This window comes from Gossypium hirsutum, chromosome D12 (genome assembly GCF_007990345.1).
Source record: "Gossypium hirsutum isolate 1008001.06 chromosome D12, Gossypium_hirsutum_v2.1, whole genome shotgun sequence".
In the NCBI taxonomy this organism is placed as follows: Eukaryota; Viridiplantae; Streptophyta; class Magnoliopsida; order Malvales; family Malvaceae; genus Gossypium; species Gossypium hirsutum.
Window position 1 is genome coordinate 56,797,606 of NC_053448.1, and position 60,948 is coordinate 56,858,553.

Here is a 60,948-nt window from a genome sequence, read left to right on the forward strand (position 1 = left end):
GCTCTACTGTTCTGTTTCACATGGAAAATTCAATTTACTGATTCACAAATACACTTAGTAATTAAAAAAACAAATCTATTATTTACATCAAATTAGACTTGATAATGGAAAAAAAGTCTTCTCCTGTAATAAATTATACCCCGTCAACTTCAAATTTGAATATCAAACAGTCAGACTTTATCTTAATCTTAAAAACAATTGTCAAATACTTTGAAATATATATAAATATGAGAAACCAAAGTTTTCAAATGGGTTGATTTTGAAACAAAATTTTTTTATTTTTATTTTAAACTTTAATATCAAGTAATTGACTCAAGTCCAAAAATTAATTTTTTTATTTAAAAAAAATAAATGTATAACTTTCAAAATTACAAAGCTAATTGGCTGTTTATATTTGGTTTGTCTTTGATTTGAAGTGTAGCAAAAGGAAATATTGTTATTCTATTTCTACATTAGTTTAATTAATTCAACAAATACTTGTTTTTTGTGCGACCATTTAAAATCTTATATTATATGATTAAAACTATTGAAAGTTTCAAGGGTTGTTGTTTAGTTCACATTCAAAATACCGTGTAAAACAAACCTTATATTTAATGAGACGTGCTAATATTATTAGATTTGATTAACATGAGTATTATTGTTAATATAAGAAGGCGTGAGTTCGAATGCGTTGAAGACCTATTTATAGGTTGGAGAGATATTATGAGTAGTTATAAATATTGTGTCAAGAGAGTAAATATTATTAAAATTTATAATAAAATTATTTTTAAAAAAGTTCCAAATTCTCTCTTTTCGTTGAATAAAACATGTAAGACCCGCCTAAGCCTTGCTTTACCAAACACCTCTGTCATTGGTAAGCTCTTAGATGGCTTCAGAATCATAATTCATCCTTATATTTCAAAATGGAGCAAATATTTAGAGGGAGGTACAAGTTTCCCTTATTCTTTTATAAATTGATTTATATATATATATATATATAAACAGCTGCTTGAGGCAAACACATACACATTGAAACCTTCTTATTTATACTCCTCTTACTTATAATATTCACCAACTTTTTTTTCCTTTTTAAATTCAATTATAAACCTAGAACTTTTTCCCTAAATATATATTTCAAACATTGATGATTGATTTGTTCTTTTACTTGATTAAGTTGTTGGGAGGTTTTTTTCTTAACTATAATTATACATCTAAATAACTGTTAATGGGATCCAACTTTTTTTAGAAGAAGCTTTTAAAATGTTGTCTTTCGAGTAATTGGTTGGACCCCAACAACAATGAAAGTAATTGTACTTGGACGGGATTTTGTTACTCAAATTTGTAGAGAGCCCAAATACTTTTAAGAGGCTTGTCATGGGTGTGAATTTACAGAGCAGAGAGCACTTTGGTTAGTAAAAATATGACTTACAAGATTTATGAGAGATTGATATACAATGTGACATTTAAAAATAACGTGATGTGCACAAAAATAAAAAAAATTAATTCAAAATAAATTCGGAAAATCACAATAAAACATGAAAAGAATGAAATTATAGGGTGATAGTAAAGAATAGTTTTAAAGTAAGATTTGTAAAAAAAAAAAAGAAATAGGAAGGGGGATGGGATCTAGAAATGAGTGCATCCAGTGAGGAGGAGAAGAAGAAGAAAAAAGAAAGAGCCATTGACTTTGTCTCTGTTATCGGTTTGGGAGTGCAATTACCACAAATACAATGTGAATTAATTTTAGTTCCTTGCCTTACTTTTATTCTTTTATGCATTGCAAAATCAGTGTCATTTCAATTTGAAAAAGAGAGAGGAAATGAGGAATTTGAGAAGGATACTGAAACTGAAAATTCCACCTAAAAAATGCAAGATTTGCTTAATTGTCAAATTGCCTACCATGTGTTTGGTTTGACCTAGTGGTTTTCTTAAAAAGAAGAAAAGCATTAAGTTGTGTTTCAAAGTATAAGGTGAAAACCATTTCATAATAGAAAAATCAATGATAATACATTTTGGGTTATTTCTAATTCAAACCTTTGGAAGTGAGATTTAGTGTAAAAAACGAGAGGGTAGCCACCTAACCAACACCCCCCTCTCAATAGTCAATTTCTGTGTTTGTTGGTTGAATTAGGAAAGACCTTCCCAACCTCATGGTTTAGACTTTTTTCAGACTTTGCTTGCTGTAGGCCTTTTATATATATATATATAATAAAAACCTTCTTGATATGATCTTTTGACCTAAATTAATTACTTATATTTTATAAACTTTTAGGTCTAATTATAAATTTCATCCATTTATTTTATGATAATTAAGAAATTAGTCTCTCCATTTTAATTTCTCATGTTTTGATCATTGGGCTTTATAAAAACAAAGAAAAATCATTTGCTCAGCAGTTCAAAAATTTATAGGTAACAAATTAGCAACAGATTATGATAAATCAAAGTAGGACTAATTTTTTAGTTTTCGCAAAGTAAAAGGGATGAAAGTAAAAATTAAACAACTTTTTTTTTCATCCTCAAATTAGATAAAGAAAATTGAGAGACAAGGACCTCCAAAGCAAGGAGTCCATGGACCATTTTCAAACTTTAATTTAAGGCCCCTACAAAAGCAGAATCCAACATGTTTTTCACACTAATGAAGAAAATTTTGACTGGACGGTAACTGCTCTATGCTAGAAACCCAAAGCTTTACGAATAAGTACAAAAATTTGTCAATAAAATCAAACACATCGGCTCTTTATTCCAGAATCCAGAAGAAACAAAAGTCAAAGATCGTGCACCAATGGATAGATAATGTGATCGCCGAATCCACATGCCTTTGACAAAGTGAAATCTAGTATTAGTATTGGCATCTTAAGCAAAAATATCCGCCTTTGCATCTTCTAATTTTCCCATCCTTTTTTCACTATATCAGCAGTGAGTCCCAGGGTATCTTAGTTTTGCATATTTTTTTGGAACCATTTGTTAGGGTATCTTATTCATGTGAGCATTTAGGTAGTATGTCAAGTTGAGTAACTAATGGCATCACATCATTTGAGCATATCTTATACATCCCAAACTCTAGTAGACTAGATTATTCCTGGAAACTACACAAACCATTTACATTTGAAGAGAATCTTGTTTTTGAAACTTGTCTTTTTGAAAGTAGCATGTAGTTTTCAAGGGTGCATCATCCATGTTTGAGCACCCTCTGAAGGAACAAATATGCAATCAATAGGGCCACACATGTGCATCACAACTGGAGAACTCATTGGCAACTATTGAGTATAATTTACATTTGAGCTGTATTCACATTCCATCAGTATTGCTGTGAGATAGATTATTGTTCTTACCGATGCCTCGATTTATGAAGATGAGCATAGAAAGTACTAATTTTCTATTAAGGAGACAAGCAATACTTGAAAGAAGTCTTTACAATTTTGTTTCAATCATTTTGATAATACCACATGGTGGGATAGTGGCTCAAAACTGACCTTTACAATTTTGTTTCAATCATTTTGATAATCCCACATGGTGGGATAGTGGCTCAAAACTGACCTGTCCTTATATCTCTATCAATGGCATCTGCATTCAGGGTCCCAGGAAGCTCTCTAAAATCTTCATTGAAGATGGAATATGCACTGTAAATTTTGGAATGGAAAAGATTAGTCAGTCGTGGAAAGAAATGAGCAGTTCATGTTAAAAAAACTCACGTTATATAGGGTTTAGAAACTAAACAAAGACCCCAAAACAACCCCTATGTCCTATGATAATCTACAAGAGGTTCCTGCGCATGAACTTCGTTAGTATTTGGTCATTGGTTCATATGCTTAAGAAATTCTCCACAACCCTTTGAGAAAAAGTCAGAAGAAAACATAATTCAAACAAAATTTTCATTCAATGGTTTGTTTGGAAGTATCAGGGGAATCAGCAACATGTATCAGAGTCATGTAACAGTTTATTTGTTATTATCTTATACATATATCATGAACTTTGGCTACCTTAGGAATTGGAGTTTAGAAGCAAGAGGATACCTGACATCACCAGGTTGCCGCCGTCCAAGGTTCAGGAAAATTGTACAAAAACCAGTTCCAAGTATCTGAGCAAATGGGGGGCAAAGAAAATATGAACATATTTCATAATGGAAATGCTCTGGATAATCTAAAAAAATATTTCGTGCAAAAGTGTGATAGATTGTCCATGTCTTTAAATAATCTTTCTCCTCATCTCTGATTTTGCATTGTTATATGTTTTATATAAAGTACATAAGATACAAAACACAACGGTATGGATGATATAACATCAGAAATTATGTCTTGAATCCTTCCAAAAAATCTTGAAGGTAACACCACAATTTTTTTTTACATGTAGGCACACACTCTAATACACTGAAAATTATCTAATCTATTATAATAAGACAACCAAAGATACCGACTCTCTAAAAGAAAGTGACATCAATAACCATCTGTTTTTCTATGTCATCAAGGAAGACACTACAAGTTCCAGTATTCCTCGATGTTGAGGAGATACAAAGAATTTGGTTAAGTGAACTCATCCATATAGCCCTACTTCCCAACAAGTGAAAAGAGGATACATCCAACACACATAAACAGCAGTACAGAGGAGACAAATCCAACTTACAAATAATGGTCCAAGATCCCATTTATGGGCAACATGTGCCAGTATAAACCATAAGATAACAAGAATCCATGCCTTAAGACTTAGAGAAAAAATTGCCATCAAAAGGATATCTACAAAAAGACATACAAGGAATGGTCAACAAGTGAACTCTTACTAGGAAAAATAACAACAGCTCAATTCAAAGTTGATTCTCACCAGGAAGCTTCAATCTATTTAGTAAAAACGAGTAAAGCTTCTTTTTCCACCGACTTGTTGACTGTGGAAGCTGAAATTTCTGTTGGAAGAATTGAGGGGAAAAAAATTAACAACGAAAATTCTTGGTTTACCAAAGTGGCATCCAAGCTCAGTTTAGTGACTGTTAATTCAGTCATACCAAATCTTCCTCATCATCGTCAATACCGAGTCCACTTGGTGCCTTTGGTTTGACAGCAACAATAAGTGAATCTAGAAAATTGGAACACAGTCAGTGCCTGCATCTTAATAGCTAAACATTAACTGGGACCACAAAAATGAAATTTACAGAGCCCCTGGATGTTAAGAGCAAAACCAAAGGGTAGCAATAGTCAAGACATGAGGAAGTTATTTTAAACCTAAACAACAGAAAATAATAAAACGTTAAAGATTATAAAAGTGAGGGAACTGGGAAAGGAGCTAGTTCCTTCCCCCACAAACTTCATGATAATTGCATGCAGTGAAAGCAAACTAATTATAAAAGAATAAAAGCCAAGATATATACCACCATCATTGAGTTGTATGTAAATGTCATCTTCATCTTCACGGTCATGCAATACCTTCCCTTGTGAGATTAGTTTCAAATTCTCTACTGGTAAACGATTCTTTCCAGCTATCAATTTTCTCAAATCATGAACCTAGTTTTGATAAAAATACAAGCACCTAATAAATATGTGTAATGGTACTAAAAGTTTTCTACCAAGTTTGTTCTCATCATTAGGATACATGATTTTTTTCGATACCAAGACACAAGGAAAGTTCCTATGCTAGAGAAAAAAAAAAAAGAGAAGAAGAGATAACAACCGAAATTCTAAGTGCTTAAGAAAACTGCATTAGCCACGGTACATGATACACTACGAGAAGGCAAATGTGACATAAAATTCACATAAAGTTTTTTCTTTTCAATGCATAGGAAATGACAATTTTTCATTGTAAAATGAATCAGAGAAATATCTTTAGACTCAATACTGGAAAGTAAAAAAATGATCAAATATTATTAGGCTTATGGACCTTAATGTTCAAGGTAGACCAACAACAACCCAGAAACAATAAAAAGATAATTGAAAATTTGACGTCCATTCTACAAGTATATGCATCTTAGTGTGCATGTCAATCTTTCAGCTAGCAAGCATTCTAAGATTCTCTCCTTTCCATTATGAGAACTGCAGTGTAAAGTAATGCTTAATTTGACCCAGCACCTACACGGCTATATAATTGAATCAACCAGTTCTGTTTAAGATACAATGGAAATCAAATATCAAAGGCTTCAATGCTTCTACGATAGAAATTAGACATAAAGTCAGATTTGCAAACAAATTCAATGCCCTCAATCTTATCTCAGCCATGGTGCTCTACATTGACTCATAATTGTTGTTAACAAAAAGACAATTGATAACATAAAAATACATAGAAATCAACAGATTGGAACGTACTCTGAGGGAAGAAGGGACGTGAAGGCGAGAAGGGCGAGCAGGGCCAATGATTTTGAGAGTAATTTCCACCATCTTTTCGTGTTTTCCATTGGTTTCCTCTACAATCTCTTCCATTCTCATATCATTATCTGATCTGTGATGGGTGTCGAAGAATTTACTCTCTTTTGTCTTGAAATTTTTTTTTTCAAAGACCCAAATCTTGTCTCAAGGCTCTAAGCTTTAAATTTTGCCGTTTAATGGCTTCCTCAAAGTCCTCATCTTGGGAGACTTCTCGGCTGAAAGCTGAAACTTCCCAAAATAACGAAACTGCCCCAAGAGATTAGACTCATCCGACCCTCTTCAAATAGACCGGGTTTTACCCTAAAAGTACAGACCGGGTTTGCGAACCTAACTCGCAAAAAACACTTTTTTTTATCAACTACAAAGTTGGTAATTATATTTGGGAGGTTACATTATCAATTTATTACATTATGATTATTTAATTATTATTTCTTATTAAAATTATAATTGCAAGTTAATGTGGCACGTTAATTCAATCGTTTTTATATATATGAATTTTATATAGATTAAACTTACATTTTTTTTAGTTCATTCTCAACAACCACCTCAAAAATTCTTTATTTTCTCTCAATCTAACCTAAAACCCTAGCCTGTTAATCTCTACCAACAGTCACCTCCTTCTCTTGTGAATTCTTAGTGTTAGAAAACTGTTTAGAAAATATATGGATAGCGAAATTTTAAAATTTTCTAAAATAGATATTTGATATGATATCTAAAATAATAAATTTGATTAAACAATTACCTATATGTAGAAGATACGGGTAGGATTTCTTGTTACAAACTCTTTATGAAGGTGCTCAGAGTTTCTGATAGACTCGAATTGAGGTTTAAACTCTTCAAATTTTCAATCAATTGATATTATATAATATTCTCAAACACACGATTGTTTAGAGAGTGAACTCTAACTTAAAGAAGAGAAAATAAGACAAAAACAAGACTTTTCTTAGAAAGAATCCTTATGCAAGCCTCTATAGACAAATCGAAAATTTTTGATTATTTAGATTAAAATTATAATGGTTAGATCATCGCAATTATAATTACCCCTAATCTAAAATATAAAGTTAGAAGAATTATTTAAATAAAATGCTACAAAATTTTACACACAAGAATTTAATTCTCATTCGGAATTTTAAACTAATTACATTAGAGGACTTGCCAAGGGTATATGATTGGCGACTTCAATGGGAAAATGAGTCATCTCTTGCTGCGACCTCTTACCTAATTAAGCTAGTTGGGCTGACTTTTGCCCAATGCAATTGTCTGTACTTACATCTCTTGATTTAAATAGAAAAATAAACTCAGATATTTAATTAATTAAATAATTAATTAATTTTAATTAAATCATTTATAAAATCCAATTCTAATTCCATTAAATTCTTGATTGAGTTATCGTACTAGAATTTATGTGCAAATTTATTAAGTTATGCAGATGAATTTAAACTGTAAGGACTACATATAATTTCACTTTGGGCTCAATTATTTAATTTATTCATCCAATTAAATATAATCCAAAGAAATTAAATTAATTCTAAGTGATCTCTTGCATTCTCAAGATCCATGCAATTTATTTCTTATTTATCGTTTTATCCATTCATTCAAAGTTTTTCCTCAAATTAGATATTTTTACTAGCGTTTCTCCAATAACGCCACTATATCCCAATATTTGCGGCGTCTTTTACAATGCGCCACTAAAGAAATAAAATGAAGCAATAAAACGGTAGCGTTTTGTCCAAATTTTTTCCTCAAATTAGTTATCTTTACCGGCGTTTCCCTGAAAACGCCGCTAATTCAATCTTTTCCGGCGTTTTTTACAATGCGCCACTAAAGAAATAAAATGAAACAACAAAACGGCACTGTTTTGCTCAGATTTTTTCCTCAAATTCGTTATCTTTGTTGCGGAAGCGACGATAATATTAATAATAATATTATCAGAAATATTTAGATAATTATTATGCCAACAATTATACTAAGAAAATTCCCAGTTAAATTGGAGAGGTCACAAATGGTCCCACTTAAAACCCAACAACTAGACAGAACTCACTTGTTATTTATAGCAATAATAACTAAATAAATATAACCAACATAAAGCTATTAAATATAAGCAAACAAATAAGAAATAAAACACCAGAATTTAACGAGGTTCGGCCAATTTAGCTTACGTCCTCGGACACTACCAAATTAATATTTCCGCTAGAAATATTACAAAAGAGAAGATCAACACCAAGTTACAATTAGCTACTTGGATTTTCAAAATGAGATTTTGGGATGATAAAACCTAAGGGGGAGGGGTTCTATATATAACAAACCAAACCCCCTCCCTTTCTATATTTTCCTAATGTGGGATATTGCCAATATTCAACAAATCTCCACCTTGGCGATATTCCACATCTTCGAACATCTTCTCATAACACAAACTTCAATAGTGTCTTCAAATTTGCGCCAACGACGCCATATCAAATGTGTCGGACATTGATCAAGTCTAAACAATGTTCAAACTTGGCCCTTGTAACCACCTTAGTCAGCATATCTGCAGGATTCTCCGTAGTGTGAATCTTTTGGAGAAGTATCTCCTCTTCTTCGAGAATTTCCCGCACAAAGTGATAGCGAACGTCTATGTGCTTCGTTCGTGCATGAAAGACTTGATTCTTTGCTAAATGAATAGCACTCTGACTGTCAGAATATACTTTAAGTTGTTTCTGACCAACTTCCAAGTCTTTAAGCAATCCGTGAAGCCAAATTGCTTCCTTCACAGCCTCTTTAATTGCCATATACTCTGCCTCTGTTGTAGACAAAGCCACCGTAGACTGTAAGGTAGATTTCCAACTAACTGGCACTTTTGCTAAAGTAAACAAATAGCCAGTTGTAGACCGTCGCTTATCCAAATCACCTGCATAATTACCATAGATGTCGGATTGGCATTCGAGCGGGATGAATCACTTGGTCAATGCATAGTTGGATATTGTGATTCTAATTATGCAGGTGATTTGGATAAGCGACAGTCTACAACTGGCTATTTGTTTACTTTAGCAAAAGCGCCAGTTAGTTGAAATTGCTTCCTTCACAGCCTCTGTAATTGCCATATACTATGCCTCTGTTGTAGACAAAGCCACCGTGGACTGTAAGGTAGATTTCCAACTAACTGGCGCTTTTGCTAAAGTAAACAAATAGCCAGTTGTAGACCGTCGCTTATCCAAATCACCTGCATAATTAGAATCACAATATCCAACTATGCATTGACCAAGTGATTCATCCCGCTCGAATGCCAATCCGACATCTATGGTATTTTGGAGATACCGCAGAATCCATTTCACAGCTTGCTAATGACCCCTGCCCGGATCATGCATGTACCTGCTAACAACACTAACAGCCTGTAAAATATTTGGTCTCGTACATACCATTGCATACATCAAGCTTCCAACTGCATTTGCATATGGGACTTTTGCCATGTACTCTCGTTCTTCCTTAGTCGTTGGAGATAACTGGTTACTCAGTTTAAAATGAGGAGCAAGTGGGGTACTTACAGGTTTTGTACCTTCAGACATACCGAAACGTTGTAGTACCTTCTCCAAATACTATTTTTGTGACGGCCAAAGTTTGCCCCTCTTTCTATCCCGAGTTATTTCCATGCCGAGAATCTTCTTGGCTTCCCCTAAATCCTTCATCTCAAACTCTTTACTCAACTGAGCCTTCAGTCTATCAATCTCCATTTGGCTCTTTGCTGCAATCAGCATATCATCAACATACAAGAGTAAGTAGATGTAGGAACTATCTTGAAGCTTGCGTAAATACACACAATGATCGTATTTGCTTCTTCTGTACTTCTGGTCCTTCATGAACCTGTCAAATCGTTTGTACCATTGTCTCGGAGATTGTTTCAATCTGTACAACGATTTGCTAAGTTTACAAACCCAATTTTCTTTACCAGCAACCCTGTATCCATCTGGCTGAGTCATATAGATTTCCTCCTTCAAATCACCGTGTAGAAACGCGGTATTCATATCAAGTTGAGCTAGCTCCAAATTCAACTGCGCTACCAAGGCCAACAAAATTCTAATGGAGGAATGTTTAACAACTGGAGAAAATACCTTATTATAGTCAATTCCCTCCTTCTGAGCGTAGCCTTTAGCCACTAACCTTGCCTTGTAACGAACATCTTCTTTGTCAGGAAATCCTTCTTTCTTTGCAAATACCCATTTGCAACCAATCGCCTTCTTCCCTTTTGGTAGTTGTGCCAGCTTCCACGTCTTGTTTTTCTCTAGAGATTGTATTTCCTCTTCCATTGCACCTAACCATCTATTATTCTCTAAACTTTGAATGGCTTCGGTATAAGTGGATGGAATATTATCAACAACTGGAAGTGCATAAGCTACCATGTCAGTGAAACGAGCAGGTTTCTAAATTTCTCGTCTCTGCCTTCTGACTGCAATTGGCTCTGATTGCTGTTGAGGTTCTTGGGTAGAAACCTCTTCCTCATCTGACTCTACATCTGCCAATGAAGAATCACTAGTGGTACCTTCTGCTGGAATTACCACACTCTGCTCAAACTCCACCTGCTGCGGAGTACACTCCACCTGCTGCGAAGTACTACTCACTCCTTCTAGATTTACCTTATTCAACATGGCAGATTCATCAAAGGTAACATCCCTACTGATTATCGTCTTCTTTGCCTCTAGACACCACAAACGATATCCCTTAACACCAGCATTGAAGCCCATGAATAGAGCCTTCTTTGCTATTGGATCTAACTTTGATTCTTTCACATGATAATATGCAATAGAACCAAAAATACGCAAGGTGTCATAATCAGTAGCAGGTTTTCCATACCATTCCTCTAAAGGAGTCTTGCCATTTATAGCAGATGATGGCAAATGATTGATGAGATGTTGAGCGTACGTCACAGCCTCAGCCCAAAACTTTCTATCTAATCCAGCATTAGATAACATACATCAAACTTTCTCCACAAGCGTTCGATTCATACGCTCTGCCACCCCATTCTGTTGCGGTGTTCCACCTACGGTGAAGTGCCTTACTATGCCACAATCTTGGCATATCTTCAGGAATAGATCACTTTTATATTCTTCACCGTTGTCTGATCGGAGAACCTTAATCTTCCTTCCTGTCTGATTTTCAACTTTAGTTTTCCACTTAAGGAAAACTTCAAGCACCTCATCTTTGTTCTTCATAGGAAACACCCAAACTCTTCTGGAAAAATCATCAATAAAGGTGACAAAATAACGTCTTCCTCCAAGTGATAGAGTCTTGGACGGTCCCCATACATCAGAATGCACATGATCTAGAATACCTTTGGTATTGTGAATCCCAGTGCCAAATTTCACCCTTCGTTGTTTTCCCAGAACACAATGCTCGCAAAATTCAAGTTTGCAAGTCTTTGTACCTTTCAATAATCCTTGCTTGGCTAGAGTTTGCAAGGATTTTTCACCAGCATGGCCCAAATGCATATGCCACAGCTGTGTTGCCTCAGCGTCCTTCTTGGTACTCGAAATTGCTGCTGCTGTTGTCCCGACCACTGTACTACCTTGGTAGTAATACAGATTGTTCTTTCTTATGCCTTTCAACATCACCAATGCTCCTGAAGTTGCTTTAAGCACTCCATCTCGTATTGTCACAACTAGGCCTTTAGATTCTAAAGACCCCAAAGAGATGAAATTCTTCTTCAACTTTGGGACATATCGTACATCCCGCAAAATTCTAGTAGATCCATCATGATTCCTCAGTTTAATTGAACCTATCCCGGCTGTTTTACATGTGTTATCATTACCCATGTAAACAACCCCTCCATCTAGTGTTTGAAATTCAAAGAACCATTCCCAAATGGGACACATATGATAGGAACAACCAGAATCCATGATCCACTCATCTGCATGTGATGTTGAAGATGTCATACTAAGAGAAAAGTCTGACTCTGCTTCACTATTGCATTCTGCAACATTTGCATCTTGCGGAGTCTTCCCTTTTTTCTTCAATTTTGGACAATCTTTCTTCCAATGTCCTTTTTTCTTTGCAAAAGGAATATTCATCTTTGGCAACAGCTCGACCTTTGGACTTTCTTCTCTTCCCCTTAGACTGACTTTACTGACGACCTCTTGTTACCAATGCTTCCACTGCTGCTTCACCTGAACCTTTCAACTTATCCTTTCGGCGTAGTTCATAGCTATACAATGCAGCAATTACTTCATTGAAAGTTACTTCTGACTTTCCATGAAGTAGAGTAGTTTCAAGGTACTCAAACTCCTCAGGAAGCAATCCTAACAACATTAACGCCAAGTCTTCGTCTTCAAAAGTCACATCCAAATTCAACAAATCAGCCACCAACTGATTAAAATTGGTAATGTGCTCGTTCATCGTGGTACCAGGAACATAACTGAAACGAAACCGTCTTTTCTTCATATGCAACTTATTTTGACTGTTCTTCTTCAGGAATTTCTCCTCCAATGCTTTCCACAATTTACTTGTAGAAGTCTCTTTACTGAATGTATACTTCTGCTCTCTGGAAAGACATGATCGAATTGTACCACATGTCAATCGGTTGATGGTCTTCCATTCTTTATCATCAACCCTTCTGGTTTTTCTTCCTCAATTGCAATATCTAGACCTTGTTGAAAGAGGGCATCTAGAAGCTCACTTTGCCACATGCCGAAATGACCTGTTCCATTAAAATTTTCCACTGTAAATCTCGTATTTATAGTTCCAACCCTCGACAAAATGTACGAGGTGGAAGTTGTTGATGTGGATGGTTTTTCTTCTGTCATTTTTGTCATAGCTTCTATTTAATAGCCACCAAATGCGGAATACCTACAAGCTTTAGGAAATGTTTCTGATGTGTAAGATCAGACTAAGCTGCAACCATAGAGCATACTACAAAACCTTGGCTCTGATACCAATTGTTACGGAAGCGACGATAATATTAATAACAATATTATCAGAAATATTTAGATAATTATTATGCCAATAATTATACTAAGAAAATTCCCAGTTAAATTGGAGGGGTCACAAATGGTCCCACTTAAAACCCAACAACTAGACAAAACTCACTTAGTTATTTATAGCAATAATAACTAAATAAATATAACCAACATAAAGCTATTAAATATAAGCAAACAAATAAGAAATAAAACACCAGAATTTAACGAGGTTCGGCCAATTTAGCTTACGTCCTCGGACATTACCAAATTAATATTTTCGCTAGAAATATTACAAAAGAGAAGATCAACACCAAGTTACAATTAGCTACTTGGATTTTCAAAATGAGATTTTGGGATGATGAAACCTAAGGGGGAGGGGTTCTATATATAACAAACCAAACCCCCTCCATTTCTATCTTTCCCTAATGTGGGATATTGCCAATATTCAACAATCTTTATCAGCGTTTCTAAGAAAACGCCGATATATTCCAATTGTTTGCGGCGTTTTTGTGGAAGCGCCACTAAAGTCATAAAGTAACAAAAAAACGGAGCCGTTTTGCAAACAAGTTTTGTGGCGTTGAGGTAAAAACGCCGCTATTGCAGGTCAATTATGGCGTTCCTATTTCTTAGGCCACTAATAATCATTTATTGCGGCGTTTGTCTCTGGACGCCGCTAAAACTCTATTTTTACGGCGTTTTTTGTTTAAACGCCGCTAGGACCGCCGCTAAAGACTTGTTTTGGTGTAGTGAGCACACTAGTTCGGATACAATACTTGAAATCAATGAAACCAAAGATATGATGAAGAAGGCAATCGGGTAGGTCACTTAATCTATCCTCCAATTCCAGCATTGTTTAATTCTTGCCATCGTCACCAAAATCATTAATTCTCTAAGAAATACATATATAATTTGAAAGTGATGAATACCAAAGATCAAACTTAACTCATTTTAATAAGATTCTAACTCTGATAACAATATATATATATTAATTCTACTCTAACTTGGAGTTAAATATATATTGGAACCCTATGTGATGGCTTGATGGTTAAGGGTGCTCTTTCAGGTATAGTTTGAGATTAACTTTCGAAGATATTATTATTATTATTATTATTATTATTAATGTATGCCCATCCACGTGATGGGACTTAACTATTAACTTTTTTATTTTATTAAATTTGTTGGTGTGATATTTTAAAATAAAAAAATTCACTTGGTAGCTATACAATTAAAAAAATGATTTTTATTTGAACTTGAGTTTAACAATATAATTTCAACAGTGTTAATAGTTAGACTTAAATTTTAAAGTCTAAGAAATAATTAAAGAGACTAAATTTCTAGAAATAGAACATAAACTAAATTCCATATTTATGAATAATACAGGGACTTATGTCATATTTTGACATTATAAAACTAAATTCCATATTTATGATTAATATAGGGACTTATGTCATATTTTAACATTATAAATATATTAGTTGGCATATAAGTGTGTATACATGATAGTTGCATCTATTAATTAAATTACTTTTAATTATTTTTTTTATAAAATTTAACATTATATAAATAAGATGATTAAGAAATTAAAACTAAATAATATATGTGTTTAATTTTAAATAAATATATGTATCAAGTGTTTTTAATTTATTAAACTGATTATAGTTTAATTTATTTTTAATTATATTTTCCATTATTTTAAATTAATTATAATTTATTAAATTTTGTTATTTTTTATAAATTAAATGAACAATATTACATTATTTAAAATTTAGTTTATTTGATTTTTAAATTACTACATTTTTAAATAATATATTAAAATAAGTTTTAACTTCTTTAAAAATTACGGAAGTTTTAGTATATTAGTAACATAGTTACTCAAATATGTTTTAAAATTTTAAAACAAAACTTATTGATTTTAATTAAATTTTAATTCGTAAATAAATGATGAAAATACAACCAACTTGCATCATGAAAAACGTGGACTAAGATACATCGAATATCTTAGTACTAATGTTGTTGTTTTTTCTTTTGTCTAAACACGTTTTTTTTTTTTTTACATCGAACGTCTCTTTTGTTTTTTTGAGATACATAGTACTTATGATTTTTTTTTTGTCCAAATATGTCTAATATGATGCCATAAGCAATCTCCAGAGCATAGAAACGTGACCATGGCTGTCGAGTTTTTAGGAAATTAAAATAGGGTCAATTGAATTAAGTACAAAAGAGAATTGGAATTTAAACTCTGAAAATAATATTATTGATAGAGTTAATTATAATTTCCGGAAAAATTCTTGAACAAAAATTTTGTCTTCTAATATGTTTGTGAGAAAGGGATAAATAGTCCTCGGCCTCCTATTAAAATGAAAAAAATAATTTAAGTTTTAAATATTTAAATGTTAAAAAAACAATTTAGGTATTTTTTAATAATTCAATTATATCTTATTAATACAATTCTTTTAAATTTGACCTCAAAAACTATCAAACAAACACTAGGTTATGCCACACTTGGGTGAAAGATTTTTTATTATTATAAAAAGAGAGACATGCTTATAATTATATCTTCAAAATTAAAGAAAAGAACATCTTCTTGAAATAGTGATTGAGATTTTTTTTTATTTGGTTAATAAAAAAAAGCACTTAACCTATTATATTTTGTTTAGACAAACCTTTATATTATTTCATAGTTAAATAAGTCATTGATTTTAAAATATTTTATTTTAATATTAAAATTAAGGATTTTATGAGTAAAAAAATAAAAGAGCTTATTTAACTATAAAAATTGTGTAAAGGCTTATTTAAAAAAATATAGCAATTTAAAAGTTTTTTTTATATGTAATTTTAAGTAGGCTATTTTAAAGATTTTGTAATAATATTTGTTGTTGTTCATTTAGTGAGCAAAAAATATTACTTAATTAATTAAAATATTTTAAAATAAATATCCAAAGTTTTCAAATTTCAAATTTCAAAATCTTATCTAATTATTTAATCTTCGAATAAAAAATATACCATCAAAAATTTAAATTTAACAATAAAAATATGGAATTATCAATTATTTATAGTTTTCAAATAATTTCATTTTGAATTACATCTTAATAGCTTCTTTTTCCAACAATTTTTTTAAAAAAATTGTATTTATCAATTATCTTTCCAATACATGTTTTAATCAATTTAAATTAAGATAATTATTTGTTACACCAACAAATTAAAGATTTATATTGAAATAGTTACATTCTGTTTTAGTATTTTTTATTGCTTATGAAATATATTATAAAAGTCAATTTGATGAATATAAGAACATCCATAAATTTAGTTTTTTTTTGTATTACTGAAGTAAAAATAAAAAAATTGACCTGATTGATTATTTATTTGGCACAAGTATAAATAATTTTCATTTATCCATTTAAACAATGATGATGATAAACTTAATTTAATTTAAACAACAATTGCAGTGATAAGATTTCTACTTTTGAACTTTAAATTAAATTAATCTTTATTTACGATAAAATTTTAGGTTTATTTGATAGGTTTGGGTTTGGTTGGATCCGAAAAATATGTCTAAAATTTTGCTTAAATTTGGCTTGCTTATATTGACTTTTTTATATAAAAATAAAATTTAAAAATATAACACATTAAATACACTAAAAACATTAAAATAAATATTTCTCAACAAATTATAAATAGTTAAAAAATATCTTTACATAGGTGTAACTTAACAAGCAAATGCCTCTAAAATAGTAACAAAATAACAATAAAGTAAGAGTTATACAATATTCAAATAATAGTAATATAATAATAAAATGATGGGTAACAGTGAAAAAGACAACAATAAAACAACATTTTTTTTTTGCAAATTCAGGTTGGATTGGGCTCGTACCAAAAAAGTTTACTCAAGACCTTACCCGTTTTTTAAACGGGTCTTATTTTTTTTCCTAAGCTTATTTTTCGAACATATATTTTTACTTAAATTCTTTTATTTTTCGAACCAATCGTTTTACACCTGACACAAGAAGGACTTCAAAATTTTACTTTAAAACTTATTTTTTAAAGTAATGGGCAAAGAAAAAAAGGATCAAATATGAGAGATAACATGAATAATGCTATTTATTTTATTTAAAATCAATATTAAACTGTGACAGAATAATTTATTATAATTCAAGACCAAGTAAAATCTTATTTATTCTGATACTGTTGCATGGATGACTTTTTATATTGTGTTGTGTTGGTTGTATATCCAATCGTAATCGAACAAAAGCATGGAAAATGAAATTCTTGAGCATAGCCATCGGCATCAGTCATCTCATAAACGAATAAATTAGCCGAAATATTGGAATGGAAATTTCTTGTCCACTGAATCTTTTACTCTAACAAATAAAAGTCTAATTCTTGTTTCAGTCCTTCTACTCTTTCTTTTACCTTTTAATTCCTGGAATTAAATTCCGTTATTTATTTGATTTAATGATTAACACTGTCAAATTACATTCGTTGAATTGAATTATGAGACATTATTTTTATAAAAAATACTCATGGGGCCAATTTTACATCACTTGGAAGCTATTGCTTCTCTGAAATAATATTGGAGAATTTTACAACTTGAATTCAAAACCTAAAGCAAATTACACATAACCTAATTAAATAAATTTTAATTTAATAGTGTTATCAATTGGAATTTAATTACTAAATCTAAAAGGAAAAAGTAGAGGAGAAAAAAATGGAATTAAAAGCAAAAGAACTAAATTTTAAATGTGTGAAAAGTACAAAGACTGAAAGCATAATTAAATTAGGTAAGTGTGAAAGCAAGAGGCTTGCCTTGCATGTTTCAGTCCATGCCCACCGCCCAGTACTTTTACTTTTTGGACGTGGCATAAACCCAATAAAAGGACGTACCCGGCTGTTCAACTTATTTATTCTCGTTTACTTTTGACTCCTAAACCCCACGTCCAATCCCTCTCTTTTTAGTATTCTCAAATCCGGTCTGTCACCGTAAATAATGATAATAGAAAATTTTAGATAAAAATACGACATCAAATTTTTTAATCAGAAATTTCGTTTCCGAAATAAAAAAAAGTTCATGCAAAACAAAAAAATATATATAATGATTGCATTCAATGTCGGGTGTAGTCATAAGTATATTATATTTCTAAAAGAAAAACACATTTTCAAAATTTAAAAATAATATTATTAAAATAAATTATTATAAATATTAAACACGAATGATAAAATGTACAACAAAAAATGTAATGATAGAGAAACTATATTTTTTACTCAACAATTAGTTAGGTGCATGATATTAGAATAATATTAATTTAAGTTTATAATTATTTAATGATTAAAATAAGTTTTGAGTTAATGTATTTTTCGTAGATTTTAAAATTTAGTTTTTTTTACTTTTATTTTTAAAAACCAAGTCTATTTATTAAAGCCGTTAGCATTCTAAAATTCATCAATATGATATTTTGAAATTAAAAAATAATAACTTTTTACATACAGAATAAAAAATGACATTATAAAAAATATAAATTTAATAAAAAATTTAATAGCGTTAATAATTAAATTTAACTTTTAAATATAAAAAATAAAAATACTAAATCTAGATTTTAAAGGTATGAAAAGTAAAATAAACTGAAGCATATTAACCTTAATTTTTTTTTTGTAATTTTACTAAATGACACTGATGTTAACCAATTAGTCATTCTATATATAGGATAAGTTAGTATTTAAGGAAATAAAATCTACAATTAATGAAGTTACTTTATTAAGCATGAAAATATTCAATTTATTCACTAAATCAGTAAAATAAAAACCTACTTGCATTATAAATATTAAGACTCAATCCGCTGCATCTTAAATATTTTGAATATTTTTAAAGGAAAAATTATGTATATTCTCTAGACTTCTCAAATATGGTTCTAAGAAATATATAATAACGTTTAATATCTAATTTTAGTAATTTTTTTCAATTTAGTTATTAAATTTATTTATTCAGTTTTGAAATTTGGTAATTTTCTTAATTTGGTCTTCCAATTTAAATTTAATTAGATTGTAATGATGTGGCACTAATAAATTATGCCTTAATCACTTGAAAAAAAAATATAAAATCTAAAAATTAAAAAATATTCAAAACATAAAAAAAATTATAAAAATATAAGTGATGATGTGACACTTTTTAAATTGTGTCATGTCATTATATTTTAACGTGATCTAAATTTAGAGACCAAACTAAAAAAGTAATTAAATTTCAGAACTAATGTTGATTAAAAAATTTCAAAAAATAAATATTATTTTATCCTTTTTTAAAAACAATATTTTATACTAAAAATAAAAATTTTGAAATGTTATAACTACTATCAAAGTAGAAATATAAATACATGAATAATTATTCCAATAATAATATTTTATAGTAAAAATAAAAACTTAAGAATTAACAAAACATATATATGCTAAATACTAACTATATTTTTGTTTCGAGTAAAATACGCTAAGCTCAGTGTCGTCATAAGTAGGATAGAGACAAAGCGTGTGGCTCGTAGCGTAGGAATCCAAAAGTGGGGAGTAAAAGAAAAAAGAACAGGGGCCGCTGCACTTTCTGGACCATCTATATTATAAAATGCCACCGCATCTTTACTCCTTCATCATCTCCTTCGCCGCCGCTTATTTTTCTTAACCGCCGCGAACCCAGCCCTAATTGCCAGAAGAAGAATATATATACATAAATTAACAACCAAAGGAAGAATGGCTTCGTTGACGATTATTTCTCCGTGTAACTCGTCGTCGTCGTCTTTGTCGTCCTCTTCGTCTTCACTCTTCGCCGGTTCCTCTCTCAGCCATAAAACCGTCGGTTACAATCAGTCTCGCTCTCGTACCTGTGCTTCTAACAGCTTCGTAAGCCAAATTTATTTTATTATATACGAACTTTGATTTCGTTTACAGAATTTTTGGATGTCTTTAAGAATCTCAAGTGAGTTTTTTTTTTTAACTTTTTTTCCGATGTTAGCTTTCTTTTTCTTATTATATAATTCGGTTTTAATTTCTGTTTTTAAAGCTGAATATTTTATTTTTATTAGTATTATTTTTTATGTATTGCGCCGCACGTGTTGGTATATGATGAAATCGACAGTGTAACGTTTTTTTTCCTTGAAAAATTTGGCTTCGTTTTGATTCGTCCGCAACTGTTTTCCAGTTAATGGAAGTTCTTTCAACAAAAGGCAAGTTCTTGGGTAACTGGGAAAGAGAAGAAAACAAAACAAAACAAAATTATAGAACCCTCTTTTGTTTAGTAGCGTTAAAGTTGGACTGATATGGTTGCTTGCTTTTCTTTTTTCTTTTGAAAATACTAGAAATGTAACTTGCCTCAACCAGTGGATATTGGAAATGGGAAGCCAACGGTTCCAATCGTTAATGAAAGGACACTGCCCAAGTTCTTGGAATCGGCTCGAATGGAAACAAGTGTTAACAGAAATGGTGCCAAGCTCAAAGTGTTTTCTGGGACTGCCAATCCTGCGCTTTCTCAGGTTAATGGATTACATTTTGATTACCTTATTGCTTTCTGTTGTAGAGAGAAGAGGCCTTTTTAAATGTATCGCTTTCAATAACCTTGTCGTAAATGCTAAGATTAGTAAGTTGTAGACCTTAAGGGACTGTTGCCAATGCAGCTTTCGGGTAATTGACTGAAGGTTTGAAGGATGCTTCTAACACCGTCTCAATTCTGAAAAATATACATGTGTATATATATACGTTTGACAATTTGCTATAAGATTTTTGGAAAATGTCATTTGACCCAAAATAAGAGCCTTCCTGAAATAAGAAAATGTTGCTGGGCTGGTTCCCATAGTCTCTCATGATCCCTTCTAGCTTGAACCAGTCAATATGTTGCCGCCTGCTTGCATGACATTTCGACAATTTCTCCTACAAAGATGGATCTGCATCGCTATAACAAGATTTTGCAAATTCTTTTTAGAGCTATTGTACCTAGTCAAGCTTCATGTGTTTTTCATGCTTTTAAGTATTAGGATTACTCTTCGTCTCTTAACTTATGCAATTATGCTTTCTTATTTCTTGCGACTTGTGTTTGCTTGCTATGTTATTTTATTGCAGGAAATTGCATGGTACATGGGCCTGGAGCTGGGGAAGATTAACATTAAGCGATTTGCTGATGGGGAAATTTATGTTCAGCTCCAAGAGAGTGTTAGAGGATGTGATGTATATTTAGTGCAATCAACATGCCCTCCTGCAAATGAGAATCTCATGGAGCTTCTTATAATGGTAGATGCTTGTCGGAGAGCATCAGCCAAAAATATCACTGTGGTGATTCCTTATTTTGGTTATGCCAGAGCTGATAGAAAGGCAAGTTCAAGTGTCTCTATTTGGTAATGAATTGTAGGGTATGAAATTGGATTATCAACTAAGATACCTGCTGCAAATTAAATTGATTAAAATCTGACCACCTGATGGAGCCTGGTCTAGTGATATTTTGCTATTCATATTATCATAATCAAAACAAAATATGGCATGTTGTGTTTATGTTGATTGAATCAATGTCCTTGCTTTGCAGTTTTTATTTCCACAAGATATGAACTTCTGAAGCTTTTGAAACATATTATATTTTCCATGGGATACTAAATTATATTCTCTCTGTCTGGATACTTATTTTCAGACTCAAGGGCGTGAATCCATTGCAGCCAAACTTGTTGCAAATCTGATCACTGAAGCTGGTGCAAACCGTGTTCTTGCTTGTGACCTTCATTCTGGGCAGTCCATGGGTTACTTTGATATTCCAGTGGACCATGTCCACTGCCAGGTAATCAACTTCTAATTTATAGCTGTTGACTGTCAATGGCTAAGTGATTACTGATTCATATATGTTTTTACTGTGCTGTGGATTGTAGTCTGTGATTCTTGATTATCTTGCCAGCAAGACAATTTCTTCTGATGACATGGTGGTGGTTTCACCTGATGTTGGAGGAGTAGCAAGAGCACGATCTTTTGCAAAAAAATTATCAGATGCACCTTTAGCCATTGTGGATAAAAGACGTCATGGGCACAATGTTGCAGAGGTAATGCTTTCTCTTCATCACTGCTCTCAGTATCTTTCTTCCACATTGACTGTGCTTTTATATTTACTGTTATTTAAGGCGGTTTTTAGTGTTCAAGACAGGATGATGTTGTCCAGGGATATAGTAGGATATTTGGCAGCTATTATAGAGACAATCAGTTAGGAAAGTGTTGTGCCTTTTTCCCATATTTAGTTGACATTTTTGTCTACCATAAGTCAAGGTTTTCATAACCGGACCAATGTTCTAACTGGTCAGGCCATAGTCCAGACAGTTCGATTAGATAAATCATTAAAAAAATTCATAAAAATAAAAAATTAAACCTGTTTTTTAGTCCGGTTCAATGGGTCTGTTCCAGTTTGCGGCTCAACCGATCTAGAGCCTTTCTCCAGACTGGTTCCTGGTCTGGTTCAGATAGCCATGCCGTAAGTGTTTAAATAATTGCTGCAGTTAGTAATCAATATCAAGACATTTCAGGCTTGGCATTAAGCTGATATCTGCGGCCAATAAGTCTTCAGAATTCACAGTTTTTATTTCTATGTCTATCATGTTATTATTGTCTCAAGGTCTATGGTTAATTTTTATGTTGCAGGTAATGAACCTTATTGGTGACGTAAAAGGAAAAGTTGCAGTTATGGTGGATGATATGATTGACACTGCTGGTGAGTGAAAGCAATGTGAAGTGTGCAAACATAAACCTGTTCTCAATCACAAATACACGTGTAACTTTTGCTTATCATTATGTATTCAATGGTCAAATGGTGGCAAAAAACTCGTTTCTTGCACCTTTTTGTTTTCTCTTTAAAGTTCTGTTCTCGTCATCTTTTGTAAAGCACTTTTCTTATCCTTTTGGAGAAAATACTTCCATCAGGATTTTCCATGACTGCCTTGGAAATTGTCTTTTTTGTCCATCAGCTGTGTTATAAATTCAATTTATGTTTTACTAGGAACGATTGCAAAGGGGGCAGCACTGCTACACCAAGAGGGGGCGAGGGAAGTTTATGCGTGCTGTAGTCATGCAGTTTTCAGGTTTAAAATTAATTTTGTTTGGATTAGTGTGTCATATGTGTCAACCTTTTCATGGATATCATTTTGCTAAAATATATATTGTTTTTCATGGCAGCCCTCCTGCAATAGATAGGCTGTCAAGTGGCCTTTTCCAAGAAGTGATCATTACAAATACTCTTCCAGTGGCAGAGAAGAACTACTTCCCCCAGCTCACAGTTCTCTCTGTGGCTAATCTGTTGGGTGAAACCATTTGGCGTGTTCACGATGATTGTTCTGTGAGTAGTATTTTTCAGTGAAATCAGATAGGGAAGGAACTCCCAAAGGTGTTTTCTCCTTCAAAATTTTGCACGTGCAACCTAATGACGCCTTGGCTGCCTCCACTGAAACTAGATATGGATGGGATAGGAATAGGTTTTAGATTCAAATCTGGCTTTAGTCCAAATACGATGGAGAATCAACGCGATGTTGCTCATTTCTCTCTCCATCTATCTTCATTGGATATCTTAGTCTTTTCTTAGTTTCACTATTTACTTTTTGCCTATCTTCCTTTTTATTCTTCATTAAATCAACAACTTAGTTATAACTTTTCCAATTACCTTCCATCAGTTGGATGTTCTCTACTAAAACATCAAAAAACCTGATTGGTTCTTGTAACCTAAAAGCTCACCCATTTGTGTCTGGCTGGTTCAGAACTTTCAAATACAAGTTTCTGGTTCTGGGAGTGTTCATTTATACAACAACGCGAATTGTTATCATTGTGGACAAACCAGAGTGTTCATCTAAGATATTTATTTCCCAGTATACTAGTATATCAGAATTTTTAATTTTAAGTCTCATATGTCATACTTTTGAACAGAATCAGATTTTTTGTAAATATGAATGAAACATCTCCCATTTGATGTGATTGAGAGTTTTTTTGTGTGTGTGTGTGTGTGTGTGTGTGTGTGATAGTGTATGATCGTATTTCATGGAACATTAATCTTGGTCTACATTCCTCTCTTTTTTGTCCTGTCTCTCTCTTTTTCTTCTTCCGCTTTATGTAATTGAGCCTCGCTGCTCTGAGTTTATTAATTTATGCAATTTTGTATTATCTTAGCTTTAGTTTGCCGCTTAATGCAAATTGTAATTTAAGAAAATGGGAGTGATCTACTGTGTAAAATTGAAGAAGTTTTACATCTTTAGCATATTATTTTTGACTGAGTTTCCCTTTCCTATGTATATATATATAGTTTTAAAATTCAATTAAATAAAAGCTAAGTTTGTATGTAGGTGGTATATCTATATGTAAGTATTTTATAAAGTTGATGTTGAGTTTATTTGACAGTAAAAGAAATCGAATATTAATATAACGATATTTTTGTCTTTTTTTAATTTTTATATGAAACATTTAAATGAAGGTCTAAGAACTAAGAAGTCTATAAAATCTTGAATTTCAAGCAATTTATTATGTTACTTATAACTCAATTATTGATTCTTTTTACGTCTATTGTGAGTGTGATACTAATTCAATAATAAAGTTATGAAAAAAAAATCATATATTTATTAAATAAAGATAAAACATGCAATTTATTTTACTCTTTAAAAAAAAAACTACACTTTAAAAAAAGCCCAATACATTAATATGACTATCCACTCTTAAAAAACCAACCCACTAATATATATATATATTTTTTTCTTTTTATCTTAGGAATTTTAGTATAATTTTATTTGATTTATTAGGGGGGAAATGGTTTTTTTTTGGTAGATTGTAAGTTATTTAAGAAAGCATTTTATAAGATTGATGGTATAAGTTATTTCTATTGTTTAAAACACAAAAGTTGGTATTTTATTTAATTGATAAATAAATACATTTTTCATTTAATAAATCAAAAATGGAAATTTATATTATATTATTTAATTGATAGATAAAAATCTTTTTATTCAATAAATTAATTTTATATATGAGATTAGGGAGGAACAACAAAACATTAAGGTTTTTCTCTTTATCTAAGTGATAGAAAAAAAAGAAATACATATTTTTATAAAAAATGTTATTTGCTATAATTAAGGGAAAAATTGATTAAAATAATAAAAAATGATGATATTTGAAAATAATAGACAAAATGTAATGTAGTAAACGATAAATGTTAATTTCGTCATCTAATAATAATAACAGCTATATATGTTGAAATGTTACAAAGAGTTGGAGAATTGTTTTTCAAAAAGAAAAAAGAATTGGAGAAGTATATTTCTTGGGTAAATTGCATGAGTAATATCTAATTATTTAATTTTGATATTTTTGATACATTTTCATTTACACATTGCATTAATTTGGTCTGATTCTAAAAAAAATAGTCCTCAACATTTAAGCATTTTATAATTGGGTCCTAATTATAAAAAATATAAAATTAATTTTAATTATAAAAAATAAATATAATTTTAAAATTCAAACAATTCAAAAAAATTCTACTTTTTTTTTTGTCTTACTCACAAACCTAGCTATCATCTTCTCTCTTCTTACTCAACATATAATTTTCGCCTAATTTATTTAGAACTCTTAAACTCTTTTTATTTTCCTTAAAACTCAAATTTCTATATTGTTTTTAATTCTTTGACTTCAACCCTTCATCACCATCCTTAAGTTCTCCATTGCCATTCTTCAACTCATCACCACCTTCACAATTGCAACAATCCTCATCACCAATATCTTTACCCTCACTGCACAATCTCTCCTCACCTCCCTGCCTTGACCCTTAAACACCATTCACTGGCCACCATAAGGTTGAAGCTTTATTGGGTTTTAGCAACTCTTTTTTTTTTTTTGGTTAGTTGTTTTTCAAATGACTATACTTGAAATTCCATTTTTTTGTTAAGTAAATCTATGCGAGCAGATGACATAGCCTCTTATTAATATGAACTTGAGCATAGATCCTTAATTAACGATTATGAAATATTTATACAACCATTTTCTGCCGTTTTATCCTTTTGATTATATTTTTCATTGGTTTACTTTGTTTGATCATTGAGGGTTGATCAGTATAGGATTTTGGTGTTGTAAGTTGATTAATACTGGCATAAAAGTCTTTGTATCTAAGGCTGAGTTTAGATGAGTGGTGTGTTTAGCTGCAATTATTGTAAAAATAACGGTGATAGAGAGATTAAATACTGTAGCGTGAGACAAAAAATAAGTTAAATGCACTACACCGTAACCCACGGCTCTAAGTGCCAAAAATTTATATTTGAAAAAAAAATACTATAACTTTTAATCCCTAAGTTTGAAATTTAAGTCCACTTTGATGCCTATATTTGTTATCCTTTTAATAATTGAACTTGATAATTAAATTCATTTTTATTTCTGAACTTGGGAAAAACAAAAATGACCTGGCACTATCATCAAAATTAGATGGAATTTAAGCTCAAGGATTAAACAGATCTAGTTGTTTAATCCAAATACTTAAGTGGACCAAAAAAAAAGTCTAGGTATCAAAATGGACTAATTGCCAATTTCAGAGACTAAAAGTTATATTAACCCAAAAATTAGGGCATTTACCTTATTTATTTATTTATTTTTAATTCAAGTTGCTACTAGGGTTTTACCCTGCATTATAAATATCCTTTTCGCTGCCCAGCTTCAGCAACTACTTGAGCTTCGTTAAGCTGCCGTCTCTCTAATGTTCCTTTATTTTCTTCTAAAAATAGCGTTGATGAACATCATTTTGTGTACCAGAGGAGTTTCTGGTGATGGTCACACAATCCCTCTAAGAAGTTCTGAGCTTACTCATTCCTTATTTTTGTTTTAATTTTTTTAATGTTTAAAATAAATTTTCTTTGATTTCTTGTAAAAGAAGGGAGAAAGGAATAAAAAGCGATGTGATGATAGAAATTCAATGGTCTGTCAATCCACTGATCTAATTTGATGTTACATTGAAGTTCCGACAGGTTCTGATCGCTTTTTATTCCCCCTTTCTTCTAGATTTCTTTAAAAAATGATTTTAGGTTTGAACTTGGTTCTACTGAGTTAATGTTCTGGGCATATGATGAATCTCATGTTGTAATGGGTAATTTGCGTCTGAACTAGTATTTCTTGATGCTAAAACACCTTAGAGACCTGATGCCACTTTTTTCAATGTATTTGGAAACATTATTTTCTTTAGTGATTGAAGCCAGATCTTATGCTTATTTCGTTGGATTCCTTTTTTACTTAGGTTATGATGGTTTTGCTTATTAGATAGCATATCGCTAAAGGTTTGCTTACATCCTTAAAGTAATGTTTCACTTTTTGTACGCTAATTCATTCAAAGCTTTGCTTTTTTAATTTGTTCGTTTATCAATTCAACAATTGTCCTCTCATGTTTATGTTTTTGGGCAACTGATGAATTCCTTTATGCAATGGGTAATTTGCGTCTGATAATCTTTACTGATGCTATCACCTTGGAGACCTGATGCCCTTCTCTTGCATTACTTTTAAAGCATTATGTGCTTTGTCTTTTCTAATTTGAATTGCCTTTTGGATCCATAATTAGCTTGTCAAGTTGGGTTCAGGTTTTATATCTTATATTTGAGTTATGATTAAGTGTATATCTGTATATTGACTGTATATTGATTCAAAGTGTCATTGTACTGCATGTGACATCTCCTAATAACTATTTAGCCCCAGTTTTATTTAAGGGGACCTGTAATACTGAATGGATCCTTAAATGAGTTTGCTGATTTTTTTTTCTTGAGTTCTAGTCTTCTCCAATGGATTATTAACGGTGTATAATATAATGTCACCTCTTCAGAATTGTGTGCGTTACTTTTTAATAAACCTTAGTTTTGATTTATGCTTCTCATGCCTTCTTCAAGACAATCTCTGATTTTGGTCAGATATGCTGTAAATGCTTAATGGATGAGCAACCTTGGCAAGGGGACTCGGAAGACTTTTTCTCTCGCTTGTAATATGCAATGGCTTGATTATGATATATATTTTTGTTTATTTGCCGAGAAGATCAAGTGTGTAATGTTTTGAGAAGCACACCAAATTGTATTTGTTCTTTTTATTGCATAGCAATTGGATTTGGTGGTTCTTTACATGTAACTTTTGCAATGAATCACATCCGACCAATTTGCAGGATAACGTGCTATAAAACTATATTGAACTTCACTGCTGCCTCTAGTTTCTAATATATCACTGTCAAATGGTAACTTATTTTGAGAAACATAAGCGATTAATTTCCCTTGGACCAAGTCGAGTATGATGAATCCATTAAAGCGAAAGAGTTGATACAGTCAACTAAGAATTTAAACTAGAGCTTCAATTTCTTCACCATAAATTTCCCATCAAGCTTGCTGCTCATCTTCAGTTCCATGAACTCCTGAAATGATACAGTCTTATAAAGTGCCTTGTTGGTCTTCATAAGATCTGGCAAAGGACCAATCTGGGTACATCTATTTGGATTGTGAAATGCTGCAATTGACAGCCGCTCTTTTTCCGGATTAACCACAGCTCTGTGTTCTATGCTTTTATATTTTCCATTGCTCATAATCTGCATGTATAACATCTTTTCGTTTAGTGGTACTTTACGCATTCAATCAGTCAAGTGTATGGAGTTTCAAGTATTGTTATGCTTGTGTTACCTCCATCATGTCTCCAATATTGATGATAAATGAGGCAGGGATGGGTTTAATAGGCACCCATTTCTCATTTCTCTTGATTTGTAATCCTTCAACTTCATTCACTTGAAGCAAGAGCGTTAAGCCTGTAGCGTCTGAGTGTGGTGCTAGACCATATACCTTGCTTGCCTCTGCACAGGGTGGATAATAGTTCATCCTTATTCCTTGTATTCCATCCTCAAAAAAGCTTGCAAGCATCTCGGGATCAGTCCCCAGGTTATTGGCCATCAGCTTCATTAGATGAATCATAACCTTATGCAACTCCATTGAGTACTTATCAAAACTTGCTCTGAAAACAGCAAAAGTCGCAGACAATTAATGCTAAACCTAGTGGCAAATCTAGGGGGTTGGGGGTTGGCAGGCCTGGCCCTTTTAAAATATAAAATTATTATTTAAGTACTTAATTTTTTTAAAATTTTAAATTAATAAAAATAAAATTATATTTTTACCCCTAAAAATATAAAAAAATAATTTAATTCTTTAAATATTATAAAAATATAAAAAACTTAAAATTTCATTCCCCTAAAAATTTGTTCTAGCTTCTCCTTGGCTATACCCTATTACGGTCATGAAGTTGAAGGGTCAAGAGGGGGTTTATTGATTTACCCGAATGAAGGGGGGTTGGTCGGCCGGAATCTCGGATCTCTTGTGGACACAGGCAGGCCAAAAAGGAAGAGCATGTCACCCCAATCAAGCTTCTGGTCTTCTGAAAGAACGAAAGCTTGGCCGTACCCTTCAAGGTAATTTGGTATCTTTGAATAAGCCATTTTCTCCTCCAAGGGCAAGTTGAAGAACTCCTGTGTATCGGTCTTCATTTTCTCAATCACTTCATCTGCTATCCCATGGTTGATTAACTGTTGCACCCAACAGTAAGAATGAACTACTGAATCCATAGACGTAAAAAAAGTATAATTGTGTTTCAATTAGGTACCTGGAAGAAACCCCAGTCTTTGCAAGCCTGGTGGAGTTTTTTCTGTTCAGCATCATGGTCTAGTTTGCTCATGTCAATTACAGGAATCTGCTGGGATTCATCTATGGAAACCACATCGAATTCGACCTCTGGTCTGATGTATCTGGATGGGATTCTGTTGAGGTTCTTGGATGCAAGAGCTTGGACATTCTCAACTGGTAAAGAATATAACATATCTGTGCTCTGCACTTTTGTTTCCATTGCTGTAAAGCTCTCTCAAGTTAAACACTACCCTCAAATTATGGTGTTAATGCGCTAGGTAATTTATGCTTTGCTCCTTTTCCATCATTTTCTGTTTTCTAAAATACAGAACACTACCAAATCGTTTTTGTCCTTTGCTTGAATTATTGAAAAATATATCCTTTTTTAATTATTATTTTCGAAGCTTTTTGTCGCCTTCACTTTGGACCAAATCTTTGGCCATCTGAAACGATCCTGCTCCGACAGGCTATAAGCACTGAGAAATTAGAATTGCACGCCAATTGTTTAATCAGAACTATTTAATACAATCAATTTTACATAAACTGTTTCTTTGTAGTTCCTTGAAGACCCTACTTTGTCATTTTCTCGATGAAAATCCTACCATTATGTTAGGAGCTAAACTAACATTACTCAGTAATTAGAATAACAGACAGAAAACAATGAAAAAGAAGATGGAAGAGATTTTAAGAATATAAAAAATATATATAAAGAAGAGAATGTGTTTAAAGGAATGTTACCTAAAACACGGAATGAAAACAGGAACAGAAATCTCCAAGTGTTTGGATTCTAATTCAATAAGAGTAGTTTTTTCGGAATGAAATAGAATTTTTCTTTTCTTTTAATAAGAATACGATTTATTAGAATAGAATATAATTTTTTATAATTTATAATATATAATTTAATTTAATAAAGATACTTCAGTTACAACAGTAAAATTAATTATTTAATATGTTTTATAATAAATATATTTATAAAAAATTTCATTAAAATTTTTTTTGGGTCAAATGAGTTTTTAACTTTTATCAAGATTTTTGTCAATACTGATATGTGACAATATAGATAGAAACAGTTAAAACATGTAATTTCTCCAACAATTCCGATGAATACATTTATATTTCTCTGTCTTAACAATTGATTTTGCAAATGAACTGAAGAAAGCTTCTTCATTAGATGCAAAAGTTCATGTTGCTGGAAACATGTCAAAAGTTCATTCACTTGAAGCAATAGTGTTAAGCCTGTGGCGTCAAAGTGTGGAGATGCACCCAATACCTTGCTTGCCTCTGCACAATGTGGATAATAGTTCATTCTTATAACTTGTGCTCCATCCTCAAAAAGCTTGGAAGCATCTTAGGATCAATCCCCAAGTTCTTGGCAATCCGTTTAATGAGATAAATTGTAACCTTATGCAACTCCGTCGAGTACTTGTCAAAGGTTTTTCTGAAAACAATTCAAGTTACAGACATCCTAATACGGTCATGAAGTCGAAGGATCATTATTGTCTATTGATTTACCTAAAGGAAAGGGGATTGGTCGGCCAGAATCTTATATTTCTTAATGGCACAGGCAGGGGAAAAAGACAGAGCATGTCATTCCAATCTAGCTTCTAATCTACTGACCTTACCAAGGTTTGACCGTAACCTTCAATCTCATTTGGTAGCTGTGCATAAGCCATCTTCTCCTCCAATGGAAACTTAAAGAACTCTTGAGTGTCAATCTTCATTTTCTCAATCAGTTCATCTGCTATCCCATGATTGATTAACTGTTTCAACGTCAATAAAGATGAACCACTAAGTCCATTGATGTAAAAAAAAAAGTTATTGTTCTTTAAGAATTCTGTTTCAATTAGGTACCTAGAAGAAACCCTAGTCTTTGCAAGCCTGGTGGAGTTTTTTCTGTTCATCACCATGATCTAGTTTGCTCATGTCAATTACAGGAATCTACTGGGATTCATCTATGGGAATTGTTGGAACAATGACAGCAGCAAAAAGAAAAAGAACAAGACAGAGAACAAAGGAGGAAGAAACAAAAACAATTTACTTGCTCACAAACGTGCAGCAAGGAAGCAATCTGCTATACACAAGTGATATGCTTAATTTTTCAATAAGAAAAACAATACATTTATAGTCAACTACATCAGTTATTACTACTTACTACCACTAAGTAGCCTAGTAACTTTAAAAACATTGCTTGTACACAAACAAGCCACCTAAACTAGTTATTCAACACCTAAACATATCAAGCTGTCATCAGCTTGTTCATTTCCAAGTAGTTTAATCAACAAAGAAACTAAAAAGAAAAACTTGATGTTACAGCAAGTATATGTGCTGCAGCATGTCATCAAGCTGCATGCACTTCAACCAAAACATGTAACAGCAGCATGGTTGGCCAATTTCAACAGGAACTACTTCAAATTCGATCTCAGGTCTGATATATCTGGATGGGATGTTCTTTAGGTTCTTGGATGCAAGCGCTTGGACACTATCAACAGGTAAAGAACCAGCAAATGCTCTGCTCACCACCTTTGTTTCCATTTCTATGAAGCTGTTGTTGGAGAATATGGATAATTACATGGGTTAACCCAAATTAAAATGATCTAATTTGGTTAAAGTTTTATTAGGTTTTAATTATTAAATAAAGTATGAGTCAAATATGTGTAAATACTCTAATAATTGAGTTCTAATTAAATTCTAATTAACGATGGGCTTAGATAATCTTTTGCTTGTTATCCTTCATTTCTAATTTCTATAATACAGACGCCTCCTAACCACTTTTGTTTCCATTGCCGTAAAGCTGTCTCAAGTTAAACAGTACGCTCAAATTATAATGTTAATGCATTACTTATTGAAAGGATATAACACCACCAAACCGTTTTTGTCCTTTGCATGAATGATTGAAAAATATGTCCTTTTTTAATTTTTATTTTCGAAGCTTTTTGACTTTCACTTTGGGATCAAATCTTTGGAAATCTGAAACGATCCTGCACTAATGCCGACAGGCTATAAACACCGAGAAATTAAAATTGCACACCAATTGTTTAATTAGAACTATTTAATATAATCATTTTTACATCAACTGCTTCTTTGTAGTTTCTTGAAGACCCTGCTTTGTCATTTTCTCGAACAAAACCCTACCATTCTGTTACGAGCTAATCTAAAATTACTTAGTAATCAGAATAACAGACAGAAAACAATGAAAAAGAAAAAGAAGACGAAGAGATTTTAGAGAAGACAAAAAAAAAAAAAGAAAGAAAGAAAAGAGAATGTGTTTAAAGCAATGTTAGAATGAAATACAATTTTTCTATTCTTTTAATAGGAACAGAATATGATTTTTTATAATTTATAATTTAATTTAATACAGATACAAATACTTTTTTGCAGCAACAAATTCTTTCTAATTTCTCTAACAATTTCGGTAAATAAATTTATATTCCCGTCTTAACAATTGATTTTGCAAATGAACTGAAGAAAACTTCTTCATTAGATGCAAAAGCCCAAACCAACTTTATTATCTCCCCTTCATGGTCTAACACCATTAACAGATCATAAAAATCCATTTCCTTCAAAAGTGTTAATGTTAGCTTAGATTTTAGGAGTTCATTTGGGAGTATGGGTCAAACGCTATTTAGGAGTTTCATGCAGTTGGAAACATGTCAAATAAGCTCAATCGATTTTAAATATAGTTTTCACAAATTGTTGCATTTCCAGATACAATAATCCTGTTATTTCAAACATTGAAATCAAGTCGCAAAAGAAGAGATTTAACATTGGACGAAGAGCTGATAAAGTCAATAAGATTTTGAACTAGAGCTTCATTTGATTCAACAAATGTTTCCCTTGAACTTTCCTGCTAAGCCTCAGTCTCAGAAACTCCTCAAGTGACATAGTCTTGTACTGTGCTTTGTTTGTCCGAACAAGATCTGCCAATGGTCCAATCTCGGTACCTGCTTTCGGACTGTGAAATGCTGCCAATGACAGCCGCTCTTTCTCCTGATTCACCACAACTCTATGTTCTATGCTTTTGTATTCTCCATTGCTCATAATCTGCATTCATAGCATCTCTTCACTTCGAGGCACATTACATATACAATCCATCAAGTCTAATGTCTGTATGTAGCTACAAATATTGTCATGTTACCTCTATTATGTCTCCAATGTTGACGATCAATGCGCCAAGGATGGGTTTAACAGGCACCCATTTCTCATCTTTCTTGATTTGTAATCCTTCAACTTCATTCACTTGAAGCAACAGTGTTAAGCCTGTGGCGTCAGAGTGTGGAGATGCACCCAATACCTTGCTTGCCTCTGCACATGGTGGATAATAGTTCGTTCTTATAGCTTGTGCTCCATCCTCGAAAAAGCTTGAAAGCATCTCAGGATCAGTTCCCAAGTTCTTGGCAATCCGATTAATGAGATAAATCATAACCTTATGCAACTCCGTCGAGTACTTGTCAAAGGTTTCTCTGAAAACAACTCAAGTTACAGACATCCTAATACGGCCATGAAGTTGAAGGATCATTATTGTCAAGTTACCTGAAGGAAGGGGGATTGGTCGGCCAGAATCTCATATTTCTTAACGGTACAGGCAGGGGAAAAAGAAAGAGCATGTCATTCCAATCTAGCTTTTGATCTGCCGACCTTACCAAGGTTTGACCGTAACCTTCAATCTCATTTGGTAGCTGTGCATAAGCCATCTTCTCCTCCAATGGCAACTTAAAGAACTCTTGAGTGTCAATCTTCATTTTCTCAATCAGTTCATCTGCTATCCCATGATTGATTAACTGTTTCAACGTCAGTAAAGATGAACTACTAAGTCCATTGATGTAAAAAAAAGTTATGGTTCTTTAAGAATTCTGTTTAAATTAGGTACCTGGAAGAAACCCCAGTCTTTGCAAGCCTGATGGAGTTTTTTCTGTTCATCATCATTATCTAGTTTGCTCATGTCAATTACAGGAAACTGCTGGGATTCATCTATGGAAACTACAAATTCGACCTCAGGTCTGATATATCTGGATGGGATGTTCTTCAGGTTCTTGGATGCAAGTGCTTGGACACTATCAACAGGTAAAGAACCAGCAAATCCTCTGCTCACCACGTTTGTGTCCATTTCAATCTGAGAAAATTTTTTATCTGTTTATATGCTAAATGCTACTCTAACATGATACATCATTTTATTATCCATCATTTCTAATTTCTATAATGCACCTTGCACAAATTCCACTTGATAAAAAGGAAAGGCCATAAAGATTAATTGCACAGCAATTGGCTAATCACAAAGATATAATACAATTAACTTTTTCATTAAACAATTTCTTAGTAGGTCTCTTGAAGGCCCTAGTTTGTCATTTCTTGAGCAAACCTAAGGTCTAAGGGTTAAGAAACCTACCATTCTTTCTGATTTCTCCTTCAATTTCATTGAGTACACTATTTCACCATTGTAACACTTGATTTGTGAAATGAACAAAATGAAAGTTCTTGATTAGATGCAAAAGCCCAAACCAGCTTTTATTATCTCCCCTAAGGGGCGTAGCTAGGGCCATAGTTAGGGGAGTGATAGGTGCCTCAACCCGGAAAAAAAATTACTTTGACCTTTTAAAACTTTAAAAATAAAATTATACTTTGGTGCTTCCTAAAAATGATCAAAGTTTAATTTAATCCTTAAAAGATGTAAACAATTAAAATATTCGTAAAAATTACAATTTAATTTCAGTACTCTTAACAAATTTTCTAGCTTCGCCCTGCTCCCCTTCATGGTCTATTGTAACTTTAACACTATTGGATCATAACAATCCATTTCCTTAAAAATGTTAACAAGGACAAAGAGTTGATAAAGTGAACTAAGATTTTGAACTAGATCTTCATTTGATTCAACAGATGTTTCCCATCAAGCTTGCTGCTCAGCTTCAAGTTCAGGAACTCCTCAGCTGGTATAGTATTATATAGTGCTTTGTTGGTCTTAAGAAGATCTGGCAAAGGGCCAATCTGGGCATTCTTGTTTCCATAGTGAAGTGCTGCAATTGACAGCCGCTCTTTCTCCGGATTAACCACAGCTCTATGTTCTAAGCTTTTATATTCTCCATTGCTCGTAAGTCATAATATGCATGTACAACATCTTTTCGATTAGTGGGCACTTTACATATTCAATCAGTCAAGTGTATGGAGTTTCAAGTATTGTTATGCTTATGTTAACTCCACCATGTCTCCAATATTGATGATAAATGCGGTAGGGATGGGTTTAATAGGCACCCATTTCTCATTTCTCTTGATTTGTAATCCTTCAACTTCATTCACTTGAAGCAAGAGCGTTAAGCCTGTAGAGTCTGAGTGTGTTGGTGTTTTTTGTACCGAGAGATCAGAACAAAGATAAGCAAAGAGAACACTTAGCAGATAGAATGAACTGCTTGTATATTCATCATCTTTTTCATTCCAAAAATTTACAATATATAAGTGAAATGGTTACAAGTTATCAACTAATCCTACCAAAACATTTTGGAAAAGTAAAAATAAAACTTGTACACGAACTAATTTGTCAAATCAGTATCTAAAAACATCATTTTAATACTAATTCTGCTTGTTTCAACAAGTCAATTTTAAGTAACAGATTTAACAAAAACATCAATTCCAGCATATGCAAACCTTGCTCGCACTTCATTTGGGGGTTTGCCAAAACCCTTGACAGCTCACACTTTGATGAGCTCGCAGCTTTGTTTGAGCTCGTAACTTCAAATAAGCTCGCATATTTGTGACTTGAGTTCGTCATTGCATGAATGACCATTTCGCAATAGAGTATAGTGATGTACCATATACCTTGTTTGTCGGCTATTTTACCCATTTGACTTAAAAAAATAATATTCACTCAAATGACCTGAAATGAACAGTAAAATTAGATTATGGGAACTAGATGGCCGACACCACTATTTTTTTCTATTAAAAAAATAATTTTTGAGGTTTTGAACACTAGATGGCCGACACCCATATATTTAAAAATAAAAATAAAAATTGAGGTGCTGACACACTGATGGCCGGCACCCCTTATCTAATTAAAAAATAATTTTTTAGGGGTGTGGTGCCGGCCAACAAATGGCCAAAATCACCCAACAAAAAAAGATTAGGAATATTGCAACATAACCCCTCCTTGTTTTTCCATCTTTTTTATTTCCCAAGTGTAATTACATATTTTATATTTTAAAACAATATTGAACTACTAGTCATGTTTTTTAATTATTATTGCATTACTCACATTATCATTAAATTTAAAAATTAATTTAAAATATATTGAACTATATATTTTATAAATATATTACTCGTTAGTTTTTTAAAATAAAAAAAACAATAATTTAGCAATGTTTATTTGAATTATTATAAAAGATGAAAATCATTAAAGAATATTCCAATTTTATCAAAAAAACATATAATTTAATTGTGCATATTAAATTTAAATTAAATTTAAATTAACTACTTTTGATTTGAAAATTAACTAGTTTAGTATCAATTACTGTCATTTTGGATACTGTATTTAGCATTTTAATATATTTTCACAATTATAAAATTCAATATTAAAATTAATAAATAGTTTTAAAATACTTTAGTTTGAAGTTCTTAAATAATATATTAAAATAAGATAACTTTAATAACTTTTTTATCAAAACCACCTCCAAACAATTATCATTACATTTAAAAATAAATATAATTTTTTAGACTTAATTTATTATTTATACTTGAGTTTAACAACAATCAAGTTGCATTTAACAAAATAAAAATAAAAATTTTAAAAAAATCATGAAAATTCAAATATGATGAGAAAATTCAATCATGAAAATTTTAAATTTAATAATAATGTGAGTGATGCAATAATAATTAAAAAAACATTATAAGTAGTTCAATATTGTTTTAAAATAAAAAATATGTAATTAAACTTGAGAAATAAAAAAGATGAGAAAACAAAGAGGGGTTATGTTGCAATATTGTAACACCCCTAACCTTTATCCATCGCTAGTACAGGGTTACAAAGCATTACTAGACTTTTTAGATCAAATACAAACATTTCATATCATTTAACATACATAACATACTTCCAAGGCTCAGAATACACATTAGAAATAAATCGGGACTAAACCGGGTACTCAGAAAATTTTTCAAAAAATATAAAAAAATTTCAAAAGACTAGGGGACACACGCCCGTGTGGCCAGACCGACACCTGTGTCTCAGGCCGTGTGGGCTGTCGAAATAGGGGTACACGGTTGTGTCCCAACCCGTGTCCAATTTAGGGTGCTTATTGACTTGGGTCACACAGCCAAGCTACACGCCTGTGTTCTAGGCAGTGTGAGTATACTGACTTGTAATATTAAGGTGTAGGGGTCACACGGCCAAGCCACACGCCCGTGTGCTAGGCCGTGTCAAAAATCCTAAGTATTTTGTTTTACAATTTAGTAGATGCAGGGGATACAAGGCCAAACCACACGCCTGTGTGTTAGGCCGTGTGTCACACACGACTAAGATACACGCTAGTGTCTCCGCTCGTGTGGATGAAAATAGACTCTTTTCAAGTCACATTTCTCACCCATTTTTTATTTCAACCTAAACACTTAAATTTGCACATTCATAAGCCATAACAAAACCTTCAATACAACCAAATCAAGTTTTAAACATATCATATTATCAAATTTATTTAACATTCAAATCTACCATATTGATCAAAGCATATATTTGCATATTTATACCAAACATACTATACTATCTCATTCACCAACATGCCTATAAACTATTCATCACTTAACCACACCAAACATATATCAAGCATGATAAGACCACATATACATATATAAGTTGATTGAAAATATAAACAAAATGTAATTTCATAATATTTACACAAACCAACTTTAATCAAATCCACACCAATCCTATACATGCCATATAAACCATAGTGTACGTTTCAAAAACTACCGGAATAAGCTAGATAGTGTGACTTGATGTGCTGATCTGATCTTCCAACCTCTCGAAAATCTACAAAGACATTAACCAACATGAGTAAGCTTAATGAAACTTAGTAAGTTCGATGGGTTAAACATAAATCTTACCGAACCTACTATAACAGACCAATTAAATAAATTCATTCAATGTAAACTCCCTACAAATCGCAACTTCACTCGATGAATACACTTATTTCAAATCAATATCAATAACAAACAATATGTCTTTCAATTTTAATTATATATTCACTTACCAAATCTTCCCAAATCGGAGAACGACTTATGGATAAGAGTACATCTTTTTCAGAAGCCCGAAGGCTGAATAGAAGCTCATGGGAGCTAAACAGAAACCCAAAATGGTTGAACGGAAGCTCGTAAGAGCTGAATGGAAACTCATAAGGGTTAAATAGAAGCTCGTGAGAGCTAAACGAAAAGTAAACACGAAAGTTCGCAACAAATGCTGAACCTCGGTTTACTTGGGTAAATTGGCTGTCATTTTCCTCCAACGCTGTCAATTCGCCGAATGCCGAATATACTCAAATCCTGCGTTCCATTCAATCCAAATATCAAATTCAAATTTATAACTTTAACAATATTTCATTTTCAACAATAGAATAAATACATAATACCATTCATCAATTCAATATAAATATTAAAGTTTAACCATACGAACTTACCTAGGTTAAATTGTAATATTTGCAAGATTTTAGAGACTATTCTGCTAATTTTTTTTCATGAGTATCTATGGGATCTTGATCTAAAATATAAAATTATTCATTCATTAGCATATATTTCAGTTCTAATTCAATTCAAAATTAATACCCTTCTATTTTTTTAATTTACACAATTAACCCAAACTTTCTCGACTTTTACAATTTAGTCCTTAACTAATTAATCTTATCAAATTAACTAATTTTTTTTCTCAACTAATAATTTATCTAAATATTCTAGGCTATCATACAGCTCTTGATAAAACAGAAATTTAATACCAAACCCTAATTCTTTAATTTTTCACAATTTGATCCTAAAATCAATATTTAACAAAATCACTTTATTCATCTAAAACATCTAATACTTATCAATGGAAACTTTCAAAAATTTCAATAAAATTTTCACAAATGGGCTTTATTAACTCTTTAAATCCTCCCATATTTACCATTTAAGTCATTTAATCACTATTTATTATAATTCACAAGTTTTGTACCTTTTTTAATTTAGTCCTTTTTAATTAATTAACTATCAAAACGTTAAAATTTTCTATCGAAACTTTAATACTACCTTAATGACACTCCGTAAATACTTATAAAAATATTTACGGCTCGATTTATAGAAACGAGGTCTCAATACCTCATTTTCTAAAACCACTTGACCTAGAATTTTACTACTCGAACATAATAATTCATTATAAAACTTAAATTGCGAGTTCAAAAATATTTCTAAAACCACATTTGACTCATAAATACTAAATAATAGAATTTACAACCTTACTTGTAGAATTTAGTGGCCTCGAACCACTATTTTCGACACTACTAAAAATCGGATTGTTACAACTATTCCCAATCTTTTTTGTTCGGCGATTTTGGCCATTTGTTGGCCGGCACTCCACCCCCCCAAAAAAATTATTTTTTTAATCAGATAAAGGGGTGCTGGCCACCAAAATTTTATTAAAAAAATACATGGGTGCCGGGCATCTAGTGTCCAAAACCCCAAAAATTATTTTTTTAATAGAAAAAATAGTGGTGCCGGCCATCTATTCCCCATAACTTAATTTTACTATTCATATCAAGTCATTTGGGTGAATATTTTTGAACCAGAGTTATTTTTATAAATATTAATTTTTTTTAGATTAGATGAGTAAAATAGCCTTGTTTGCCTCTGGACAAGGTGGAGTTCATCCTTATTCCTTGTGTTCCATCCTCAAAAAATCTTGCAAGCATCTTGGGAACAGTCCCCAAGTTGGTGGCAATCAACTTCATGAGATGAATCATATCCTTATGCAACTCCATTGAGTATCTATCAAAACTTGCTCTGAAAACAGCATAAGTTGCAGACGATTAATGCTATACCCTATCACGGTCATGAAGTTGAAGGATGATTACTGATTACCTGAATGAAGGGGTATTGGTCGGCCAGAATCTCATATTTTGCAAGGGCACAGGCAAGGGAAGAAGGAAGAGCATGTCGCGGCAATCAAGCTTCTGGTCTTCTGAAAGTACGAAGGCTTGACCATAGCCTTCAAGGTTGTTTGATGTAAAAATTATAAATTTATCATTCAACTATTTGAATTAAGTTCCTAACTGACATTGTGGAGATGAGTAAATTTATAATTTGATTACTCAACTATTAATAAATTTACAATTTGATCTTTTTCAACTATATTTAATAATTCTTACATTGAAACAATAAGTTAATTTATGTTGTCTCAAGATCTGGTTTTTTCTTTTCTTTTAATATTTCACCTTTCAAAAATAATCAATTAATCAAATAAAACGTATGCTCGAAAAGAAGAATTGATGAATTATATAAAGAAATAAGAAGTCCTTAATTACAAGACAATCTAGTAGCATATTTCTTTAGTTATTAATTGGATACAATAATGATGATAAAAGTGATATAGATAATTAATTGCTAAACAAGAAGGAAATTAGTCACTATGAAGAAGGGCGTTTTTTTCATATTAATGGTGAGAATGAAATCAACGAAACAAGATAAAACTTTAAAATTTAGGGCCCAAATTGTAAATTGCAAAATAAAAGCCGAAAAGGTTAGTCAGCCCCTGTTTTTTGAATTGCAGCATTCAACTTTTGCCGAAGGAGGTGTTTAAGAGGCTAATGATCAGTTTTGATGGTGAATATGGGGCATATATTGTTTCTCATAAATTGAGAGATCACAAGTGCTGTGGTCCAAAACTACTGGTTAATCATAACACTACTTGATACAAATATTTTTACATCAAACTGTTTCTTTGAAGGAGCTACTTGGTCATTTTCTTGCTAAGGCCTAAGGGTTAACAAACCTACAATTCTTTCTAATTTCTCCTTCAAGTCCAGTGAGTACATTAATATTGCCCATCTTAACAATTGATTTCGCAAATGAACTGAAGAAAAGCTCTTCATTAGCTGCGAAAACCCAAACCAGCTTTATTATCTCTCCTTCATGGTCTTCTGTGACCAACACATTATCAGATCCTAATAATCCATTCCCTTCAAGTATGTTAATGTAATAATGATTGTCAAACTTTGCAGGAGTTGAAAAATCGAGCGGTGCAATCGCATCATCCCTTCCTGAATCCGGGCATATGGACCGTAGGATTCTTCGAAATGTCCGGTATCTTTTGTACTTGTCACGCTTTTCTTCCATGTTTATGTCATAAACCCTTTGTCTGAAACTCACACATCTTGCCTTCCCAAGTGTATGGCCACCTGTTAACCACAGAATTTAGCTTTACATACATACATACATACATACATACATACATACATACATACATACATACATACAAGATTGAGACAGTTACCTGACAAAGCAACCAAATCTTCTATATCGAGACCTTGTTCGTTGAAGTTGGAAATAAGAGTCTCCAGAGAGGAATTTGGGGCAGGGATGAACTGGTTTGCACCATCAAGGCTTGCTTTCATGGAGTCTCTCCTCCCTAACCAAACCTTCCATCTTGGGCCTCCTCTCTGATGAAATACACAACACTAGGTTAACTAGGATGGTATTATCATGGTTGCCTCGCATCATACATTATTAGATCATTCATATATATATACACTATTTGAGAGATTTAAAAGTACCAAAGCGACAGCATCGCGAGCAACCATGGCTAGAATATCAGCACAGGAGACAGTTAGGGGACAAGCCTCTTCCAAAATGTACTTTATCTCATCAATGACTTTGAATCCACGTACAGAATTGAGGTTAGGCCCTGCTTGCTTTTCACTAATGATGTCTCCATGGTTGTCCAAAAGAATTGATGCATCACATCCCTAACACCCCAAATCACATTCATCAATTAAACCCAAAAATTAATGAAAGGTAACCAAATATGATACTGAGAAAAGAGATCTAACCATAACAAAGCAATCATGAAAATGCAAGCGAAGGAGCGAGGCTGCCATTCGAGGATCTTTGAGCACTGCAATCTCAACATTTCTGCTAACAATCTCTTCTGCCAAGGGACATGTTTCTTTGTAGTAATCAAGATACAGAACTTCATTTTCAACACTTAATGTAATTCTAACCATATTTAAAACAAAAACCACTAATGTGAAGGATGCTCTAATAATCTCCATTCAAGCAAATTGAAAAATTAAAAAATCGCTTGTAGAATTAAGGTGGCTCAAGTTGATAGATATTGCATGGCTATATCAATATATATATGGGCACACATTTTGACAGCTACGTTTTTCTTGTATCATTAATGCCTCTTCTGTGTTATTCAAGCCAACTTATCTTTAAAAAAAATTCCTTCGAGCTGTTTAATCAAAGTAGATACAACCAACACCTAATCTAACTGTTCTTTGTCTTTATTGTCATTTGTCACTACTAATCTTGCCACTGCTACAGTCTGAATGATCTGATTCGAAACCAAAAACAAACTTTCAACACATATATTATAATTTAAGCTCCTGTTGGTGTTATTAAAATAAATAAATTCATAGTCAAATTATGGTTCTGTCTAACTCTTGAATCTTTCTCATCAGTCTGAATTTTCAATGAACTTCTGGAAATGCCAATTTTAGTTTATAATATCACCAACATTTGGCTCAAACTTCAAAAATTAAAGGGGAAAAAAAAGAAGAAGAGAAAAGTTACAAGACATGCTGAAATTACTGCAAAATTTCTGTGGGCTGTCCTGTATGAGGAGTTTGTAGAAATATAAACTTAAAAGGTGACTATAATATACAGAAGACAAAAAGAAGAAAAGAATTTTTAGTTTCTATACTTCCAGCTCCACTAAAACGACAAGTTCTAAAGCTGTAGTTAACTCTATATCATAATAGTTTGACTCCCACTGCAAACTACTCAATATCCTACTGTCATCTCTTGAACATAAAGTAGCTTGCTCATTTCCTGTAATGCTATGTTATTGAATCCTCCTGTGGCATCTCGGAACATGTCCCCCCAAAAAAAGACACCCAGCTTTCATCTCGTCGTGTTATTTGGTATCCTGCTTCTGTAATAATACATGTAATCAGACATTGAAAGAACAATTATTATTGTATATCATTGAATATCAAATCGAGATGAGCTTTTTTCTTTTTTTTTTTTTCATAATAACAACTTTGTTCAGATTCTTAGCACAGAGGGAACGGTCATCAAGACACTGGTATGCTTGGTAACTTGTTAATTGTTAAGTTTTATTACCTGGTTTTTCTGCTAAAGCTCAAAGTCTTCATTTTCATTAAAGAATATGTCAGGATGAACAGCAGCAGTGCTAACATTGAGAACCCTTTGCAACTTCCGATGGTCCAAGACTTCAACTTCAAGTAAAAACGTTGAATTGATGGGTCGATGATCAGAGAATCGTATTTCAGCTTGCTGGTAACAAAGTTGTTTTATGCCTTTTCCTGACCAGAGTATACGATCACACCTACCAAGCGAATTAATACACATTATAAGCAATCGAATAATGTGGCAGTTTATGAATAATCAGTGACATTGTGCCAGAAATGTTGGATTTCCAGAAATCTTTTCTAACTTTTAAATCACATTTTTGTTCGTTACTTTACAAAAGCTATTGCATACCATGCCGGAGATCTCTTCTTCTCTCCTTCTCTAGGGATCTCACCAACATATCTATCTGAGTCCATTTCATACTTATAGGTGGGAGGAAAGTCTATTACCCCTTCTTTCCATCCATCAAATACATGGCCACTACACAGTTCATTATGAAGCTGTGGAACAGAATTGAAGCCATTTGTTATTAAAAAAGTCTGTACACTAAGGTAAAACTAGATCACTCTGATACTCACCTGATCATAGTTGATTAGTTTGTCCCAGCGCTTTAAAGCAACAAGCTTTCGAACCTCGGCATCCAACAAATTGAGACGATAATTCAAATCCCCGAACCAAAATATCTGACTGTCAAGAGAATAGCCATTTACAAATTAATGTCTCATGTAGAATTCACTAAGAATATAGGTGACATTGATTGACATTAGCTGTTTGTTTGCTTCAAATTAATGCAAACTGCTCCACAAAAATTGGCAAACTGACTAGTTCTTGCGTACATGAAGTGTGAACAGAATTAATAAAAATTAGATGCTGAAATTTTACTTACTCATGAGATGGAATTGTTAGGGGCTGATCTGTATCAAGGGCAGATGAGAAATGGGTACGTCGTATAATTTCATACACATCGGAGTTACGTTTTTGCTCAGCTCCAACCTTATGACCTGAAGTCAGATGAGAACACACAAAGCACAGCCTGGACTGAAAAAGTGTCATGCTAACAGAAACCGATCCCTGCAAAAGCAAAACCCATTTAAGAAATCAATAATAATAATAATAAAGCATGCATGTTCAGTGTTTGATCAGTGCTAATGGTAAATGTCATCCACTTTGCAGCCGAAACAATTCACTAGAAAAGTATTTGTGGTAGCTATGAACCGTAGTTTTGGTGTCAAAGACATCTGTAAAATGCCTAATCCGTTCCTAGAATAGAAGAATAGTCAATACCTTGTTTCCCATGTAGCCCATAAGACCAATTCCAACGGGAGAGACTTCCAAATTGTTTATATGTCTCCTCAGCCTCTTTCGTACCCATATCGATATGTATATTCCAACCATCTGTTTGCTAACTATCCTTACGTACTTTGGACGTGACGTTGCCCCATCATTGTCTTGTTGCTCCACTGGTACTTCTAAGAAAGTATCATCCTCCTCTTCAGGAAACTCGTCAGATATCTCGGAGAAAGAATCACCAACCTCTAGCTTTGGTTCCTCATGCACAATTGACTCTAGGTTTCCGGAGCTAAAGTGTGATCTTTTCAATCTTCTTCCTGTTAACAACGCATGATGCGGACGCCAAAGGATGGAGTTATCTGCCAGAGTAAAGCCAATTCTAGCTGAGCTGCTTAGTACTCTCCGCAATTTCGAATGTGAAGAGACAACTTGTGGGGTTGCATCTAACGAGTGTTCTGGCCAGTCTAACCTAGTGTCAAAATCGACTCCATATATTCTATTCATATTTAAATTTTGTCCAATGTCAGAAACTTTCTTCAACTCTTTTTCTTCTAATTCATAGCCATTAGCAGTCTCCAGATCACGCATAATTCCCAACGGTGTGGCATCTATTTCATCTGCTAATACATCTGCAACCGAAGAAGTCCTTAACACAGGAGAAGGTGGGGCACTATAGCATTTGTGCTTGCTTTCAGGTTCCGAAGATTTGTTCAGAGTCCTTCGAATGATTGCCTCCCATTTAGGAATCGGTCTGTTATCCTCGGCTCCGAATACATTTCCGGCATTCAAAGGGACTACCTCTTGGAAGCTGTCCAAAGCAGATCTAGTATTAAAATATTGGATGAAAAAAAAACAGAAGCATCTAAAAACAAAACCAATAGTCAAGCAACAACCAGCAATTGAGAGAGAAAAATATAAGTAAATTGCATATGCACATGCTGCTTATTCATCCACAGCAGGCAAAGATGTGGAAGATTAAACCTCAAATGGTATAAGGTCCAGCAGAGAAAGGAAATACTCACCCAATAATGTAAATATCTGCTAGCTCTTCGGTGCAAAGCCAATCATCAATCTTGAGATCCTCGAATGGAAGTCGTCCAGCAACATTCCAAGTGCATATTCTCAACCTACATATGCAACCACAATATGTTTCAATAAGAATTAATACACAACACCTTAAGGCGTTCACTTTAAGCATAAGCAATTTGCGGCCAACCTCACATCCTTTATATTGATGTATTGTGCACGCAGAGTTTCTGATTTCCCCCGCCTGTGTCTGAATCGATAACCCTTACTAGGTGAATCTGAACAATGAGACATCAAACCATACAAAACAACTTCAGACAAACAAATTATTAGATAACAACAATTTACTTAAGACCTTAGTTAGGCTCATATTTTGATCTCTATAATACAGGGGTGTGGACATTGCATATATATTTTAACAGTTTTACATATAGGTCACATGCATGGTTAAGAACCAAGGCCATCAGGGCGACATCAATAGAAATCAATGTTTACCGCATAGCAAAAAACAGGCATGGCAGAAGGGAACAAGAAGAATCAACACAGATAAGTTTGAATATGCTCTTAAGCTGAAAGAAATATTGCAGAATTTTTATTCTAACAAGGCAAAGCACAGATGTAGAAAACAAATATTGCCTGAAATTCGGCTTCTGCAGTCAGATTGCTTTCCTGGTGTCCTATGGGTATGATCCTCATCATCGTCCAATCTCGAGTCTTTAATAGAGCAAGCTGGATGAAAATTGAAGAAAAACATCATCAAAAGAAGGAAAGTATAAGGAAAAGATAGATTGATCAATGTGACATGACATTACCATCATCTTCACTCTCGGTTTCGGTGTCGACCTCATCTTCACTAAAATCATACACTTTTGGCTTTATATTCAACCATTTCTTCATCACAATGGATGGCCAAAAGGCCTAAAATCAAAACAAATTGACCAAAGTTAAGCAATTCAATCATCATTTTTTACATTAATTCCAAATTTGGATAAAGCAAAAACCAGTAAGCACCGAAGCATACCTCAGAACGCCTTCCCCTCCTAGTTTTCATAATCTTTTATCAAAAAAAGAATAGAAAACTGAGAGTAGATATAAGCAGCTTCCAAAGAACAGGTTGTGGACCTTGAAAATGGAAGCAAGAACAGGAGGCTAAATTGTCTGATATTCACAGTTCTGTAAGATTAATATATAGAGTTATAACAGACAATTACAACAAGGACTAAAGTCGGCTTATTTGATGCCAAGCACAAGGAAGATTCATGCTAGGCACCAAACAGAGAAAAACATGTTTCTCAGACATATAAAACCTCAACTTGCAAAAAATAGATAAAAAGGAAAAAGAAAATTCTCTATGGTCCTCTTCTCAGACGTCCAAAATTCCTCTGCTAGAAAATTGGCAAAAGCATTTTTTTTATATATATTATAAAATATTCAATTATAACCAGAAAAACAGACCCAGAAAAATCAAAAAGTCACTTTCAATATAACATAACTACAGTCATAATTCAATTGATAATGCAACACGCTTTCATGTCAAGCAATTCACTGGCTATGTAAAGAAAAAAAAAACGTTATTTTTAACTCTAATGAAAACCCAACAAGATTAAAACTTTAACAAATGCAAACCCAAACAAAATAGCAAACTTCACCTTAAGGTGGTAAACAATTAGAACCCAGATCATCAAGCTAACCCCTTAAACTAACAAAAAAATTTTCCGACCACAAATAATAACTTAGAATGATGACACTATAAAAGCAAAGAAAAACACTGATTAAGACAAGAACCAATAAATTTGAGGAGGGAAAAAAAAGACAAGAAATCATAAATGGGGAAGGGGGAAAAAAAACCGATGATCATACTATTCAGCAGCCAGGATTTGGTTATACCCCACCATTACAATAAATATATACAAAAAATGAAGCAATCCAAATAAACAAAAAGGAAAGTTGACACTACTGGGGCAATTTAAAAATATATAAAAGTTTTTAAGTCAAATGGGTAATCAACATTCAACACAAAGTAAACCAACAACAGCTGTAGAGCCCCATTGGCTGGACGGTTTTCATGCAAAAACGTATCTTCTATAAATATATTGTAAATACAATAAAATACTATAATAATAAAGTAAACCATATTTATTAATCATGAAAAAGAAAAGATAATAAGGTTAGATGTTTGAAAATTTGACGCATGAACTGTAACACAAAATGGACCACATAAGCTGGATCATCCGCACTATATGTGAAGGTAAATAGCTTTCTGGGTATCAACTGAAAAATCCACGTCTGTTTTCTTTTACTTTTCTTTTGCCCATTTAAAAAAAAAAAAACTTTATGGTTTTTCTTCTACCTTTTTTTTTCCTTGGAGGGCTAATTATGGGAATGCTGACTTTAAGGTTGTGGATTATGAGGAGATTTGGGAATTGGGATTATAGCCATGTAAAAAGGAATAAGAATTAACTAAGCATAACGGCATTTCCTTTTTATCCTCTAGTTCTCCTATCTAAGTAGGGGACAGGTGAAGTTGTGAACATGCGTACGGCAAGTTGTACTTAAGGTTGTCTTTGAGACGAGAAGTATATAGGTTGAAATATTGAATGTAAACTCAACTATTAGGCTGTAGTACTACTGTTCTTTTTCTTTTTCTTTTTTTTTGGTGTCTAAAACTTTAGGGGATTATAATGTTAAAAAAAATTAGGTGATTACAACTTGTCTCCAATTTCAACTTCTATTTGTGGCTGGGCTTCCATTATTTTTTGTATTGAATCAGTCAAATAGTCCATTTTTTTCTTACTTTGTATTTGATGCATTAAAAATTGCTATAATTTTGTGTATTATTAATAAATCATATGATATTATTTTATTAATAAATACATATTTTTTTAAAATATTGGTGATGTATAATTTTATAAACCAATAATGTAAATTTATAATAATAAAAAAAGAAAAAGAAAAATAGGTTTCACTGTCAAGAGAATCTATTATTATCCAAACAAGTGTACAAAATTGTTAATCCTATAATAGCTGGAAAACATGTCAAGCCAGCTCAGCTCCTTCTTTCTTAAAAAATCAAAGACTATGGTCTATATGCATTGCCAAAAATAATGAGAAATTTAATTTACATTGGCAACTTTTTAAGTAGTATCTTGGTTAAGGTTTTGCAAAGTTAATGATTGGAATAAGACTATGCCTTTTTCTTTTCTTTTTTTTTCCAGTTGTTTCCTTTTTCTCTCATAGATCGTTTGCCATATAGCACTCGGATTTTATTAGTCCTTCATTTTTTTTATAAAAAAAAATCCTTAAATTAGTTTTTTTAATAATTTTTGTCTATTTTATGATTCATAATAAGAGTTTATGGTTACCCTTTAATAATGTGTCTTATTACTACACTCAACACTTGTTGGTTAAATTAATATATTTTTTAATTTAAGCGTATAACCAAATTTAACTTTTAACATTTACCTATTTTATTAATTTGACCATTAACCTTTAAAAAAAAGTTGAACTGTTATTTTTCTACTTACAATATTGACTAAAGTTAAATTTTTAAACATGATAACACGCACATGTACTTCATACTAATTTTTTTATTTTTTTAAAAAATTGAATTTTATTTTTTGAATATTTTTATAATTTTTAAATTATTTGTTGACGTAACATATAAGACAAATATTTTAGCCTTCAACGCCAACATCACTAAAAAAATTAATATTTTAGTCAGCATTTTTATTAAGAACACAATTTGACTTTTTTGAAAGATTAATGACCAAATTGACAAAAAAAAAAGTAATTGATATCTAAATTTGACATTATACCTTTTATTTAAGCTTTAGGCTATTTTTTGGCATAATGATAAATTTAATCCCCAACATTTGCTTATTTTATCATTTTGACTCTGATTCTTTTTTCTGATCACTTTGGTCCTAAATTTTTTAATCACTTAACCCTCAATCTTAAAAATTTAGTTAAATTGCTTTTGGGGATGTAAAAGTTTATTGAACTACTAAAATTTTAACGACATTAACATGGTAACCCATGTAGCAATCTAAATATACCTAAAAAAAACATAAACTTATTTGAAAATTAAAAAAAAAATGTCAACAATGGAACACATATGAACTATCACACAGGCTGTCATGTTAGTGTCGTCAAAATTTTAACATTTCAATCAACTTTTTCTATTCAAAAGAAAGTAACTTGACTACAATTTAAAAGATAAAAGTCAAAATATTAAAAAAAAGGTTAAATTCATAAAAAAATGTAAATATTAAAGCTAACTCATTATTTCTCTCTCTTTTTAAAAAACAAAAAATCGAATAGGTCTTTTTCTTAGATTTTTAGTCATGAAAACAACTGATTTTAACTAAAAATACAAATTCTTTTAGAGAAACCAAATACCTCAATTACAAACAATTCTTGAGATATCAATTTGGAAAATTTATTTCGATCATTTTGTTACTTTTGATAAATTAAATAGTTTTAATAATATATTATAAATTTAGATAAATTCTTTTGTAATAAAAAATAGTGACACATATCAAATTATAAGGTTTAGAAAAAAAAATAAAAAATAAAGATATTTTTGTGTATATGTCAAATGAGCAAAATTTAACTTAAAAAGGGTCTTACAAGCCCCTAAACTTTTTCAAAAAAATTAACTAAGTTGATATATATTTTACTTAATTAAACTTTTGAATGTTAAAATTATAATTAGTTAATTTTTTTTATCGTTAAAGTTAACGGTAAACTATTATAGAGTAACAACATTCATTTTCTTTGGGGAAGGGTTTAGTCATGTGACATGATAGGATTGTGTAACGTGGTGGAAACGGGTATTTTACCTTTAAAATTTATAAAAAAAAACTTATAAAAATCATAATTTTTTAATAAAATTATAAAAATATTTTTAAAGATCATAAAAAAACATTAATGTGCAAAAATTATAAATGATAAAAAATATAAATTATGAAAAAATGTTTAAGATATAGAAAATTAATTAAAGTATTATAAAAATACAAAATAAAAAATGTATTATTAAAAATTATTCAAAAAAGAATATAAAATATTGAAAAAATAAAAATAATATAAAACTCCAAAAACATAAAAATATAAAAATATTTACAGTTTTAATATATAGGTTCATTGTCATTTGCCTTCTCAACCTCTTATTTCACTTTAGTTTACATCTTAAAACACTCCCTTGTCATCGATAATGGACGAAGAGGATGTAAGCTTTCGGGAGGTCTGTGGTAAACGAGCATAGCAAATGACTTCAAGGATGAAATAAATATTTTATAATTTTTAATAGTTATTGAAGTATTAACGTTGGTTAGTATGCAAATGAAAAAAATTAGTTTTTTTTATATTTTTCATATATTTTTATTTTATTTTATAGTTTTTATTCTTCATATAATTTTTTATAATTTTTAATGTTTAAAAAGTCATTTTTTTATATTTTTATAATGCATATAATATTTTTTTTTCAATTTTAATTATTTTTATAATTATATAAAAAAATTGTCATTTATAATAATTTTTATAAATTTCTATATTAATTTGTCATCAAATGACAATTAAATCACACTTAAAAAAGGAAAATAATACCTCAAAAAAGAACAGGAAAAAAAGTTGGTCCCCAAGGAAGAAATGTGTAGAAACAGGCCAACTTCAAAGTATATTTGCAAAGCTTTCTCTTTTCTTTTTCCCCCTTAAAAGGTCCAGCAATGCCTTGCCTTTAGTCGATGTCATTTGGTAGAAACACAGCATAGATCGATCTTATTTTCAACCCTTCTTTTACGCAAGCTTAAGCCTTACTTTATCTTTTCTCCATGGTGTCCACAAATCAAAAAATGCCATTGAAATCTCAAAAAGAAAAAGATAAAAGGATAAGAATGCATGGAAATGGAATTAGCGTCAACTATTCTATGTACATGCGTTCATCAAAATCCACTATTGTAAAGTTTCTCTATCACTCGAGAGAAAGTATATATATCTTTACAGCCTTCACTTGGAAGCAGCATCCATGTACACTTTATTGGCTTTATACCCTCAAGTTCATATCTCATGACATGACAGTTCAATGTTTAAGCAACTGGCAAAGACAAGTCAGATCTGATGTTGCCAATTTGGATGTTATGAATTACTTAGTTATTAATCAGACACAGATTCTCAACTGTGAAAAGAGATGAAAGAACCTTAGAACGTGAAGAGATAACTTTTTAAGTGTAAAGAACTGTTAAAAAGGTGTATATGTCGAATGCTATTTCAATTTTATTTAGCTATGTCTGCTGTTTGCTTGGCTAAGAGGTTTTGAGCACATATTTGTATTGCATGGTCTGATATTCTTAAATTATAAATTTTTTTCTGGAGCAAATTCAATAACGCTGAAAATTCCGTAGTCAGAACGATGATCTATGTTACTCTATAACAGTTTTGTAGAATCTGATTAAAGCGGCAGTCAAATCCATCATGTGGGTCGGAAAGCTGACATTTGTACGGCTTGAATATGGCCTCTTCTATAATGCGAGCTAACATATCCTCTAAACTTCTATATATCAACTTTCCTCTCATATTTACAGAGTATTAAATGTTCATATTACTGAATAAATTAATTAATATCGAGTAATGAACAACTTTAAAAATATTTGATTAGTGTAACCATAGTTGAATTAGTGATTAATGTTAGGTGAAAAAATGATTTAGAAATATGTAAAATAAAATTACATAACATATACTAAAAATAAGTAAAAACATCATTCTAATCTCTTTGAATAAATTATTTTTTAAATCAAAGCAAATTTAATTCATAATAATTTCAAAAGTGAATAGAATTAATATTTTCTATCAATTGTACATAAATTTAAACATTCAATATTTACAAAATACTTTAGCTTATATATGGAAAATGTATAAACCTTGAGAGCTAATTTTGTTATTATATAAATTGAATTATGTAAAATTGATCAAAAACATTAATGCTTTGGTTAATTGTTCTTAGATGCTCACTTTCCAAAATTGACAAATATTAAATTATTTCGAATTTTTTAGTGAGACCAATTTGCTCAATATCGAAATAGAAAGGGATTAAAAAGATCTTTTTACCTTTTATAACTCTTCTCTTACACCGCCTCAAAAAAAAAAACTTTATTTCTTTCAAATTGTGTCAAGTATCACCAAGTGAAAGCTAGTAAATGGCTCTAATTTAATTTCTTTTAGTTTTTATTTTTTATTATGTCCTAACACATCTTACCAAGTGTTGCCAGATTTGTTAGAAATTGCTAGCGGAGAATTTTCTCAAGATAGAGTAATGTGATGGTAAAAGCAATATTAGACTTTAAAATGAAGATAAAGAGGAGATGAATAGATAATGTAGCACGCAATAGAATTTTTAAGAATGATATTTTATCATCAAAGTGATAAGAATTAAGATGCAATTATTAACCATTGATTAATGTCACATATCTCTTTAATATCGCAATATTGTTAGTTTGTTTCTTTCCTCCATTAATATTTGGGTAAGAGTTTATAGTATTTTTAACTGTTGACTGTGATTTATGATGGTTACTAAAAAAAAAGAAAGTTTTAATAAGAAAAATTAAGAGTTGTTGGGAAATGGGTTTCGCGTCACAGTCGCACAAGAGCCTTGTTGAAATTATACACCAAAAGTGTCAGCATCCAAACACTTAAAAAGAAAAAAGAAACCGAAAAGGAGTTCACCTGATTCACGCCCCCCCCAGATGGACAATTCTTTCAAGATCAAAGTATAGTATTATTTTCACCAATTTTCCTTCTACTCATCAAGACACATAGTTTTACCATAAAATTGTTGATTAGTTAAGTATTTGAGAAGGTTGTATCACACATAGTTTTATTTAGTCCATCAATAACATTACCATAAATCGATTAAAAGTTCAAAACCAGAGGCAAATTACCAAAACCTCCCCCTCTTTTTAAAATTCTTTCTTTGGATCCGTTGATTGTTTCAAGTCATGGACCACCATCACTGCATATACAATTCAGAACCCTTCAATTTTAATTTTAAAAGCAGACAAACTTTCCCATCATTATCCTGATTATTTGAGGAATTGGATCAAGAATAAAGCTTTTGTTGAGGTTTGTCATCACTTAATTAGCGAATCATCAAAAGACAATAATGGAAAGCTGTATGATTTGAGGAAAATTTGATTTAATTCGAAAATTAAAAAAATTAAATTAAATTTCGAGTTATTCGACTTATTTAAGTCAACTTGAATATATAATTTGAGTTTTGAGTTTGAATCGAGTTTAATTTTATAATTCGAATAACAGATTTGTATAAATACCCTTTTGATCACTGTCAAGTTTGAAAATGAATAAAATTGATCCCTCTCAACAAAAAAAATACAAAATAATTCAAAATAATTTTCAAAATTCAAAATATTTATAAAAATTTCAAAATTTATATTTTTTAAAAAAAAATTATAAAAATTTCAACAAAAATTATAAAAAAATATATAAAGTAAGTTAAAAAATTTAAAATTGTCTAGAATAATTTTGGGAATTGAATAAGAATTAATGATTCAAGTTTATTATGCTAAAATAATTTTTTTATTTTGCTTTGAAAAAGTTTTCAAATATATATGGTTTCAAATTTATATATTTTAACATGGAATTTGTTATACTGTAATACGATTTTAATTTGATAAGTTTAATTTTTTAATTTAACTCAAACAATTTCACTCGATTCGACTCGACTCGATTCGAAAAAAATTTAAATCGAGTTAGTATGATAAAATAAAGCTCGTTAACTCGATTAACCCAAAATTTTCACTCGAATCGATCGAACACTCACCTTTATGCATTACACATAATCCTTTATCGTCAACTTTCATCACTACCAACTACTCAAAAAAATATATTAACCCAAATGGAAACTGGAGCCGGGGGGGGGTCATCATTGATTTGTTTTGTTGTGTTGTGTTTATGAAATGGGGAATTTGAGGGTTTGGACCACAGAGTGGAGAAGGGTTTACCTTGAGGGCGTTTAAATGAAAGATGCGATGGGGACGCTATAAAAAAGAACAGTGAAACTGACTTCCACTTAATAATGCTACTAAATTACTATCTTTTATTTAACCATCTACTGTGTTCGTGCGTTGGGAAATCAATTTCGAGAGAATAGAAGATGATGGTACGTTTGTTGACTTCTATTTTGGGGCGCTCTCCTTTCAACTACTCTTTACCATCGGTTCAGACTTCAACTTCACACCCATAGGTTGAAACCTACAAGGCTATGCCACGAGTTTGAAAAATTGTTGGTATTATTCAAAGAGAAAAAACCATGGTTTACGTAAATTGATAATAAAAAAATACAACATTCTAATCTTACCATAATTGTCATGTATATAATTATATTCCGATCATTCATTTATTTATATTTTATATTGATTTAATTTGAATTTATTAACTTTTTTTTCCTTTAATTCTTAACATATGCAATCCCTAACTCTTTTTTTTTTTTTGTAAAATACTATGGAGCTTGTGGACGTCCATTATAAGCTTACTTTCTTTATCATTTTATGGCGTATTACCCTTTTACTGCATGGGAAAGAAGAGATAAGTGAAAGGCAGAGTTGTATTTGCCGCCTCACTATATCTAATTGATGGGTAGCTACGACCCTCTTTGATGGCTGCAAAAGAATTTATAAGCCTAAACAGTTAAGCTCAGCTGCAACTTATTGTGAAACCCAACTGTAGCAGTCCAAATTTTACACACAAAAATGGTTTAAGCATTTGGAAAATGTTTGATCTCTAAAAGAGATCAAATGGAGCGGGAGTGGGAATACATATAAAGTAACTGAATTTGTGTATCCTACATAAGATCAACCAAAAGAAAAGAAAAAAAAAAAAAACCCTTAAGTTCTCATGCTATCTTTTAGGAAGCCAACCAAATCAAGATTTCTGCCAAAAACCCAGAATATCATTCTTCATCACATAATTGTGCAACGGCTTCTTTCTTCGGCTGGTGGTGGCACCACCTGCTGGTACCTGTTTGACTCTGCGGGGTTGTATGTGAACTCAGATGTATCCAGCCCATACTGATTCAATACATAACCAGTGAAAAACAAAGTTAGAGCTACAAATTAAGCAAAAGGTTAAGAGAACAATAAGGAGAGCTAAACATTGGGGGTTAGAGGGAGGGGTTCTCCATTCTGATAATCTAAATATGCATTTTGGCCCACCGGCAACCAAAATATGATCTGTCCTAAATATATACGGAGAATTGCAGAATATTTTAGAATTTTACCAAAAGTAGTAGTTTGAGATTTTCTTATTGTTATTTACTGTCAGGTAGGATGTGTTGGCCAGAGAAAGAACATTCATTTAACACAAGCATTTGATTCAAGATTTTAGTATTCAAATTTACATAATAATCTTAAACCCTTAATGTTAGCACTTATCAGATTATTAATTCAACAGAAGGACCCCAGTCTCCAGAAAATCAAGTTATGATGTGAGAATTGGTGCAAGCAAAACGTTACAAGAGAAGACAATTATATGTCAATCTATCAAAGAGAAAGAAAGCACCTTTTCTCTCATACGTGCACTCCAAGCATCATTTCTGCTGGGCCGTTGATCAAGGCTGACAGAAACAGGTACACCTGAAGCTGGAACTGAGGGTGGCCTGCTAATTAAAGGCTGTCTTTGTTCCCTTGGTGCAATGAACTCATCATCACTGTCATAATCAGCAGGAATATTGGCAGCCCTGACCATAAGTGCTAACAAGAAAATGAAAGCCTGCAAGTTCAAGTGGTTATCACACCCAATCTGTAATATTAGTGCCCACAGAAATTAAAGCAGCCTGGATGTTATTCTAGGAGACATCAGTGTCAGTTTTCAATTGATTCACGGCTTCATTTGATGCATAAACAGCACCAAAGAAATAAATATTCATTTTTCTGTGCCATTATCATCCAGCACGGGAAAAAAAAGGTCATAAAGCACAACTCCATCTGGTTTCTATGCATACAGAACATACAAGGCAACTTATCAACTTACTTTTGCTTTTGATAAATATAACACAGATTTCTCCAAGTGACAGTCTCTTATAACTGAAATAATTTCGTTTACAATCAGCTTATAATCCACACAGAAAAGAACAGAACAGAAAATGTCCCCATTAATGATAGATGATGAAGTTTTCAACTTCCCTTCATTATGATAAAATTAAATGCATTTGACTTTAATCTTTGATTACAGCCTTTAAATATGATCATATCTATTTGTGTATGCAGGATATATTCGCCACAGATAGACATCCAAGGCCAAACCCTATCTACTTAGTAAGAACAAGGAATCGTAGGCTATTCTGGGAATTGTCATCCCAAAGCATCCTGCCATATTTCCAAAAGCTAACTGAAAGTACAAAGAAACAAACTGCAAATGCCATGAATAAAAAATGAAGTTTGCATGTTTTAAATTAATAGGAAGTCCAAGGGGACTCCTTGTGCTAGAATTAACTTCCTTCAACGACTCTCAATCTATCAACTGAAGCTCAGTATTGAGCAGTAGAATGAACATGAGGGTACTTGCATGTGAAGTAATCTATAAGTCCTAGGGATTAGTGGCACAGTCACATTACTCTTACCTCTAGGACAACAATTCCGAGAGCAACCCACTTGACAATAGTCCAGTTTTCTTCCAGAAATTCATATATCATGTCAAAATCTCCTGTCTTATCCGTAGGAATCTCCTAAAGAAATTAGCACAGATTAGATAAACAGGCAGACCATCTTCAATTGGATGAGGGTGCAGGAAGGGACCAAAAAGTTAACACAAAACTTACATCTTTCCAGCTTTTGTCAAAAAAAATGAAAGCTGCACATCCCAGTTCCACCAAGATCAACAAGATTACGAGCAGCGAATACTATGTTGCCTTAAGGAAACCAATCATCGTGAAAGAGAACAAAAATGATTGGAGGAGGATTAACCAATTAGCTATCCGTGAACAACTAGATTATAACTTTGCTATGATGCTACATGATATCCACGTGACATCATTATTGCCACTTTGGAAAACATCAAATGAGTAATTAGGATACACAAGTCAAGCAACATAAATTCCTTGTTGCAGTGCCAATACAACCAAAACAGGATATAATGAAGAGAACCACACCTACTCCAATAAATAAATATAAGAACCTGAAAAATTAGAAATTGGACGGTCAAAACTCGAGAGAACATGCAGACAATTCTACTCAAATGAGCACTTGAAAACAAGCGTATAAATAAATAAATTAGCACTATATTCTTCAATAATACACATGACCATGAGAAATCAGAGAACAAATAGTTGACAAGTCATGAACCAGAATGGTGGATACAAATTGCAGCTGCTGAAACTCAGCCTAGCTAGCCTCGGTCGTTAAATCAAGATCAACACAATCTGAGCCCAAAATGATGAAAGCATGATTGAGTTCTTCTCTTTCTTGCGTGAATCATAGATAACCAAGGGGGGGAAAGGAAGAATAGTTAGCACTGCTATCTCACTGCCTTGGAACTACCCTAGCTATTACCTATTTTGCAGGAATCATCAAGAGTCAAGACTAGCAAGCCTACGAGGTAACACCAAATCGCATTCCAAATATTAACTGCCACCAAGCCAACGGTAACATTGTATAACAAGTAAAATGACCCCACCACCAAGCATCAGGGGGATCTCGGAAGAAGAAACCATTAAAGCTAGTATGATTGGAATTCAAGGGCAGCGAATGAAGGGCAATTTTACATATTCTACATAGCCATATTTTGAAATAAGACAAAAAATATCTAATTATAAGCAAATATTGTGAACTCATACCATGCTTTTGGTAGATTATCAAATATACTAGACGAAAGAGACACAGCCATGAGCATTGGCCGACCAAGCTGTATCAAGTCTTGATCACTGCCCACAGGTGACAAAAGCATGACTGTATCAGCAGCATCTTTGTACTTAACAAACAAGTAGATTCCATATCCAACCATTGCCAAACCAGCAACAGTCATCAAAAAGTTCAAGAGCTTCAGCAAGCATTCTAAGCATCCTCTACAAGCCATCCTCAATAATGATCTTCGTTGATTTTATTAAAGTTCTAATAAGCATCTCCTATTTCACCAACTTGTAAAATTACCTTAAAAAAAAAAAACTCACATTTACACATTACATCTATAATTGAATCATCAAAATGGGTATCTCAAATTGTAGAAGAAAATAGAATAATGTGAACTATTACAAACTCTTTGCATTATTTTAGAACTTTTTGCAAATAAAAAAGAAAGCAGCAAAAAACCTAGCTTCTTTCACATACAAAAGAAAAAGCATAACATTCTTTAAGAGCGTAAATTTCTGAAGATACAGATTTTTTAACTTACAATGTTATATACACACGCACACATACATAAATATCATGTTTTTCTCCTGATTTTTCCGAGGAATCAAATTGGGTTTTCAGAATTCTTGGTTCCAATGAGATCCCAGAAAAAAACGCTTTAATAAAATCATCTTATTTATGCAATGTAAAAAAGACATTAATCAATAATAAACAAAATTTCTACCTAACTTCACAAGTAAAATCAAAACGAATACAATGCTTAATAAATAATTTCTAGTTTAAATCGCGCGAAAAAAGATAAATTGATTCGAGCACTTACAGTTTTCGAGTGAGGAATTCGATTACGAAAAGTATTCAAAGGTTAGGAAAAAATAACGACAGTTTTTTTCTCAAAATTTTAGCTTATTTCTGGCATATTAATTTTTGTTTGCTCTTGTCAAAATCAAAATGCCATTATTGCCCCCTCTTGTAAGGATGCTGGATATTTAAATATTAGATATCAAACTATTACAGACTTCAGTATTGAGTAATCACAATGCAAAATCAAATAATTATATCATAAACAGATTAAGAATTAATGGAAACAAAAACAACAAATTGACTGCACTTATTAGACTAAAACCCATCCATTGCAACTACATATGAGAGAATTCGAAAACTTACACATAAAATTGTAGATGATAAATCTCGAACTTGAATACTTAAAGGCTTGAAGCCTTCACCTTTGCCATTAAATATATATTAAATGGATTATATAGGTCTATCAAATATATGTATATATATCATTACATGGATGGTATTTAAAGAAGGAATGGTATTTTTATTTAAGGAAAAAATAGTTTTTAAAGATATGATTTTAAAAGAGTGAGTTAAGTTATTTTATTTTAAAATATCATATAAAATCTAAAAAATAAAAATCCACTTATTTTCTGATTTATGAAATGAGATTTTATCAGAATTTTATATAAATAAATATAAATATAGCTAATATTTTATAGGGCAAATGAGACTAGAGATCCAAACCATTAGGAAA

General features: G+C 32.0%; 9 protein-coding genes, 2 long non-coding RNA genes and 4 other non-coding genes across 22 annotated transcripts; 7 read left to right on the plus strand and 8 right to left on the minus strand.

The window, feature by feature from the left end:
* Positions 1-3,113: 3,113 nt before the first annotated feature.
* Positions 3,114-6,583, minus strand: LOC107946733 (uncharacterized). 6 transcript variants are annotated; one of them, XM_041107330.1, is made up of 8 exons: positions 6,264-6,583; positions 5,336-5,468; positions 4,973-5,043; positions 4,795-4,873; positions 4,600-4,709; positions 3,960-4,057; positions 3,517-3,599; positions 3,114-3,169 (listed from the first exon to the last, which is right to left on the minus strand). In XM_041107330.1, exons 1-8 carry the CDS (start codon positions 6,381-6,383, stop codon positions 3,138-3,140), a joined length of 726 nt encoding a protein of 241 aa, XP_040963264.1. In that variant the 5' UTR covers positions 6,384-6,583; the 3' UTR covers positions 3,114-3,137. The 6 variants fall into 6 exon arrangements, 4 of the variants coding, with proteins under 4 accessions (XP_040963264.1, XP_040963265.1, XP_016736661.2 ...); XM_041107331.1 differs by having other exon boundaries at positions 3,114-3,261; XM_016881172.2 differs by having other exon boundaries at positions 3,993-4,057; positions 6,264-6,580.
* A 13,163-nt stretch (positions 6,584-19,746) lies between these two features.
* On the plus strand, positions 19,747-24,202 carry LOC107946732 (ribose-phosphate pyrophosphokinase 1). Its single transcript, XM_016881171.2, has 8 exons — positions 19,747-20,122; positions 20,578-20,751; positions 21,335-21,583; positions 21,894-22,037; positions 22,126-22,293; positions 22,883-22,952; positions 23,238-23,319; positions 23,414-24,202. The coding sequence occupies exons 1-8, from the start codon at positions 19,973-19,975 to the stop codon at positions 23,592-23,594; spliced, it is 1,218 nt and encodes a 405-aa protein (XP_016736660.1). The 5' UTR covers positions 19,747-19,972; the 3' UTR covers positions 23,595-24,202.
* Positions 24,203-26,893: 2,691 nt separating this feature from the next.
* Positions 26,894-28,420, plus strand: LOC121224300 (uncharacterized). Its single transcript, XR_005921914.1, has 2 exons — positions 26,894-27,216; positions 28,144-28,420. It is a non-coding gene; the product is annotated as an uncharacterized lncRNA (long non-coding RNA).
* LOC121224860 (small nucleolar RNA U61) lies at positions 26,974-27,053 on the plus strand. The gene has a single exon (XR_005922603.1). It is a non-coding gene; the product is annotated as a small nucleolar RNA U61 (small nucleolar RNA).
* Positions 27,143-27,227, plus strand: LOC121224863 (small nucleolar RNA snoR14). The gene has a single exon (XR_005922606.1). It is a non-coding gene; the product is annotated as a small nucleolar RNA snoR14 (small nucleolar RNA).
* Positions 27,304-27,397, plus strand: LOC121224858 (small nucleolar RNA Z101). Its single transcript, XR_005922601.1, has one exon. It is a non-coding gene; the product is annotated as a small nucleolar RNA Z101 (small nucleolar RNA).
* On the plus strand, positions 27,638-27,728 carry LOC121224859 (small nucleolar RNA Z101). The gene has a single exon (XR_005922602.1). It is a non-coding gene; the product is annotated as a small nucleolar RNA Z101 (small nucleolar RNA).
* Positions 28,275-30,687, minus strand: LOC107946728 (S-norcoclaurine synthase 1). The gene is made up of 4 exons (XM_016881169.2): positions 29,861-30,687; positions 29,536-29,783; positions 28,894-29,218; positions 28,275-28,802 (listed from the first exon to the last, which is right to left on the minus strand). Exons 1-4 carry the CDS (start codon positions 30,098-30,100, stop codon positions 28,563-28,565), a joined length of 1,053 nt encoding a protein of 350 aa, XP_016736658.1. The 5' UTR covers positions 30,101-30,687; the 3' UTR covers positions 28,275-28,562.
* LOC107946731 (uncharacterized) lies at positions 29,944-32,027 on the plus strand. The gene is made up of 2 exons (XR_005921913.1): positions 29,944-30,057; positions 31,815-32,027. It is a non-coding gene; the product is annotated as an uncharacterized lncRNA (long non-coding RNA).
* LOC107946729 (S-norcoclaurine synthase 1) lies at positions 30,940-31,816 on the minus strand. The gene is made up of 2 exons (XM_016881170.2): positions 31,498-31,816; positions 30,940-31,318 (listed from the first exon to the last, which is right to left on the minus strand). The coding sequence occupies exons 1-2, from the start codon at positions 31,785-31,787 to the stop codon at positions 31,189-31,191; spliced, it is 420 nt and encodes a 139-aa protein (XP_016736659.1). The 5' UTR covers positions 31,788-31,816; the 3' UTR covers positions 30,940-31,188.
* A 1,508-nt stretch (positions 32,028-33,535) lies between the features above and the next one.
* On the minus strand, positions 33,536-35,164 carry LOC107946727 (S-norcoclaurine synthase 1). Its single transcript, XM_016881167.2, has 4 exons — positions 34,748-35,164; positions 34,411-34,658; positions 34,016-34,340; positions 33,536-33,921 (listed from the first exon to the last, which is right to left on the minus strand). The coding sequence occupies exons 1-4, from the start codon at positions 34,982-34,984 to the stop codon at positions 33,682-33,684; spliced, it is 1,050 nt and encodes a 349-aa protein (XP_016736656.1). The 5' UTR covers positions 34,985-35,164; the 3' UTR covers positions 33,536-33,681.
* Positions 35,165-35,727: 563 nt separating this feature from the next.
* LOC107944209 (S-norcoclaurine synthase 1-like) lies at positions 35,728-40,853 on the minus strand. The gene is made up of 3 exons (XM_016878036.1): positions 40,721-40,853; positions 36,062-36,293; positions 35,728-35,962 (listed from the first exon to the last, which is right to left on the minus strand). Exons 1-3 carry the CDS (start codon positions 40,851-40,853, stop codon positions 35,728-35,730), a joined length of 600 nt encoding a protein of 199 aa, XP_016733525.1.
* Positions 40,854-41,570: 717 nt separating this feature from the next.
* LOC107946726 (peroxidase 20) lies at positions 41,571-43,267 on the minus strand. The gene is made up of 4 exons (XM_016881166.2): positions 42,921-43,267; positions 42,645-42,836; positions 42,365-42,530; positions 41,571-42,269 (listed from the first exon to the last, which is right to left on the minus strand). The coding sequence occupies exons 1-4, from the start codon at positions 43,140-43,142 to the stop codon at positions 41,848-41,850; spliced, it is 1,002 nt and encodes a 333-aa protein (XP_016736655.2). The 5' UTR covers positions 43,143-43,267; the 3' UTR covers positions 41,571-41,847.
* Positions 43,268-43,661: 394 nt separating this feature from the next.
* On the minus strand, positions 43,662-48,622 carry LOC107946725 (type I inositol polyphosphate 5-phosphatase 2). 2 transcript variants are annotated; one of them, XM_016881165.2, is made up of 12 exons: positions 48,213-48,417; positions 47,585-47,685; positions 47,376-47,481; positions 47,200-47,292; positions 46,754-46,841; positions 46,560-46,664; positions 45,532-46,345; positions 45,134-45,318; positions 44,826-44,934; positions 44,599-44,747; positions 44,218-44,443; positions 43,662-44,026 (listed from the first exon to the last, which is right to left on the minus strand). In XM_016881165.2, exons 2-11 carry the CDS (start codon positions 47,612-47,614, stop codon positions 44,230-44,232), a joined length of 1,893 nt encoding a protein of 630 aa, XP_016736654.2. In that variant the 5' UTR covers positions 47,615-47,685; positions 48,213-48,417; the 3' UTR covers positions 43,662-44,026; positions 44,218-44,229. The 2 variants fall into 2 exon arrangements, 1 of the variants encoding a protein (XP_016736654.2); XR_001696977.2 differs by lacking the exon at positions 44,599-44,747 and having other exon boundaries at positions 47,585-48,622.
* Positions 48,623-56,246: 7,624 nt separating this feature from the next.
* On the minus strand, positions 56,247-60,673 carry LOC107946724 (tobamovirus multiplication protein 2A). 2 transcript variants are annotated; one of them, XM_041107333.1, is made up of 7 exons: positions 60,579-60,673; positions 59,402-59,714; positions 58,644-58,743; positions 58,388-58,468; positions 58,190-58,294; positions 57,130-57,339; positions 56,247-56,639 (listed from the first exon to the last, which is right to left on the minus strand). In XM_041107333.1, the coding sequence occupies exons 2-7, from the start codon at positions 59,638-59,640 to the stop codon at positions 56,532-56,534; spliced, it is 843 nt and encodes a 280-aa protein (XP_040963267.1). In that variant the 5' UTR covers positions 59,641-59,714; positions 60,579-60,673; the 3' UTR covers positions 56,247-56,531. The 2 variants fall into 2 exon arrangements, with proteins under 2 accessions (XP_040963267.1, XP_040963266.1); XM_041107332.1 differs by lacking the exon at positions 60,579-60,673 and adding an exon at positions 60,235-60,554.
* Positions 60,674-60,948: the final 275 nt, after the last annotated feature.

What these genes read in the sequence shown, in the direction of transcription:
- LOC107946724 (XM_041107333.1), bottom strand. Translation starts at nt 59,640, where the DNA reads ATGGCTTGTAGAGGATGCTTAGAATGCTTGCTGAAGCTCTTGAACTTT. An exon ending in GATAATCTACCAAAAGCATG is followed by an intron (nt 58,744 to 59,401) that starts GTATGAGTTCAC and finishes CTAATTTTTCAG; the next exon opens with GTTCTTATATTTATTTATTG. An exon ending in TTGACAAAAGCTGGAAAGAT is followed by an intron (nt 58,295 to 58,387) that starts GTAAGTTTTGTG and finishes TAATTTCTTTAG; the next exon opens with GAGATTCCTACGGATAAGAC.
- LOC107946727 (XM_016881167.2), bottom strand. Translation starts at nt 34,984, where the DNA reads ATGGACACAAACGTGGTGAGCAGAGGATTTGCTGGTTCTTTACCTGTT. An exon ending in ACCAATCCCCCTTCCTTCAG is followed by an intron (nt 34,341 to 34,410) that starts GTAACTTGACAA and finishes AGTTGTTTTCAG; the next exon opens with AGAAACCTTTGACAAGTACT. An exon ending in ACATTGGAGACATAATAGAG is followed by an intron (nt 33,922 to 34,015) that starts GTAACATGACAA and finishes CTATGAATGCAG; the next exon opens with ATTATGAGCAATGGAGAATA.
- LOC107946725 (XM_016881165.2), bottom strand. Translation starts at nt 47,614, where the DNA reads ATGAAAACTAGGAGGGGAAGGCGTTCTGAG. An exon ending in GGAGGGGAAGGCGTTCTGAG is followed by an intron (nt 47,482 to 47,584) that starts GTATGCTTCGGT and finishes TTTTGATTTTAG; the next exon opens with GCCTTTTGGCCATCCATTGT. An exon ending in CTGCAGAAGCCGAATTTCAG is followed by an intron (nt 46,842 to 47,199) that starts GCAATATTTGTT and finishes CTCATTGTTCAG; the next exon opens with ATTCACCTAGTAAGGGTTAT.
- LOC107946733 (XM_041107330.1), bottom strand. Translation starts at nt 6,383, where the DNA reads ATGAGAATGGAAGAGATTGTAGAGGAAACCAATGGAAAACACGAAAAG. An exon ending in ACGATGATGAGGAAGATTTG is followed by an intron (nt 4,874 to 4,972) that starts GTATGACTGAAT and finishes TTCTTCCAACAG; the next exon opens with AAATTTCAGCTTCCACAGTC. An exon ending in TCTAAACTCCAATTCCTAAG is followed by an intron (nt 3,600 to 3,959) that starts GTAGCCAAAGTT and finishes CAAAATTTACAG; the next exon opens with TGCATATTCCATCTTCAATG.
- LOC107944209 (XM_016878036.1), bottom strand. Translation starts at nt 40,853, where the DNA reads ATGGAGTTGCATAAGGATATGATTCATCTCATGAAGTTGATTGCCACC. An exon ending in GAACTCCACCTTGTCCAGAG is followed by an intron (nt 36,294 to 40,720) that starts GCAAACAAGGCT and finishes GGAATGAAAAAG; the next exon opens with ATGATGAATATACAAGCAGT. An exon ending in GGAGACATGGTGGAGTTAAC is followed by an intron (nt 35,963 to 36,061) that starts ATAAGCATAACA and finishes ATTATGACTTAC; the next exon opens with GAGCAATGGAGAATATAAAA.
- LOC107946732 (XM_016881171.2), top strand. Translation starts at nt 19,973, where the DNA reads ATGGCTTCGTTGACGATTATTTCTCCGTGTAACTCGTCGTCGTCGTCT. An exon ending in CCAATCCTGCGCTTTCTCAG is followed by an intron (nt 20,752 to 21,334) that starts GTTAATGGATTA and finishes ATTTTATTGCAG; the next exon opens with GAAATTGCATGGTACATGGG. An exon ending in TGTAGTCATGCAGTTTTCAG is followed by an intron (nt 23,320 to 23,413) that starts GTTTAAAATTAA and finishes TTTTCATGGCAG; the next exon opens with CCCTCCTGCAATAGATAGGC.
- LOC107946729 (XM_016881170.2), bottom strand. Translation starts at nt 31,787, where the DNA reads ATGGTGATGAACAGAAAAAACTCCACCAGGCTTGCAAAGACTAGGGTT. An exon ending in TACGGTCAAACCTTGGTAAG is followed by an intron (nt 31,319 to 31,497) that starts GTCAGTAGATTA and finishes AATTGTTTTCAG; the next exon opens with AAAAACCTTTGACAAGTACT.
- LOC107946726 (XM_016881166.2), bottom strand. Translation starts at nt 43,142, where the DNA reads ATGGAGATTATTAGAGCATCCTTCACATTAGTGGTTTTTGTTTTAAAT. An exon ending in CTCGCGATGCTGTCGCTTTG is followed by an intron (nt 42,531 to 42,644) that starts GTACTTTTAAAT and finishes GTATTTCATCAG; the next exon opens with AGAGGAGGCCCAAGATGGAA. An exon ending in AGATTTGGTTGCTTTGTCAG is followed by an intron (nt 42,270 to 42,364) that starts GTAACTGTCTCA and finishes TGTGGTTAACAG; the next exon opens with GTGGCCATACACTTGGGAAG.
- LOC107946728 (XM_016881169.2), bottom strand. Translation starts at nt 30,100, where the DNA reads ATGGAAACAAAAGTGCAGAGCACAGATATGTTATATTCTTTACCAGTT. An exon ending in ACCAACCCCCCTTCATTCGG is followed by an intron (nt 29,219 to 29,535) that starts GTAAATCAATAA and finishes TGCTGTTTTCAG; the next exon opens with AGCAAGTTTTGATAAGTACT. An exon ending in ATATTGGAGACATGATGGAG is followed by an intron (nt 28,803 to 28,893) that starts GTAACACAAGCA and finishes TTATACATGCAG; the next exon opens with ATTATGAGCAATGGAAAATA.